The sequence below is a fragment of the Panthera onca genome, chromosome A2 (assembly GCF_046562875.1).
Source record: "Panthera onca isolate mPanOnc1 chromosome A2, mPanOnc1 haplotype 2, whole genome shotgun sequence".
NCBI classification, from domain to species: domain Eukaryota; kingdom Metazoa; phylum Chordata; class Mammalia; order Carnivora; family Felidae; genus Panthera; species Panthera onca.
The window spans coordinates 8390838-8459699 of NC_138340.1; the positions used below are offsets into that span (position 1 = coordinate 8390838).

Here is a 68862-nt window from a genome sequence, read left to right on the forward strand (position 1 = left end):
GGCCCTTCCCCGCACTGGGACCTGGGATGTTCGCTTCACTTTTGAGCCTCAGTTTCCACTTTCACAAAGCAGGGAGGTCAGGAGGATTACGTGGTGCTTGGCCCAGCGAAACCGCCTCAGGGCCCTTTTCATCGTTGCTATTTTTCTCATGCCATTTTCAAGGATAGCAGCAAAAACTGCTACCTCGGAGTAAATCTGACTGTAGACATACATGATGACCTTATGAGGAGGACATTAGTGGTGTCCTGAACGTGGAGGGCTGGCCTGTGTTTCTGGAGAAGAGGGTCTGGGCTGTGAAGCTCCCCATCTGCCCAGCCGGATCCAGCAAAGCGTTTTGTGGCCCTTGCCAAGCTGTTTAAACCGTTCACACAGAAGAGCAGACCTCTTACGTAACCAAGGTGGTTTTGATGCCACAGGTTAGGGGCACAGGGATAGGCACACGGTGGTGGGAGGAAGCAGAGAAGGCCCAGCGAGCCTCCCAGATCTCGAGGAAGAGTCGATGGAGGCGCGGGGGCCAGTCCTTGGGAGCAAATGACATTGAGATTTGGCCGTGGCAGTGGGGGTGAAGCCAAAGGCTGCCCCGCCTCTGGCCTCACACCCAGCCAAGGCTGTTCAGTTCCCGAACGTGCTTAGAGCCCAGGTAGGCCCCAGGGAGGGGACGGGTGCCCTCGGCTGCAGGGCTGACTTGTGCTCTCTCCTCCTGTCCCCCTCCAGGACCGCTCAGGAAGTGGCAGCGAGGAAGACTGAGTCCCAACATTCCAGAGTCTCGACCCCGGGCCCCTGGTTCCAGAGCCGAGGCGGCGTAGCCCTTAGCAGTAACGGGTAGCAGCAGATGTAGTTTCAGACTTGGGGGAAACTGTATAAACGAAAATCTTCCATATTTATACGGCAGAGAAGATGTAGGACTGTTTGTGTCTGGCCCCGTCCCGGCATCAGTAGCGTTTGTAACAGCATTAACTGTTTAAAACAAGAAAAAAAAAAAAAAGAATTATGAATTGGGGAACACGCGACACCTGGTTGTCTTTCCTTTCCCGGCAGTACTGTTGCGGCCGCAGTTTGGAATCACTGTAGTTTAAGCCGTGGATGCATGTTTTTGTAGCCGTCCACTCCTTGTACTGTATTTTATCGGACAGGTCAGACTCGCCGGGGCCGGGGTCCGCAGGCCCGGCGGGGGTATGTCAGTGTCACTGGATGTCAAACAGTAATAAATTAAACAGATGAGAAAACTCACAGCCGCCTTCCGGTGGACTCATTCCCTGCTCCCTGCATGGTGGCGAATGCCTTGGGGGCGTGGGGGGGGTGGGAGGGCGCCTCGCCTCGGCCAGGGCCCTGTCCTCCCATCACCAGATCCCACAGGACCCACTCCACAGGGAGGACACCGAGGCCCAAGCGGAGGAGAAGGACTTGCGCAGTCCTCATACCATCAGATCTGCAGCTCAGGCTCCCGGAGCAGACAGCTCAGGGCCTTCCCTCCCCGCCTGCAGCCAAGGTGGGGCCGGCAAGACAGCCATGTAAACGGGCAGGTGCCACACAGAGGCCCGGGCTGTTACCTGGGAAGTCCAGGGCATTGTGGGAGCCCAGATCATCAAAGGGAGCTCCCAAGTCCAGAACTTACGTTGTTCTTTTCTATGCTTTTTGTCTCTTGATTAAGATCCTCTCTTCATGAGTCATTGCCATCGCATTTGCCTCTCGTTCTTCAAACACTGTTCCCTTCAGTTCCTTGAACATGTTTATAATGGCCGCTTTGAAGCCCAACATCTGGACGCCCTCAGAGAAACGTTCTGTTGACCATTTTCCTCAGTGTAAGTCATGCAATTTTTTTTTTGTTGTTCAAAATGGACATTTTATTTGTACTTATTTTTTGTTTTTAAAATTTTTTTTAATGTTTGTTTTGAGAGACAGAGTGTGAGCGGGGGAAGGGCAGGGAGAGAGGGAGACACAGAATCTGAAGCAGGCTCCGGGCTCTGAGCTGTGGGCACAGAGCCCTATGCAGGGTTCAAACCTACCAACGGTGAGATCATGATCCGAGCGGAAGTCGGACACTTAACCGACTGAGCCACCCAGGTGCCCCCAAAATGGACGTTTTAAATAATATATTGTTAACAATTCGGAGTCATTCCCTCTTCCCCCATGAAGAATTTCGGTGGTGACGGCTCTACTTTCTTTGTTCAGTGATTAACTGATCTAACCCTGGAGAGTGTTTCCCCCACATCGTGTAGCTGCTGATGTATCTGCTCAGGTTTGGGTTTTGGTTTTGAAGCAGGTTTCCTCTAGGAGGCGCCCCTGGTTCGGCCTCGCTTCCAGATTAGCCAGAGACAGCCACCTGAGAGTCACTGAGGCTCCGTGCTGGTGGCCCTGTATATATTCGGCAGCTTGCAGGCTGGACCTGCTTCGGCTTCCTGCCGCGCTCTCTTAGGGTCTCTCAGCGCATGCGCGCCGCCTCCCCCTGAGCAGGTTGCACGGAACCGCGGGGCGCGCGCCACGTCTCTCAGCGCATGCGCGCAGCCTCGCACCTGCAGGCAGCTTTCTGGACCCTTGCAGTATGTGGAGCCGTCACTGGCTGCCTCATTCACCAGGCCGCTCAACCGCTGCCCAGTTTGCCAGTCTGTGGCAACCACGATCCCAACCTCAGGCTGGTTAGGAGAACTTGGCCTTTCCCATTCATCCCACAAGGAGAATCCTACCTATTTCCAATCTGCTGCTGTTCATTTCCAAGGCCGGGTGGTGACTTTCAGGTCCTGGCCTGGCTGGCAGGAAGCAGCCGCAGGCAAAAAGTATCCCAGCCTCCCACCGCTCTCACCTGCCATTCCGATTTTCCTGAATAAACACTTTTTTTTAAAGACAATTTTTTAAAGTTTATTTATTTTGAGAGAGAGCAAGCATGAATGGGGGAGGGGCAGCGAGAAAATCCGAAGCAGGCTCTTTGCACTGTCAGCACAGAGCCTGACACGGAGCTCAGTCCCGTGACTTGCAAGATCATGACCGAAGCCGAAATCAAGAAGAGTCTGACGCTTCACCGACTAAACTACTCAGGCACCCCAATAAACACTTTTTAATTTGTTGAATGCGTTTGATCAATCTCAAGGATCCTGAAATGGTTGTCTGTGCGAACCCTGTCTAGTTTCATTGTTGCTTTTAGGGCGTGCATTTGCCAGGATCTTCCCTCCCCATCGGTTTGGAAGTCCACATTTTTTTCGTTTGTTGTAATGACTTTGCCTTTATTTCAATAGATGTGAATTTATTTTAGTGCTTGCAGAAAGTCACCTCACCACACTCTCGATTTCAGGATATTCAGGATGAGGCCAGTTTAAAAATGAGTCCTCTGAGGAGAGCAAAAAGTACAAGTGGAACTTTGGTATGACAAAATGTCATATGATCCATGAATTGGTATAATATAACTTGTTGGTGAAAGACACCAAGATGCAAAATAATACTGAATTACTGGGCACAAGTGTATACATCTCGTGCAGAGTCTAGAGTTGGGGCCTCACAGTGTTGGAAAACCCATCCACCTGTGTTGTTCCTCTAGCAACAACCAGACATACGTCCAAGGTCACCTCGTGGCCCAAGATGGCTGCTGGTACTCCATCTATCCATTCCACCTTCCAGCCACCAGTAAGGAAGCAAGGGGAAAGAGAAGGCCCCACCCCGCCCCTTAGAGACCCAGTTTGGAAACTGACATATCACTCTCTTATGCCCTTTGGCCACAACATAGTCATGTGGCCACACAAAGCCACACAGTAAGCTGAGAAATGCAGCCTTGCTTCTGGTACCTACGTGCCCAGCTAAAGTTAAGGACACACAGTTTGCTCACTGCCTGCTGGATGGTGGTTATGCCCAGGTTTCAGATGAGAAAACAGGCACAGAGAAGGGAAGTACGTATTTGCCCCGAGGCTGCACTGCCAGCCCTGGAAGCAGTGTTGTCAGGCCATACCCCCCTGCCTCCCAGGTCTGATGGTTGTGGGTTTGAATCCTGGCCCTGCCACTCCCAGGCTGTGTGGCCTTGGGCAGCATTCAGCACTTTCTGAGCCCACTGGGAGATAAGAAACCAAAAGGTACTTGGGAGGGTTCTACTTCCTTCTTCAGGCATTCCTCCATTTTCTATGGTGACAACAAAAAGGAAGATAGTTTTTTAAGTGAAAAAAGTGGGGGCGCCTGGGTGGCTCAGTGGTTAAGCATCCGACTTCAGTTTAGGTCATGATCTCATAGTTCACGAGTTCGAGCCCCACGTTTGGCTCAGCACTGACCGCTCAGAGCCTGGAGCCTGCTTCGGATTCTGTGTCTCCCTCTCTCTCTGCCCCTCCCCGACTTGTGCTGTTACTCTCTGTCTCTCAAAAATAAACATTAAAAAAAAGTTTTTGTTTTCTTGTTTTTTTGTGTTGTTTTTTTTTTAATAGAGAAGAAGAGTATAGACCTGGAGCAGTGTGGCTCTTGATCTCAGGGTCATGAGTTCCAGCACCATATTGGGCATAGTGTTCACTTTTACAAATAATAAAATTTAAAAAAAAAAAAAAAAAAAAGGTGGGATGTAGACTCCCATAGGTGACAGAAGGCCACAAACATCTCCCACCCCACGTGCCCTTCTAGAACCTTGCAACTCCCCCATTCGATTTCATTGGATACGGAGTCTAATTCTCCTCCCCCGGAATTTGGCTTGGGACCTGCTGGTCACCCACAGAGTGCAACGCAAGTGACACAGGGCACCACAGCTCCGCCCTGTTTGCTGGAAGGCTCCCTCCAAGGTGCCAGCTGCCCGGAGGCTGAGGAAGCCAAAACAAGCTGATGCCGAGAGACCCCCCTAAGATCTGCACAATGAGGGGCGCCTGGGTGGCTCAATCGGTTGAGCATCCGACTTCGGCTCAGGTCGGGATCTCGCGGTTCGTGAGTTCAGATTCTGTGTCTTCCTCTCTCTGCCCCCTCTCTGCTCACGCTCTGTCTCTCAAAAAGGAATCAACGTTAAAATTTTTTTTTGTTTTAAATAAAAGATCTGCACAACGAGAAGGAAGAGGTGCCTGGCCAACCCCCGAGTTCTCAGGCTCCAGCCCCTAGCTCTGTACGCCTGCCCAGCTGAGCCCTTCCCCCACTCCTGGCACATGGAAACCCTGAGAGAGAATAAAAAGGATTGGGTTTTTTTAGGCACTGAGCTGTGGGGTGATTTCTTAGGCAGCAGCAATAACTGGAACATCCTGAAACAAGTTTTCAGAGGACACGGGTCTAATTAACCCGGACAGATCTTTAGAGCATTCCTCTGAACCGAGTTACTGCCATGTGAATGTTTAGAGAAAGTTCTCTCAGGATGCACCCCAAGCACACGATGTCCGGAACAGCTGTTAACTCCCGGGACCGGGGACAAGAGAATGGAGTTGGGAGCTTCTCCAAGCTGATGAGGTTCTGGACACCTGTCCATTATAAGAACCATTTCTTTCTTTTCTTTTTTTAATGTTTATTTTTGAGAGAGAGAGAGAGACAGAGCGCATGCAGGGGAGAGGCGGGGGGGGGGGGGGGGGCGGTTACACAGAATCCGAAGCAGGCCCTAGGCTCTGAGCTGTCAGCCCCGAGCCCGACACGGGGTTCGAACCCACGGGTCAAGATCATGACCTGAGCCGAAGTCGGATGCTTAACCGACCGAGCCACCCCAGCGCCCCAAGAACCATGTCTTAATTCCTCACCAATGTTTAACTCAACAGAAGATTTCTAGGTTATGTCATGGTCTCGAAGATTTCTACTGCAACCAGGCCATTCATTTTTGGGGGGAACGTTAATATTTATGAAGTGGCCAAGGCCCACATGATCATGTTCCTCCCACACCTGACTGCCCCCCTTCTCAAGTGGCCCCAGTGGCCCCCATTAGACCATCTCAGCTGTCATCCCTTTCCCTGAGGCTCCACCACCCGGTCAGTGTCCCAGCTCGGGCCATTCTCCTAAGTAACTTCAATCTACTCACCTTGCCCTATGTCCACCCCCGGCCCCCACCTCGAGCTGCAGCCACCATCACGGGTGTGATCAGCTCCTCCCTGATTCCCTGGCTTCCACTCTCTCCCTGCCAGGCTGTCCTTCCCACATGGCCAGAGGCATCTAAACTCTCAACTCCTAGGTGCATGTGAGCCCCAGATCCTCTGAGCTGGCAACTCTCCAGCCATAAGCACTTTAAACCTCAGCCACCCTGAAATTTTACACCACACGCTCACTGGTGTTTGCCCAAGCGCTTTCTTCCCATAATGGCCCACCTGGCAAATCTCCTTCCTCTGAGCCTCATCTCAAATGTTGCTTTCCTGCCCCTTCTTGCCTTCCTTGATATCCTGGGAGAGGAAGCAAATAGACCCTCCTGAAGAGAATCCTAAAAATCGTTTCTTTCCCAGAGGGCCCGGGTAGCTCAGTCAGTTAAGCATGACTCTTGGTTTCGGCTCAGGTCATGATCCCACGGTTCGTGGGTTTGACTGTTTGTGGGTTCGAGCCCCATGTCTGGCTCTGCACTGGCAGTGCAGCCTCTGTGCTTGAGATTCTCTCTCTCTCCCCCTCGCTGTCTCTGCCCCTTCCCGGCTTATGCGCACGCACTCTCCCTCTCTCTCTCAGAATAAATTTGAAAAACGTTGGTAAAAAATAAAGATAAAAAACAGTGATGAAATACTTTATTTATTTATTTATTTTCATTATTTGGCCTAGCCAATTGGCAACGGTTTGTTAAATGCTAACACACAGCGTTGGCAAGGCGGTGGGCAGGCAGGCTGACATCAGTGCGGCGATACCTGGATACGGCTTTCCGAAAAGCAAGTAGACAAGATGACTCAAAATATTTATACTCCGTTCTCAGGAATTTCCCTTAAGGAAATCATTAGGGATACAGTCCGTAGAGAACAGGTATCCTTTCCATGGGTTTGGTGGGAATAAAAGTGCTCAACAAGGCAACATCAACACCCATTAGGGTTTATCCAGAAGATACTGAATAGCCATTAAACATTATGGGCAGGAGAAAGGGCTTATATATGATACAAGGAGGGGGAAATGGGCTATAAATGGTATTGTCCAATAAAATTTGAGTTAGGGGCGCCCGGGTGGCTCGGTCAGTTAAGCGTCCGACCCTTGATTTCAGCTCAGGTCACGATCTCCGGGTCCATGAGATGGAGCCCCGCATCGGGCTCTGTGCTGACAGTGCAGAGCCTGCTTGGAATTCTGTCTCTCCCTCTTTTTCTGCCCCTCCCTCACTCTGTCTCTCAAAATAAATGAATTTGAGGGATAGAGAGAGACAGAGTGTGAGTGGGGGAGGGGCAGGGAGCGAGGGAGACACAGAACCCAAAGCAGGCTCCAGGCTCTGAGCTGTCAGCACAGAGCCTGATGTGAGGCTTGAACTCCCTGACTGTGAGATCATGACCTGAGCTGAAGTCAGATGCTTAATCGACTAAGCCACCCAGGTGCCCCTAAGCATTTTTTTTTAAAAAGAATTTGAGTTAAGTCTATCGTCTTATTAATTGTATTGTACTAATGTTAATGTCCATAGTCAATAAAGTACTATGGTTATGTAAGAATATGTAAGATTATCTACCATTGGGAAAGGCTGGGGGAAAGGTCCATGGGACCTCTCTGTACCGTTTTGCAACTTCTGTGAATCTATCATTATTTGAGAATAAGAGTCTAAAAAATTGTCTCATGATGAAACCTGGTTATATGTTGCTGTAACAAACATTCTCATCGTCTAATTGGGATCTATCAACAAAGGGTGACTTCTTTTCTTTACATACTACAGGGTCGTATAATGGTAGTTACCCAGGGACCCAGAAACCTGGAGGCTCTGACTTGACAGTTGCCTCCATAGTCACCAAGGCAGGAAAATGAAACTTAGAGCATCTCCCTGAAGGTGACACTTCTGCCTAATGTCTTTGGCTGAATCAAGTCATATGGCCACCTATAGCTTCACTCAGGGACAAAAGGAGCAATCGTTTTGGGTCCTAGAAGAACAAGTTTAGTGAGTACCACAATGTACATAGGAAACCATCTCGGGGCGCCTGGGTGGCTTAGTCGGTTAAGCGTCCGACTTCAGCTCAGGTCATGATCTCACAGTCCCTGAGGTCGAGCCCCACGTTGGGCTCTGTGCTGACAGCTCGGCCCCTGGAGCCTGTTTCAGATTCTGTGTCTCCCTCTCTCTCTGCTCCTTCCCCATTCATGCTATATATCTGTCTCTCAAAAATAAATAAATGTTAAAAAATTTTTTTTAGAAAAACAAAAGAATCTCGGGGGCCTGGGTGGCTCATTTGATTGAGTGTCCAACTCTTGGTTTTGGCTCAAGTCATAATCTCACAGTTCTGAGTTTGAGTCCTGCATCGGGCTCTACTCTGATAAGGCAGAGCCTGCTTGGGATTCTCTCTCCCTCTTTTGCTCTGCCCCTCCCCCACTTGTGCTATCTCTCTCAGGATAAACTTTACAAAAATAAGTAAATACAAAATAAAAAATAATCCCATTTCATAAAGACATACATTACACATATATAAAATAGATTACAGGAATAAATAATACACACGGTGATGATCTTGAGTTGTTTGCGGACGTCTCTTCTTGGTAATTTCTATGTTTTTCTGTTTTCTACTTTCTAAAGTTTTTACATTTAAGCATGTGCTGTAATCCAAGATCATAATGGAAATAAATAAAATTTAGATCAACCTCAGAGAAATAGTCTAAGTAGGAGACAATGAGGATGAGAATTTGAGGAAGTAACTCGGTGGTGGTTTTTCTAGCCCCAGGCATTTGTTATTCAGTCTGAGTCTCATTGACATTTTATCCAGTGGGATTCTTGTTTACAAATGACATAAACCAGCCTGGGTGGTTTTTTTTTTTTTTTTTTTTTTTTTTTTTAACAGCTATGGACATTGGTGAACAGGTTTTTATTTTATTTTATTTTTTTTTTTTAACATTTATTTATTTTTGAGACAGAGAGAGAGCATGAACAGGGGAGGGTCAGAGAAAGAGGGAGACACAGAATCTGAAACAGGCTCCAGGCTCTGAGCTGTCAGCACAGATCCCGACGTGGGGCTCGAACCCATGGACCACGAGATCATGACCTGAGCCGAAGTCGGACGCCCAACCGACTGAGCCACCCAGGCGCCCCCAGCCTGGGTGGTTTTTGAATCAAAAGGACCATGGGGGCTGGATTCCTAGCCTGGCTCTGGAGTCAAAGTCTTGGGTGTGAGAATAGGATTGGCCGATTCCAGGTCACATGCTCGTGTTCCTGTGCAAGCGATGCTGGGAAAGCTCATAGCTATCCTTTAGAATTTCTTTCTTTTTTTAATTAAATTTTTTTTAATGTTTATTTATTTTTGAGACAGAGAGAGACAGAACATGAACGGGGGAGGGTCAGAGAGAGGGGGAGACACAGAATCTGAAGCAGGCTCCAGGCTCCGAGCTGTCAGCACAGAACCCGACGCGGGGCTCGAACTCACAAACCACGAGATCATGACCTGAGCCGAAGTCAGTTGCTTAACCGACTGAGCCACCCAGGTGCCCCAGAGCATGCGACTCTTGATCTCAGGCTCGTGAGGTTGAGCCCCACATTGGGTGTAAATAAACTTTAAAAATAAAAATAAAAAGGTGATCCTGAAGCTGACCTCTGTTGGCTTTCTTCTCAACCGTTCTCAGTATGTGGCTTTCACCTTCATGCAGGTGAGACAGCGGCTAACACCTCCAGGCACTGCCGTAACATCCAGACAGGAGGAGAAGAAGGCGGAAAAGTCAACAGCCAAAGAAAGCATTTCTCCTTTCAAGGATTGTGTTTTTACAGGAGCAGGCATTTCCACCTGCTTCACTGATTACAACTGGGGCTCAGGGCTACCAGCAACAGCAAGGGAGTCTGGATCAGTATAGCCTGGGTACATCACAGCCTGAAATGGGATCGGGATTTTATAGAAATAAACAAAGGAAAGGGATGTAAAATGGTGCAGCTGCTGCAGAAAACCATATGGAGTTTCTTCAAACAATTAAAAATAGAATAACCGGGTGCCTGGCTGGCTCAGTCAGAAGAGCGTGTGACTCTTGATCTTGGGGTTGTGAGTTCGAGCCCCGCATTGGATGTAGAGATTACTTAAATAAATAGAAGTTTAAAAAAAAATGAGGGGCGCCTGGCTGGCTCAGTCGGTTAAGCCTCCGACTTCGGCTCCGGTCATGATCTCACCATTTGTGGGTTCGAGCCCCCGCAACGGGCTCTCTGCTGTCAGGGCCTGCTTGGAGTCCTCTGTCTCCCGCTCTCTCTGCCCCTCCCCCCTCTCAAAAATAAACATTAACAAAAAAGAAGAAGGGAAAGAAAAGGCACTGTAGTTGCAGGCAGCTAGAAGTATCCATTTTCCCTGCAAACAGGTGTGATGTACCCCCTCACCTCTCCCCCACCTCTGTGACGCAAGACCATGAGTTGCAGTCAGTTCAGCCAAGGAGCACAGAGCTCCGATTCCAGGCCGTCAGGCCCCTGACTGTTGTAACATGCAGAATGGGAAGGGCAGGCACAGGTCTGCGGGGCCCCTGGAGGGCTTCTCCCGGGGGCTTTTTCTCCCTGGATTCCCATGGGTTCCTGGCAGCCAGGGTAGGGGCGGCCTGAAAGACAGGGCTGGGAGGCCGAGTTGCCCTTGACTTAGACCCCGAGGCCAAGGCTCACCCTGGCTGACGCAAGAAGCTGTAGGAGCCAAGGTCTCATCCGTGGCTTAGAGGAGATTTTCATAATGTGGGTGGTTGTTTTTTTCTCATTTATTTATTTTCCTCCCTCCTTTCCTTTCCTCTTTCCTTTCTATTTTTATTTTAATTTTTCTTCTCCTTTCTAATTTTTCATCACGGCAAAATACACATAACATAAAATTCCCCACCTGAACCATTTTTTTAAAGGTTATTTATTTATTTTGAGAGAGAGAGAGAGAGAGAGAGAGAGAGACCGTGAGCAGGGGAGAGGCAGAGAAAGAGGGAGAATCTGAAGCAGGCTCTGTGATGCCAGCGCAGAGCCTACGCGGGGCTCGAACTCACGAAACCGTGCCGTCATGATCTGAAATCAAGAGTCGCACACTGACTGAGCCACCCAGCGCCCTCTCCCCCCCCATCTTAACCATCTTAAGTGCACGGTTTGGTGGCCGGTGTTATATAATCATGACCGTATCCACCTTCAAAACATTCCCAAACTGAAATGCTGTCCTCATTAAACACTGCCTCCTGGTAACCACCATTTTCTTTCTATCTCTATAAATCTGGCCCCTCCAGGGACCTCCTCTAGATGGAACTGTACAGTATTTGTCTTTCCGTGACTGCTCTGTTTCACCTTTTCCTGAATCGCCTAAGTGGTGCTACATCGATATGACGCATCCTGGTAAGACGTCGAGCATCACAGGACACGGTGAAAGACACTTTCCCACCTGCCTCCTCAGATCGGGACCTAGGGGTATGTGCCTCCCAAGGACGTTGGGACCCCGGTGGCGTCTCAGACTAAATGTAAACAGAATCTGACTGTCATCCCCTCGGTGGCCGGACCGTGGTCCAGCCTGATCTGATCATTGCTCATCGCTGCGCTTGAGTCTCCTAGTTCCCGCTCTGTCCCCCCCACAGCAGCCAACAGGCGCCTGGGAGCACCCAAGTCCTGCCCCTCCTCTGCTCAGAACCCTCCGTGGCTCCGACTTTTGGGGTAAATGCCAGCGTCCTCCCCACTGCCCACAAGGCCTTGCACAACCTGTCCCCATCACCTCTTCTCACTCACTCTAACCCAGCCACACTGGCCTCCCTTCTGGAATGTTCTAACCTCGGTCCTACCTCAAGTACCTTCTACCTGCTAATCCCTCTGCCCACATCGCCCTTCCTTTGGCCAGGTCCTTTTTGTTATTCAGGCCTTCGCTTAAAAGCCCCCATCCTCAGAGAAGCCTCTTTCCTTTTCCCATCTAAGCTCAGCCCATTGGTGTGAGGGACACTGCTAATATTATCTATCTTGCTCTAGGTGGTGGTTACACAGATGAGTACCTATGAAATAAGTCTCTGAAGGGGTGGGGGAAGGCACCTGGGTGACTCAGTCAGTTGAGGGCTCGACTCCCGGTTCGGCTCAGGCCATGATCTCACAGTTTGTGAGTTCGAGTCCCGCATCAGGCTCCGCTCCAACAGCAAGGATTCTCTCTCTAGCCCCCCTCGGTGTTCTCTCTCTCTAAAAAATAAAATGAGGGGCTCCTGGGTGACTCAGTCGGTCAAGCGTCCGACTTCGGCTCAGGTCATGATCGCACGGTTTGTGGGTTCAAGCCCCGCATTGGGCTCCGTGCCGACAGTTCGGAGCCTGGAGCCTGCTTTGGATTCTGTGTCTCCCCCTCTCTCTGCCCATCCCCTGCTCATACTCTGCCTCTCTCTGTCTCTCAAAAATAAATAAATGTTAAAAATTTTTTTTTTTTTTTTATTTTATTTATTTATTTATTTATTTTTTAACGTTTATTTATTTTTGAGACAGAGAGAGACAGAGCATGAACAGGGGAGGGGCAGAGAGAGAGGGAGACAGAATCCGAAACAGGCTCCAGGCTCTGAGCTGTCAGCACAGAGCCCAATGCGGGGCTCGAACTCACAGACTGTGAGATCATGACCTGAGCTGAAGTCGGACGCTTAACCGACCGAGCCACCCAGGTGCCCCCCCAAAAAAAAATTTTTTTAAATAAATGAACTTAAAAAAAAAAAAACTAAAGCCATGTACAACTCTAAAAAAAAAAAATCTATGGAGCTGTACACATAAGGTTTGTGGACCACATTGCATGTATATTTTATCTCCATGCAAAAAAGTCATAGGGGTGCCTGGGTGGCTCAGTTGGTTAGGCAGCTGACTTCAGCTCAGGTCATGATCTCACGGTCTGCGGGTTCGAGTCCCGCAATGGGCTCTGCGCTGGCAGCTCAGAGCCTGGAGCCTGCTTCGGATTCTGTCTCCCTCTCTCTCTGCCCCTCCCCTGCTTGCTCTCTGTCTCTTTCTCAAATTAAAAAAAAAATAATAATTAATTTAAAAAAAAGAGTCATAAAAATAGACACTTCCCACACTAGCCACTCTTGTTTCATATTATCCTCTCGTGTTTTGAATCTGGTTATCCCAAACCATCTCACTGATTTGTTTCATGCTATCTCCTGCCCTGGAACTTCAGCTCCAGGAGGGGTGAAGTCTTGTCTCCCTGGGGTCCTCAGCACCATAGAACGTTCCTGGGACACAGTAGACACTCAGGAAATTTTTGTTGAATGAGGAATAAAGACAAGGAAACAGAGACCCAGAAAGTGATTTGTCCAAGGTCCTAGAATTTGGCCCGGCCAGATTTCCCATACCTCTGAAGCTTTTCCAGCGTCTTCCAGATATTTCAAATTTCAGAAAACTCCCCATGTGCAGGCAGGCTGTAAGCAATGCATTTCACATGGGTGTATTTCATGAAACGTGACAAGGTGCAGACTCTGAATGACCAAACCTTGCATTTCAGGATTCGTGTGGATGACGAACTGGTGTGAGTTAAATATAAAATATAACCTAAGAGGCATAATCCCCACTCATTCCCGCTCTCCCTGCCCCCACCTCACCTCTTGCCCAGGCCTCTCTCCCACCCTGTCCCATGACCAAATTAATGAATCATCTGCCCAAATTACCACGTTAAGCATGCATCTCTCAGCTCCGTGGCCTCAAATGCTTGTCACTGCCCTGGAAATAGTTTCCTTCATTTGAAGGGCATGCCAAGGCCTCTCGGGTGTCCATCCTCATCTTCTTTCAGCCTTCCAGGGTTCCACACGTGTGCCCCGCCCTTCAGCCCACCTCTCCCTGTCCCCACCTCAGTGCCTCTCCTGCCATGCACAGTTGGGCAGTTTGAGGTTCAAAGAACAATTGAGCGGAACGTACAGAGATTTCCCACATACCTCTGCCCCCCTACAGTCACGGCCTCCCCACCATCAACATCCCCACCAGAGTGGTGCATTCGTTACAATGGAGGAACCCGCGCTGACACGTCATTGTCACCCAGCGTCCATAGTTGACATTACGGTTCACTTTCCATGTTGTACGATCTCCGAATCTGGACAAAGGTATGACATGTAGCCACCGTTACGGTAGAACATGGAATCATTCCACGGCCCTAAAAAAACCTCTGGCCTCCGCCCATTCACCTTGCACCCCCCAACCCCCCCACCCCCAGATCCCTGGCAACCACTCATCGCTTTACATGCCCATAGATCTGCCCTTTCCAGAATGTGACACACACAGTTGCAAGTGTGGAATAGCTTGTTAATACGCATTTATGGTTCCTGCAGGTCTTTTCATGGCTTGAAAGCTCATTTCTTCTTAGTATGGATATTCCATTGGCTGGATGTGTCATGGTTTATTTATTCATTTACCTGCTGAAGGATATCTTGGTTGCTCCCAGGTTTGGGCTGTTATGAATAAAGCTGCTATAAACATCCGCATGCAGGGTTTTTAAAAAAAAATTTTTAACGTTTATTTATTATTGAGACAGAGAGAGAGCTTGAGCGGGGAAGAGCAGAGAGAGAGAGAGAGAGAGAGAGAGAGAGAGAGACAGAATCCAAAGCAGGCCCCGGGCTCCGAGCTGTCAGCACAGAGCCCAACACGGGGCTCGAACTCGTGAACCCCGAGATCATAACCTGAGCTGAAGTTGGCCCCTCAACCGACTGAGCCACCCAGACGCCCCACCGACTGAAGTTCTCATGTCATTTGGGTACATAGCAAAGAGTGATTTCTGGATCATAGTAAGAGTGTGTTTACTTTCGTAAGGAATTGCCAAACTCTCTTCCGTGCCTCACCACCAGTGACACACCACGGTTCCAATTTCTCCACATCCTCACCAATGCTTGTGCTTTTCTGGTTTTGGATTTTGACATTTTTTTAAAAAGGTTTATTCATTTTTGAGAAGGAGAGGGCAAGCAGGGGAGGGGTGGTGGGGCGAGGGGGGGACACAGGATCTGAAGCAGGCTCTGCGCTGATAGCAGAGAGCCTGACACAGGGCTCGAACTCATGAACCGTGACATCAGGACCTGAGCCAAAGTGGGATGCCTCACTGACTGAGCCACCCAGGTGCTCCCTTTTGTTCGATTGTTAATCGGGTCGTTTCATTGTTGAGTTGTAGGGGGTCTTTGCGTATTTTGGATGCTAAACCCTTATCAGATGCAGGATGTGCAAAATATTTGCTCCCCTTCCATAGGTTGTCTTTTCATTCTCTTGTGCGTGTCCTCCGATGCGCGGTAGTTTTTGATTTTTCTGAGATCTTTTCTAAAGATTTTTCTTTTACTGCCCGTGCTTTTGGTGTCGCGTGCAAGAGATCATTGCCAAGTCTACTGGCATGAAAGTTTACTTCTATTTTTTCTTCTAAGAGTTTCATAGCTTTAGCTCTTCCTTTTACACCTTTGCTCCAGTCTGAGTTCATTTTTGTATGTGGTGAAAGTAAGAAGTGTCCAACTTTATCACTGTGCACATGGCTATCCAGTTTTCCCAACACCATTTGTTCAAAACACTGCCCTTACCTTATTGAATGGTCTTGGCACCCTTACGAAAAATCATTTGACCGGACCTGCGTGGTTTATTTTGGGCTCTGTATCCTAGTCCATTGGTCTATGTCCGTCTTTATGCCAACACCACACCGGTTTTGTTGTTGTTTTTTGTCTTAAGTTTCTTTCTTTATTTTGAGATAGTACGAGCAGGGGAGGGGCAAAGACAAAGGGAGAGAGAATCCCAAACAGGCTCCGCACTGTCAGCTCGGAGCCTGATGCGGGGCTCAAACTCATGAACCGTGAGATCGTGACCTGAGCCGGGATCAGGAGTCAGACTTTTAACCAGCTTGAGCCACCCAGGCGCCCCAATACCACACTATTTTGATTACCGTGGCCTGAAGGGAAAGGAAGGGAACAAGAGAAGAAGGAAAAATGATGTAGTTGTAACAGAAAAAAAAGCAAATCCATATATGGTGCTTATTTTGTGCCAAGCGTGGTTCTAATCAATCACTTTATACATCTATGTATTACTAATTTACTTAATTGTCAAAACAACCCTATGAGCTAGTCCTGAATGGAGGCTCCTGTAAGTGGAAGCAGAGAAATTAAACAGCATGACTCCATTCTTAAGGCAATATATGACCATGGCCATGTGTGTGGCAGGGACAGAGTGGCCTTGTGATTTCCACGGGGAAGGTCAAAGAGAGACCTTGTCCAGGCCTAGGCACCCCCGAAATGTTCTTTACAGAGCTTTTATGGCCCTTTTCCACGCCTGCCCTTACATCTATGTAGAATTAGCTTTGAAGACATTAAGCCAAGTCCCTTCCCAGGAGAGAGCTCCTTCCTGGTAAATTTTTTCAGCCCTGATGGGGAGAAAGGGCCTCCAACCACCAGGTGAATAAGAGAAAGCTGGGCTCAAAACCAGAAACTGGGCTTGTTAGGTGTTGTAACTGTTTTGAAGGGAAAGAAAACTTAGTTTTATTTATTTGACAAAAAAAAAAAAGTAGCATGTGGTCTTAGGAACGGAATTTGATGATGACATTCATAAATGTGCCAAAAACTCCCAGAACCTGCCCATCCTTACAAATTTTCCCAGGTGATTGTTAATTATCTCAATTGACACTCCCCCCCCGCCCCCGCCCCCCCATGGAACCTGCCATGTAAGGGAAGCAAGCATGATTTCCTCTCCTTTCCTCGTTGGAAAAGCTAATTTATTCACCCAGGGTCTGATTCCCAAGCTGGAGCTCCAGACTGCTCTTTCTTACTCTGGATTAATCGCGCGTTTCCTTCTGAGGTTTCAATCGTTCCCTTTCTGCCTCCTCTCTTGGGTTTCCCCATAAGCCTGCTGAGAGGTTAGTTCACCCTCCCAGGATCAATGTGTAAAACCCCAGAGAATTCTGCTCATTCCTGGAGGACCCTTCCAAGACTGCCAGACCCTTAATGGGGTTCAGGCAAGATTCTCACATGTGCCTTTTTGGCAAGGGGCTGCTGGCATCTCACCCAAAAGAGACTCGATTCTTAAAAGCAGCTCTCCATCAGCCCTCTGTGATTAAGGCAATCAGGTTCAACTCTGCAAGCTGTTTTGTTTTGATTTTGCTTCGGGGAGAGGAAGCAGCCTGGTTGTTCGAGTCCTTCTCCTAAAAGAATAAATCAATATTTATGTCCAGACCCCGACTGGATCAATGATTTTAGAGATGTTTTTGCTCATATTGATCCAAACGCTGGATTCACTGGATCAGTTGGGGGCTGTACTTTTGTGAAGATTTTATTTAAATTCCTCACTGATGAGTATTTTGAAGAAAACTCCGTTAACATCTCTATACGATTCCTAGAAAGGCAAAGGCAAGTAGGGAAAGGCGACGGTAAAGTTTCCGATACGTCCCGTTTTCCCTTTGGAGGCACAGGGGGCGATGGTCATTAGCCTATTAGACGATTCGGGAGCGCGGTTTGGAAAAGACTGGAATCCGACTCAGGGCTTCACGGGTTAACAGCCCTTGTAACATCGGCCGTTCGAAACTCCTCCTCTCGAAACTCCTCCTCCCGCAGTGAGGTGAAGATATTCGAAAATCACCCCACTGCAAACTCCTCCCCCTGCGAGGAAACTCACATTGAAATGCTGCAAATGACTGGGGCCCCGCAGGCAGTCGCCGCCGGGCCGCGCCAAACCCGGGTTTCCTGTGCGGACTTTGCGGACCCAGACTCGGGCCGGTGTTTTACGGGCGGAGGCTTGGGAGCATGAGGGCCGCGGGCTGGGGGCTGAACTGGGCCGCCGCCCTGTTCCTCGCAGCGGTGGGGACGGCAGGTAAGGCTGGCTCCAGGCGCCCGCGTGCGGTGCGATGACCCCCCAGAACTTGGGGAGCCCCTTGGTAATTTGCGGGAAGGATGCGAAAAATGCCCCCATCCTTTACGACTTGTGGGAAAATGGCACGAAGTCCTTCCCAAACGGCTGGAGGGAGCGCTGAGGGTTGCGAGGGTTTGGGGATGTGGGGGAGTCAGGAGAAGCGGGGTGAGGTTTTCCCCACAAGTCTCCGCCAGAAGGGGGGACCCCCCTTATCTTCCCTCAGACCGGGACACGGGGCTCTCCAGCCCTAGGGAGGCAGGGACCCCCCGCTCCCCCCGAGCTGTTGTAGGGAGAGGACTAGCAGAAGCCCTGGGGTCCCTGCGGGCGCCCCTTTGCGCCCGCCCGCGGACAAGTACCCAGGCGCCCCAGGCAGCTTCCTATTGCGCTAGGGAGGCTCCGGACCGCGGAGCCGGACGCTGCGATGCCTCGCGGGCGCTACACGCGCGCTTCTGCCGGTGGCCACCGCCTCCAGCCCCGCCTCCGGCTTCGAGGGCCAGTCCCCAAGCTCCCATTGGGCGCGATTGGAACAGGCGAGCCTCGAGCCACTCCCCTCGGCCAATGGGAGTCGGCGGATGCGGCGGGGCGGGGCGGGGCTGGGACGAGGGCTGGGCGGGGCTCGAGGTGCGGCTTGGGACGCGCGAAGCACCTGGTTCCGTGAGGCAGCCGAAGGAGTTCCCTCGCGTCCGTCCAGCGCTCCTGTCACAAAGGCGACGCGTCCCGGGCCCCCGGAGTCGCCTCCGTGAGCATGGGCAAGGCGCCTACCGCGCTCCTGGGCCGCCTTCGCGCAGCCCAAGGTTTCCTTCGAGATCTGCCCCGAGCCTATTTCGTCCCCGTGGCCGCCGTCGCTGCCCCTGCCCGAGTTCACATCCGTGTCCCCAGGCCACCCCTCAGGGCCTACCTCCTTCCCTGGTTGAACCGTTGCCTCAGAAATGCCCGCCCCTCTTCGGTCGGAAGCGGAGACCTTCTACCCGGGCGGGGATCGGGAGGCGCCGACATCGGATGGATCCCTCAGGGTGGCCCTGTTTGTTTCGAAGCTCTGAAGGGGGGGTTCGACGACTTTTTTCCTCTTCGGGGGTTTCAGGGGCGTTGAGATTTAGTGAAGAGACTGGTTGGTGCCTGCTCCTGAGTTACCCGGTGGCTTTAAATGAACTGCCGGAGGCATCTGACCTCGCCCTGGATATTAGATAAGTGATCTTTTTCCTACTTAGAACCGGAGCAGCCCCTAAAAGAATCGGGGCTGCCTAGTAACGGGATTGCCGGAAACTTTTCCACGGATGGGGCGGTGGCTTTGCGTGGGGCGCTTTGAACTCTTGGAATTCCTGCCCGTGACGCATCAGTTTTGGCTGAGAGGCGAGGAAGGGAGTTGATGCCATACAGCTGAGGATTATTGAGATAATTCTGCCACCCAGTTGTGTGAAGAGGAGGGAGTGTGGCTTGTCAAGAGGCACTTGGTTTGGCCTGTGTTTCAAACGCTGATGGGCTTCATCCCTAGGAGGAAATGATGGCAGTGATGTCTTGAGCAAGATGGGTTGCTGACTTTAGTTTTCTCTCTCACCGAGTGGCTGAGGATCTGATGTAATCTGTGTTCGCCAGGAGGCTCTGAGACCCGAGGGGTTCCCCAGACTCCTGGGAGCCAGCAGCTCCTCTGCTCTGGTGTTAACCTGATGATGTATATTTGTGGCAGCCCTGTTTTGCGCCAGCTCGCTCCTTAGCGGTCTTTAAAGCATTTTGGGGAGGTGGCAGGGGATGGAATTTCTTGTCCCGTTTCCTTGGAAATGGAAGTCCTTGGAATCCAAGCTGCATGCGTTCACTTAGCCGGGTCAAAATCCGTTATCTGCGGAGTATCAAGTATGCCCAGGGCACACCCCAATTCAGAAAAAATAGAGCATCCTGCGAAGAGTTGTCTCTGCCTTGGCAACATGCCCCCCGGGGGGATTCAGTGGTCATTGCTGGTCATACTTTTCTTCTTGGACAACACCGGCAAAAAGGGAGATTTTTTTGAGACTGCAAAGCTTCAAGGGGAACTACCTGGCTCATTGTGTCTTTCCAGGATATTTCTGCTCTTATCTGTAGGGTTCCTTCCCCGGTAAGATCCAATTCTAGATAGCTTTGTTGCTCAGTGCTTTGATGGCCCTCACATCCCGTGTTAAGTACATTAATAGAGTCCACACTTTACCCGGCTGTCAAGCAAGTGACATTTGTTGCTAAGACACTGTGGAACTTAGCAGCAGTGAACAACCACAGAAACAGGCTACCCCACCCTGAAGGAGCTGACTGCAAAATCTTCCATCGAGATCACCCCTGAGGAAAATGCCTTGAGATCACCTAGTTTGGAAAAGAGCCCTTGGTAAATTGATTTCTTGTTCATTTTCAGCTGAGTCCGTTAGCTCTGGCCATTTTTTTTTCCACGGAAATGGTTCTGTCTGTAGTTTTGATGGCCCTCAACAACAGCTATCTTCAGTAGCATGGGAAAGAAAACATCGAAAGCATTTTACCACCTCATTTGTGTGCTGGTGAAAAAGCAGAAATGTGTATTCTCCTTTTCTGTTTCGATAACCTTGTTCCTGGCTTGTCACTCGTGACAGGAGAGATTTAAAGGCTATTTAGAGATTTGAGCGTGGGGGCCGGGGGCCGGCAGGGGTACGGGTGGGTGTGCTTCTTGTGCAACCCTAGCAGAGAGCAGTTCAGGGGTGGGGTGCTCCAGGTTGCTTTTACTGAAATTAGATGAAACTGACCAGGAAAACCAAGCCTTGATTGGGCAACAGGGAGGAAGCAAGAAAACCCTGTGGTTTCTTTGGGTGATGGTGCTTTAAATTGGACTGGCTCTGGAGCGCCTGTGTGGCTCAGTCGGTTAAGCGGCTGACTTCGGCTCGGGTCAAGAGCTCGCGGTCCGTGGGTTTGAGCCCCGTGTCGGGCTCTTGTGCTGGCAGCTCGGGACCTGGAGCCTGCTTTGGATTCTGGGTCTCCCTGTCTCTCTGCCCCTCCTCTCTTGCTCTCTCTCTCTCTCTCTCAAAAAAAAAAAAAAAAAATCAACATTTAAATTGGACTGGTTCTGACCCTTTGCCAGGATGGTGTTTTCTGCTGTGGGGACACCCATCTGATGGGGTGTCCCTCGGTGCTCCCTGTTACTGATCCCCGTCCCCACCAGCAATGCTATTACTACTATTTCCAGTCTTTCCTGTAGCACGTTCTGGTGGTAAAATAGAGCTTTGTGCAAAGGTTGGCAGGCCAGAGCCGTGGATTAGTGGTAATGGAAGTTGTGAGCCCCTAGGGGAGGAGGGGATGACAGAAGCTTCTCCTCCACCATCCTCACTGCGAGTGCCCCTGGCCTGAACTTCCTTTTTAATTTTTTCTGAGTCCTGGAATTCCAATCACTCTTTTACCCACCCTGTGTGCCAGCAGCGAGCAGTGAGTCATATCCCTTTGTGGGTACAACTACGATTCAGCTATGAGTCAGTGCAGTGTGGGGCGTACTGTAGAGGCAGGTCTGAGAGACTCCTCCTGTTCAGGTCACTCTTTGGACAATTCGATTCTCAGGATGTGTAACCACAGCAGATCCCAAAGCTCAAGGCATTCTCTTCTCTCTTACTTTCTGTCTTCTACTCGTTCTCCATGACACCTGGGGGCTCTGCAGCATGGCCACCTCAAGCGTGGCCTTCTTGTAATTCAGTTACCAGGTTCTTTGATTTTTTTTTTTTTTTTTTCTAAGAGCTTCTTAGATTTCTCTATTGGTATCCCCTCTATTCTCCTTTCAACCCCGCCCTCAATTTTCTCCTAGTGTCATCTGACTGGTTTCCTAACCTCTGGCAGAAGCACTGGACTTGAACTTTGAAGACCCAGAGTTTGTTGGCTTTTTTACTTATTTATTTATTATTAAAAAATTTGTTTCTAAATTTTTGAGAGAGAGTGGGAACAGGGAAGGGGCAGAGAGAGAGGGAGACACAGAATACAAAGCAGGCTCCAGGCTCTGAGCTGTCAGCACAGAATCTGACGTGGGGCTCGAACCCATGAACCGTGAGATCATATTCTGAGCCAAAGTCAGACTCTTAACTGACTGAGCCTCCCAGGTGCCCCCCAAATTTTATTTATTTATTTGTTTTTAAATTTATTTATTTTGAGGGGGCAGGGAGAGAAAGAGAGAGTGAGTGAGTATGAGTGGGGGAGAGGGAGAGAAAGAATCCCAAGCAGGCTCCACACTGTCAGCACGGAGCCCGACGCAGGGCTCGAACCCACGAGCCGTGAGATCATGACCTGAGCCAAAATCAAGAGCTGGATGCTTAACTGACTGAGCCAGCCAGGTGCCCCGGAAGGTGGTTTTTTAAAACTGGGTCCCAAAGTCCCTAGCCCCCAGAGCCCTCAGGCCAGGTTCAAGATTGGGTTCAAACCTAGCTGAAATATTCGAGGGGGCCTGGAGGTCTCTGGGCTTATCTACTCCCATTGGAATGACCAAAGATAACAAAAGGCACTTGGGAAGGTTAGAGAATTAGCGTAACTAGCATGAAAGTCAGGCGTGTGCAGCGACTGGCATTGCAATTATTTCACTTAATTATTTTTTCTTACCTCTTAAAAAATCTCAAAAATAAAGCATTCCTTGAAGAAAAATGACGCTGAAGTGAATTGGCCACTATTCCCTATGCAGAAGCACAGATAAGATTCTGTTTCTCAAAAAAAAAAAAAAAAAGGACCATACTGAACTATTACAAACTATTCTGAACCTTGTTTTTCTCCCCCCCAGTTAACAAAATACGGGCACCTGGTGGCTCAGTATGTTAAGTGTCCAACTTCAGCTCGGTTCATGATATCGCAGTTCATGAGATCGATCCCTTCGTCACACTCTCTGCTGTCAGCATACAGCCTGCTTCAGATCCTCTGTTTCCCTCTCTCTCTGTCCCTCCCCCACTTGCACATGTTCTCTCTCTTTTTTTCTCTTCTAGGGGCACCGGGCTGGTTCAGTCGATGGAGCCTGTGCGGTCTTGGGATTGTGGGTTCCAGCCCCACCATGTTGGGTGTAGAAATGGCTTAAAAATGAAATCTTACAGGGGTACCTGGGTTGTTCAGTCAGTTGAGTGTCTGACTCTTCCATCTCAGCTCAGGTCTTGATCTCAGGGTTATGAGTTCAAGCCCCACATTGGGCTCTGTGCTGACAGCTCAGAGCCTGGATCCTGCCTTGGATTCTGTGTCTCCCTCTTTCTCTGCACCCTCCCCCCCTTACACTCTCTTCTCTCTTCTCTCTCTCTCTCTCTCTCTCTCAAAAGTAAATAAGCACTAAAAAAAAAAAAAAAGATAAAACAGATGTTCCAATCAGATATGATGGAAAGTCAGGCAAAATAAATACAAATAAGTTATCAAGAACACTATTTGAATTGTGGTTTCATGTGCCCAACTGTTAATGATTAACCCAGCCTTGGGGTGCCTGGCTGGCTCAGTCCGTGGAGCACGCAACTCTTCATCTCGGGGTTGTGGGTTCAAGCCCCATGTTGGGTGTAGAGATTAGTTAAAAATCTTTAAACAACCAAAAAACTGTACAACATGACTTGAGATTTTAAATCTAAGTAGGAAACCATCATGAATAAGATTTATTTATTTAAAACATTTTTAAATGTTTATTTAAAGAGACAAAGTGTGAGTTGGGGAGGGGCAGAAAGAGAGGGAAGCACAGAATCCAGAGCAGGCTCCAGGCTCTGAGCCGTCAGTAGGGGCTCAAAGCTATAAACTGCGAGATCATGACCTGAGCTGAAGTTGGACGCTTAACTGACTGAGCCTCCCAGGTGCCCCTATGTATGTATGTATGTATGTATGTATGTAGCTAGCTAGCTAACTAGCTGGCTAGCTAGCTTGAGAGGGGGATTGAGGGGCAATGGGAGAGAGAGAAAAAAATCCCAAGCAGGCTCCACACTCACTGTGTAGCCCTGTCCCACAAACCTGGGATCATAACCCGAGCTGAAATCAGGAGTCAGATGCTCAGCCGACTAAGCCAGCCAGGCACCCCAATTATTATTATTTTTTAAGTAGGCTTCACCCCTAGCATGGGAGCCTGACTCAGGGCTTCAAACTCACAACCCTGAGAGCAAGACCTGAGCTGAGGGACCCTTGGGTGGCTCCACTGGTTAAGCATCTGACTCTTGGTTTTGGCCCAAGTCATGATCTCACAGTTTGTGTTTGAGTCCCACTGTGGGCTCTGAGCTAACAGCTCGGAGCCTGCTTGAGATTCTTTCTCTCTCTCCCTCCCTCTCTCTCTCTCTCTCTCTCTCTCTCTCTCTCTCTCTCTGTCCCTCCCCTGCTTGTGTGTGGGCGCACAAGTGCTCTCTCTCTCTCAAAATAGAGACAGAGAAAGAAAGAAAAAGAAAGAAAAGAAAAAAGACAAAGACCTGAGCTGAGATTGAGTCTTGATAGTTTGAAAACCTCTTAGTGACATCAATTTGGATCCTTACTCTCAAAGGAATGTGAAGATTTAAAGTTACAAATAGACCAAGGAAACTGGTAGTTATCACACCTCTATCTATATTGAAGTAGATTAAAAGACATTCTAGGGGCACCTGGGTGGCTCAGCTGGTTGGCTCAGGTCATGATCTCCTGGTTCATGAATCAAGCCTGGCATCGGGTTCTGTGCTGACAGTGCGGAGCCTGCTTGGGATTCTCTGTCTGCTCCCCCCACCCCAAAAAATAAATAAACTTTAATGATTTCTCAGAATTTTGTCTCTTTTTATTTCCTCCCTACCTACTAGAGAAGGCCCCTCATTTTTCCTTCAGCTTGATGATTTAATAGTGTCAATTTTCTTCATTACTGTTTCCAGCACAGGTTTGTAATATGCTTTATTCGTGTGCAGGGAAGGATTTTTTCCCCTACCTTAATGGACCCATACCATTATGTCAAGTTTTACACATTGTTGGCAGGCCGCTCTTCTAGATCTATTCTTTGCAGCTTCCACTATACTTTTGGTTTATGAAATTTGTTGTGTGTGTTCTGTTTCCTGGGAAGGATCGGATTCATTCCTCAGCTGGCAGGAAATAGACACGCACAGGTGACGTCGTCAGTTTCTGGTTCTGGCACTGAATGGTGTTTTCTCTTCCCTTCTCTCTCAGTGGGGGACAAATGTGGGAGAAACGAGTTCCAGTGCCAAGATGGAAAGTGCATCTCCTACAAGTGGGTTTGTGACGGGAGCGCCGAGTGCCTGGATGCCTCAGATGAGTCCCAGGAGACCTGCAGTGAGTCCCCTTTGCGAGTAACACGCTTCCTGCCCTTTTTGATGACAGTGGGTGACAGATGAGGTGGAAATCAGTCCGCAGATTGATGTGTTCAACCATGAATTGGGACTTGGGAGAAGAGTTATTTGTGGAACTTAACTTTAACAACTTAAAAAAAAAAAAAAAAAAAAGTGAAATTTACATAAGATAAAATTAACCATTTTAAAGTGACTAGTTCAGTTGTATTGATACAGTCACAATGCTGTACAGCCACCACCTCTGTCTCCTTCCAAACCTTTCCATCACTTCACGTCTGATTTTTTTAACAAGCTCCGTCAGATACCCTTCATTTTGACCCAGAAAGGTGGGCGTGGCACCCTCCTTTTGAAAACTGTTTTTCCTCTGCAAAGCGGGGGCTGGTGAGGCAGACCGGGCTTCCCTTAGAGTGAAGTCTCGATCCCGTTTCTCCCACAGTGTCTGTCACCTGCAAGCCGGGGGACTTCAGCTGTGGGGGCCGTGTCAACCGCTGCATCCCTGAGTCCTGGAGGTGTGACGGCCAGGTGGACTGCGAGAATGGCTCGGACGAGCAAGGCTGTCGTAAGTGTGTTCCCTCCCCTGCCCGCCCCTACCCCTCTGACCTAACCGGAGCCGCGGATAGGCTGCTCTTCACCTGGCTCTGTCTCTTGGGGTCTCATGCCAACCCCCCTCACACGGTACGAACCCCACCTTGCCCAAGGGGCATTGCAGCGGATAGTGATGGCATCACGTCTACGGTCATCCGCACACACAGCGAGGCTGTCTTGCCCGGTGTCTCCCCCAACCACATGGCACACGCTCTGGTGAGTCGCCGTGACCACCACCAGCCATGCTGGGAGGCTGAGTGCACAGTAGGTCCCGCCTGGCCGAGACCTGATCACCCAGCTAACCATTGACGAGAAGAAAAAAAGCTTCACCAAGTTGAGGGTTCTGCCAAGAAACAAGGGGGGAGCGCACTCTGGAGAGCTGGGTGCCTGTCCTGACTCTTTCATGTTAGTTGGTTAGTTTTTATTTTTTTATTTTTATTTTTATTTTTTTTTTAATTTTTTTTTTAACGTTTATTTATTTTTGAGACAGAGAGAGACAGAGCATGAACAGGGGAGGGGCAGAGAGAGAGGGAGACACAGAATCTGAAACAGGCTCCAGGCTCCGAGCTGTCAGCACAGAGCCCGATGCGGGGCTAGAACTCACAGACCACGAGATCATGACCTGAGCCGAAGTTGGGCGCTTAACCGACCGAGCCACCCAGGCGCCCCAGTTGGTTAGTTTTTAAACTATCATTTTGGGGCGCCTGGGGGGCTCAGTCGGTCAAGTGTCCAACTTCAGCTCAAGTCATGATCTAACAGTCCGTGAGTTCGGGTCCCGAGTCAAGCTCTGAGCTGACAGCTCAGAACCTGGAGCCTGCTTCACATTCTGTGTCTCCCTCTCTCTCTGCCCTTCCCGTTTGCCCTCTGTCTCTCTCTCAAAAGTAAAAACATAAAAAAAATTAAAAAAAAAAACTGTATTGTTTCTTGTTTTAGATGTATTTGTTTATTTTGAGAGAGAGAGAGAACAGGCAGGGGGGGAGCAGAGAGAGAGGAAGAGAGACAGAATCCCAAGCAGGCTCCACACTATTAAGCATGGAACCGGATGCGGGGCTCATACTCTTGATCCCCTGAGATCATGACCTGAGCCGAAATCAAGAGTCAGATGCCTAACTGACTGAGCCACCCAGGCACCCCTTTGTTTTTATTTTTTTTTAATGGAGCAAGGTTCCATTAAATAACAAAGATAATGTCAGATCTTCAAGTTCAGAAAATGTAAAAATCCAGGATATTAAAAAAAAACAAAAAACAGCACATGAGTGTTCACATACATTTACTTTTTTTAAAAGATTTTATTTTTAGGGTGCCTGGATGGCTCAGTAAGTCAAGTGTCCGACTTGGACTCAGGTCATGATCTCACCGTTGGGTTCCTGAGTTTCAGGCCCCCCCACCCCCCACCCCGGCCTGGGGCTCTGTGCTGACAGCTCAGAGCCTGGAGCCTGCTCTGTGTCTCCCAGTCTCTCTGCCCCTTCCCCACTCGTGCTCTGTCTCTCTCAAACATTTAAAAAAAAAAATTTTTTTTTAATAATCTCTACACCTAGGGTGGGGCTCGAACTTACAGCCCTGAGATCCAGAGTCACAGGCTCCACCTACTGAGCCAGCCAAGCGTCCCCACATACATTTACTTTAGAAATGCATGTCTAACCCTAGTCAGTGGCCACCCTGATGGGACTGGGGTCCGGCCCCTCCCGGGGTTCGGTGTCCTCATCTGTGGAATGGGCTGCTACTGAGGAGGAGAGGCTCTCTGGTGACCCCGTTGTCTTTTCCCATCCCCCTCCTTCCCCTGCAGTGCCCAAGACGTGTGCCCAGGATGAGTTCCGCTGCCAGGACGGGAAGTGCATCTCCCTGGAGTTCGTCTGTGATTCGGACCGCGACTGCTTAGACGGGTCTGATGAGGCGTCCTGCCCCGTGCCCACCTGCAGCCCCGCCCACTTCCAGTGCAACAACTCCGCCTGCATCCCCGAGCTGTGGGCGTGCGACGGCGACCCGGACTGCAAGGACGGCTCAGATGAGTGGCCGCAGCGATGCGGGGGCCGCAACACGTCAGCCCCACAAGGGGACGACAACCCCTGCTCGGCGCTGGAGTTTCACTGCCACAGTGGCGAGTGCATCCACTCGAGCTGGTGGTGTGACGGCGGCCCTGACTGCAAGGACAAGTCTGACGAGGAGAACTGCGGTAGGGGTGCCATCGGGGGTGGGTCCTCTGACCTGTCCCTGTGCTCCCCCCTGGTGTGGGACGGGTGGGCCTTTCGGTGGTTAAACAGTTTCAGATCACACAGCAAGAAAGTCCGTCTCGTTTTGTGTTTCTTCCAGTGTTACTGATCACCTGGAGAAGAGAGCATCCCTAAAAGGAGGCTTTTTTTTTTTTTTTTTTTTTTTAAGTTTATTTATTCATTTTGCAAGGGGTGGGGGAGGGGCAGAGAGAAAGCAGGTGAGAGAGAATCCCGAGCAGGCAACACATGGCTTGAACTCACAAACCGCGAGGTTGTGACCTAAGCAGAGATCAAGGGTCAGACGCTTAACCCAACTGAGTGAGCCCCCCAGGACCCCCAGGAGACTCTGTCTTTAACACTTACACAATAAGCTCTTTTTCCTACAAGGGAGCAAGCTGCATGTTGCAGTATTATTTTGGTCCAGAAAGGATTCTGGGCTCCAGGCCTGGCTGGTGACCCCCAAGCTTTGTGACCCTTGGCCAGGGACCTAACCTCACTGCATTGTGTTCTCCTCCCCAGTAGAATGGGGCAAAGGCCTTGGACTTTGCAGGTTTCGGTTGGAGTCCAGTGCGTCCCAATAGAACTCTCTGTGGTGGTGGAGACGTCCCACGTCTGTGCTGACCAGAGCAGTCCTTGCCTCCCAGTGGAGCTTGTGTGACCAGAGAGTGGAGTTTTTTGTTTTATTTCACTTTAATGAATTGAAAGTTAAGTTGCCACACGTGGTGAGCGGCTCCCGTGTCGGAGACCGTGCAGATGAAAGGTGTGTGGCCCAGGCCCTGTGTCCGTGCTTCCTTGTCGTAAAACTAGCGACGTAGAGCTCCTGTGAATCTAGACCAGGGTTTCATGTTCCTCTTTCTTTGGTATCTTTGCCCAGGTGCGCTCTCCCTAGTGGTAATCTCTGGGGAGATGTAATTAGACTTTTAAAAAGTTGCTTGAAAAAAATCTTAAATTATTTTAAAGTTTATTGATTTATTTTGAGAGAGAGAGAGTGGGAGGGGGGCAGAATGAGAGGGAAAGAGAGAATCCCAAGCAGGTTCCTCACTGTCAGCATAGAGTTCGACACAGGGCTCGATCTCACGACCTGTGAAATCATGACCTGAGCAGAAACCGAGAGTAGGATGCTTAACCGACTGAGCCGCCCAGGTCCCCGTATTTATTTATTTATTAATTTGTTTACTTACTTAATTTTTTTAATTTACATCCAAATTAGTTAGCATATAGTGCAATAATGATTTCAGGAGTAGATTCTGGTGATTGATCCCCTAAGTACAGCACCCAGCGCTCATCCCAACAAGTGTCCTCCTTAATGCCCCTTACCCGTTTAGCCCATCCCCCCACGCAAACCCCTCCAGCATCCCTCAGTTTTTTCTCTGTATTTAAGAGTCTCCTATTTATTTTTTTAAAGTAACCTCTGCACCCAACGTAGGTCCCAAATTCATGACCCCAAGATCAAGAGTCACATGCTGGTCTGACTGAGCCCTCCAGGCACCGCTAAATGGCATGTTCTTATTTATTTTTTATTTACTTATTTTTTGAATGTTTATATTTGAGAGAGAGCTGGAGCACGAGTGGGGGAAGGGCAGAGAGAGCGAGCGAGAGAGAGACAGAGAATGAATCCCAGGCAGGCTCCATGCTGACAGCGCAGAGCCCAACACAGGACTTGATCTCATGAACTGTGAAATCATGATCTGAGCTGAATGAAATCAGGAGTTGGACGCTTAACGGACTGAACCACCCAGGCTACCCTAAAAGTCACATTTTAAAATAATGGATGACTTTGTACATGATCTGTACTAAATTTTTTTTTTTTTTAATGTTTGTTTATTTGTGAGAGAGACGGCATGTGAGCAGAGAGGGGGCATGAGATGGAGACAGAGAATCCAAAGCAGGCTCAGTGCTGTCGGCACAGAGCCCATTTTAGGCCTCGAACCGTGGACCTTTGAGATCATGACCTGAGCTGAAGTTGGATGGTTAACTGACTGAGCCACCCAGGCGCCCCCATACTAAAACTTAACACAAACTAACTTAATTCTCATAACTTGTGAGCAGGCTTCCCCCACTCTTTTTTTTTTTTTTTTTTTTTCCCCACTCTTTACAGATGGGGAAACTGAGGCCCAGAAAGGCTGAGTAACCAGTGCCTTGGTCCCTTGCAGAAACAAAAAATTTGTCTTTTTCCCCACATGTCTTGTAAACTCTGGAGCTGTTTCGCAGTGATGGGCTGTGTTGTACTTGGTGATGCTGATAGCATCGGTCATAATTTGTCCTGCCTCTGTCTAGATTGGGAACATGCCATTGCTTTTCTGCTGAGAGTGGCCTGTTGGCTCTTCCAGCATTGTAATAAATTACGTGTCCTTGGGGCGCCTGGCTGGCTCAGTTGGTGGTAGAGTGTGGGACTCTTGATCTCAGGTTGTGAGTTCGAGCCCCACTTTGGGTGTAGAGATTACTTAAAAATAGAATTGGAAAAAAACAATTATGTGTTCTGAAAAAACGAGTATGTGGAAAGAGTGGAGAGGACTCCCAGAAAACTCACTGGTTGCGTTAGGGTGCTCCCCACCCCACTTTCCTATTTTCCAAACGTTGCTCTGTGACTTCGGTAATAATTTTCCGGGATTCTTCTTCATTGAGGAAAACAGTACTTGCTGCCATGAAAGAAGCTTTAAAACTACATTGGCGGGGCGCCTGGGTGGCTCAGTCGGTTAAGCGTCCGACTTCAGCTCAGGTCATGATCTCGCAGTCCGTGAGTTCGAGCCCCGCGTCGGGCTCTGGGCTGATGGCTCAGAGCCTGGAGCCTGCTTCCGATTCTGTGTCTCCCTCTCTCTCTGCCCCTCCCCCGTTCATGCTCTGTCTCTCTCTGTCTCAAAAATAAATAAAACGTTAAAAAAAAAAAATTAAAAAAAAAATAAATAAAACTACATTGGCAGGGGCACCTGGGGGGCTCAGTTGGTTAAGCGTCCAACTCTTGATCTTGGCTCAGGTCATGATCTTACAGGTTTGTGCGTTCGAGCCTCGCATCGGGCTCCATGCTGACAGCATGGAACCTGCTAGGGATTCTCTCTCTTTTCTCTCTGGCCCTCCCCTGCTTGCTCGTGCTCTCTTTCTCAAAATAAATAAATGAACTTTAAAAAAAATTAAATAGGGGCGCCTGGGTGGCGCAGTCGGTTAAGCGTCCGACTTCAGCCAGGTCACGATCTCACGGTCCGTGAGTTCGAGCCCCGCGTCAGGCTCTGGGCTGATGGCTCGGAGCCTGGAGCCTGTTTCCGATTCTGTGTCTCCCTCTCTCTCTGTCCCTCCCCCGTTCATGCTCTGTCTCTCTCTGTCCCAAAAATAAATAAACGTTGAAAAAAAAAAAAAAATTAAATAAACATTTATAAATAAATAAATCTACATTGCCTAAAATTTTGAATATGAAGACCGGTGTTCCTGGGGTGAGAAGCAGGTAAAATGACGAGGCACTGTCTCCTGCTCATGGAGGTCGTAGAGTGTGTTTTTTCACCGCTAATATCTTTCCTGTTACAGGCTGTCTCTGATGCCCAAGGCAGCCAGGAAATTGCTGTTTTAAAGGTGGTAGTTGAGGGGCGCCCGGGGGGGCTCAGTCAGTTAAGCGACCGACTTCGGCTCAGGTCATGACCTCGCAGTTTGTGAGTTCGAGCCCCGCATCAGGCTCTGTCCTGACCACTCAGAGCCTGGAGCCTGCTTTGGATTCTGTGTCTCCCTCTCTCTCTGACCCTCCCCCACTCACACTCTGTCTCTGTCTGTCTCTCTCTCTCGAGAATAAACATTAAAAAAAAAATTAAGACAAAACAATAAAGGTGGTAGTTTATTTTGTCTTCGCGGTTCCCTTGAGAAAAACCAACATGTGCCCTGTCTTTCCCAGCTGTCGCCACGTGCCGGCCTGATGAGTTCCAGTGCTCGGATGGGACCTGTATCCATGGCAGCCGGCAGTGCGACCGGGAGTATGACTGTAAGGACATGAGCGACGAGCTTGGCTGCGTCAATGGTGAGCTCCTCTCGGGTCAGCCCTGCGTGCGCTGTGCGTCCTCGGGCAACTTACTGAACCCCCCTGAACTTCACTTCCATTTACCTGAAAACATGTATGTTATGAAATCACCTGCTTCAGGACTGTGAGATTTAACGAGGTCAAAGTGTGCAGAGCTCCTGTCTTTGAGCTCAGGGGTAACACGGTACAGGTCGATGTTAAGCACTTTCCTGAGCTTGCGGTGGAGGGATTCCCCTCCTGGGAATGACCCCCGAGAAACTCGCACCTGTAATCAGAGATGGGCTCACGATCACGCAGAGCAGCACTGGCCTAACAGCAAAATACTAGAAGCAACCCAGGTGTTCATCAGCAGAGTTAATTTAAAAAATTGTTTTAAACTGGTGAGACACGTGTAACACAAGGATACTAGTGGGCTTATTTTGTTGTTGTTGTTCTTAACTTTTTTTTAATGTTTATTTATTTATTTTTGAGAGAGAGACAGAGCATGAGCAGGGGAGGAACAGAGAGAGAGGGAGACACAGAATTGGAAGCAGGCTTCAGGCTCCGAGCTGTCAGCACAGAGCCCGACGCGGGGCTCGAGCTCACGGACCGCGAGATCATGACCTGAGCCGAAGTCGGACGCTCAACCGACTGAGCCACCCAGGCGCCCCAATGTCCAACTCTTGATCTTAAGTCTTGATGGAGAAAAAAATATTTTTAATTATAGTACTTAGAGACTGAAACAAACTTTTGTGAACAAGAAGTTAAATTCTGATAATGGACTTTTTAAAAATTGTGTTAGGGGTGCTTGGGTGGCTCACGTGGGTGCCTGGGTGGCTCACGTGTACGACTTCAGCTCAGGTCATGAGCTCATGGTTCGTGAGTTCGAGCCCCACATTGAGTTCCCTACTGTCAGTGTGGAGTCCGCTTTGGAGTTTTGGATCCTCTGTCACCCTCTCCCTTTGTCCCTCCCCCAATTGCATGCACACGTGTGCGCGCTCCCTCTCTCTGTCTCTCTCTCTCAAACTAGCTAACTGAATAAAAATTGTAGTCACCTGCGTATAACAAATTTTGCCTTCGTCACCATTTTTAATGGTTTATTTCTGTGACACTGATTACATCATGTTTTATTTATGAATACATTTACATATAATCTCGTATAAATGAACTATCATGTTAATAAAGAGTAGTAAGCGGCTCTTGCAGCTCAGAAGCACCTGACTCCCTTCTCTGGCTCTTAGTGACGCTGTGCGAGGGGCCCAACAAGTTCAAGTGCCACAGCGGCGAATGCATCACCCTGGACAAAGTGTGCAACTCGGTCCGGGACTGTCGGGACTGGTCGGACGAGCCTCTGAAGGAGTGCGGTGAGCCGCGGGATGCAGGTGGCTCTTGCACTTGTGGGGAGCTGGAGTGGGACTCAGACATGGATACTTTGGGGGCTGCAAGGCTCCTGCCCAGCCGTGCCCGTGAGTGCTTTAGCTCCGGGGCAACACGGACATGGGGGTCCTTGGGGATAAGTGGCTTTGTTTCCAAGCCTGTGCTCACATCTGTAGGATGGGACAGTGATGGTTCACATACCCTGCTGGGGGGTGGCTGATGGGATGCTTGTAAAGTTTCAGCAGCGCTCCATGAACCATAACTATGTAAATATTTTGGACTTTACCAGCTGTAAGGTCTGTCACAGCTATTCAACGGGGTGTTACAGCAGGAAAACGGCATACGGATGTACACGCACGCGCACTTGAATGCGTGTGGCCGTGCTCCAAGGAAACCTTATTATGGACACTGATGTTTTTATTTCACAGACCTTTTATGTGCCACAAAATGCTGGTTATCTTCGGATTCTTATTTTTCTTTTCAACCATTTAAAAACCGTAAAAACTGTCCTTAGCTTTCGGGCAAGAACAGATGGTGGGTTGGCTTTGGCCGAAGCCCTGTGAAAAGCACCAGGTCGTGGATGCTGGACCTTAAGCGCCCTGAGTCCGGTCCAGCACTGTTGGGCAAGTGATTTAGCCTCGCCTGGGCCTCAGTTTCCACAACTGTAGTTGAGCTATCTATAGGGCTGTTGGGAGTTCGTATATGCAACCGTGGAACACGGTTTTTATTTTTTTATAATCAAGAACGTTTTGAAATGTGGTTGACAAAAAAATAACGTTTAGATTTACCTTCTTAACCAGTTTTAGGGGTAAAATTCAGCAGTGTTAGTACATTCGCGTGGTCCTACAGCCCTCACCGCCATCCATCTTGAGAACTTCCTCATCTTCCCAAACTGGGCCTCTGTGCCGGTGAAACACTGACTCCCCGCCCCCTCCCCCAGCCCCTACCCCCCCCCCCCCCCCAATCTACCTCCTGTCTCTGACTTTGACTCCACTAAGGACCTCCTAGGAGTGAATCCTCCAGTGTTTGTCCATCTGTGCCTGGCGTATTTCACTCAGCGGAATGTCCTCCAGGTTCATCCGTGGCATTGCACGTGACAGTGGTTATTTTAAGACCTTTTAGGGGACTTGGTAGTTCACTGGCCTCCACGTCATTGTGGTGATTACGATAAGGCTGATGAGATAGCGCAGGGAGGCTGATGACCTGAGCGTGACCGGTCTGTGTCCCTCCTGTCCCAGAGACCGACGAGTGTCTGGACAACAGGGGCGGCTGCTCCCACATCTGCAACGACCTCAAGATCGGCTATGAGTGCTCGTGCCCCGAGGGCTTCCAGCTGGTGGACCAGCGAAGATGTGAAGGTGATTCCCGAGCCGCCTCGGCCCTTTCCCCTCGTGTGGTGGCCCAACCCTCTGTGCCTCAGTTTCTGTTAAGTGGGCACGAAAGCGGTCCTGACCTCACAGGCCTGTTGGGAGGATTTGATGAGGTGCCAAATGCAGGGGCCATTCTAGCACAGGCTTGGCCCCTGAGGAGCACCCTGGCCTTGCCTTTGGGGATTAATAATTAAGAAAAATCTCGGCTGACGCAGCCTTTGCTCTGCTTGGCTGCACCCCTGAGGTGAACGGGGAGGTCAGGGTCACTGCTGGAGATGACACTTGGCTATTTCAGTGTGTTCGTTTCTGAACCTGATGGTCACCAAGACCCTGCCACTGGGAGGGATGGCTTTCGGTGGGAGCCCTCACTCCCGTCAGCACCCCATGAGGAAGACGCCCCAAACCCCTTTCTGTGTCCCGGCTTGCAGATATCGATGAGTGTCGGGATCCCGACGTGTGCAGCCAGCTCTGCGTGAACCTCGAGGGCAGCTACAAGTGCGAGTGCGAGGCGGGTTTCCAGCTGGACCCCCTCACCAAGGCCTGCAAGGCTGTGGGTGAGCCGGGGGCGGGGGCGGGGACGGCGCCGGGAGCAGATGTGGTGGCGGGTTTCATCATGTGAACTTTGCATACACTCCAAAGACCCGGGCAGACCGTGTGCCCTCTGGCAGAGGGATGAGCGGCCCAGTTAGGAACTCGCTGGGAGGCTGCCCGCACATGTCCAGCTTCTCTGGGGACACAGGTCAATTGCACAGGGAATGGTTTGCGGCCCCCAGCCTGGCCAATGGCTTTAGGGGACAAGAGGTGAAAAGCAATGGCCCTATGAAGGGCCCGCTCCCCCTCCAGCTGTTTTGGGAGGTCTTTTTGTTTTTTGTTTTTCTTAGAGCTAGAGCATGAGTGGTAGGAGGGGGAGAGGGAGAGGGAGAGGGAGAGAGAGAGAGAGAGAGAGAGAAAAGGAATTTTAAGCAGGCTCCACGCTCCGTGCAGAGCCAGACATGGGGCTCAATCCCACAACCCTGGGATCATGACCTGAGCCCAAACCAAGAGTTGGACGCTCAACCGACTGAGCCACCCACGCACCCCTTGCTGAAATATTTTAGATTGCCTTCCGTTTCCTCAAGGATCTGTTTTAACCTTGAAGTTTTTCTCCCCTGTTGTCATCCCTTTGTGACCGTTCCTTGGGCTCCCTCTGTCACACCCCTGTGTGTTTCCTGTTTCTGGGGAAAACTGGGGACAGAGATCATAAAACCCTCTAGGATTTGAGATATTACTTTCGTTCCAACCTGTAGGGCCAGTGTCTATCCAGATCCTTCCCAGGGGTAGGCGTGGTGTTGTGGGGAGGGGTCCTGAGTGAGGTCCGTTGTTCCCGTGGTCAGCTCATTGGTGAATGTCAGTGTCATGGTTACAGCACAGCCGCCAGAGTCGGGACAACGTGGGTTTGAGTCCCAGCTCTGCCGTTTACTAGTTGGTGTGACCTTGGGCTAGTCCCCTCCCCTCTGAGCTCTGATCCCCTTCTGTATAAAGGGACTTTGACAACACCCCTGGCCTCCTAGGAGCGTGAGGATCAGTGAGGGAAAACGTGATATGAACAGCACTGAGCAGAATTTCCTGCCCTAAGGAATCCCTGTGGACACATTAACTTATCATTTCTTCATATTTATGTTCCAAAATGTAAAATGCTGGGGACCCAGTGTTTTATTTATTTTTTAAAGTTTATTTATTTTGAGAGAAAGAGAGAGAGTGCATGAGCAGGGGAGGGGCAGAGAGAGAGAGAGAGAGAGAGAGAAAATCCCAAGCAGGCTCCAGGCCCTGCACTGTCAGCACAGAGCCAGATGCGGGTCTCGAACCCACACACTTTGAGATCGTGACCTGAGCCAAAGTCAGACGCTTAACTGACTGAGTCACCCAGATGTGGGACCCAGTGTTTTAAAATGTAGGTTTTGTTATCATTCGAGCATGGTGAGGCCAGCAGATCAGGAGACGACCCCACTGGAAAGATTGGTTGTTACAGTTCCCAAGAGGAGGGGGCGTGGCAGCCCCAGGGGCCATACGGGGAAGCGCCAGGTTGCTCCGAGGGAGAGTGAGAGGGGGCACACGTGGGCTGGAGCCTCTTGTGGTTTCCTCGGGCATGAGGTGAGGCAGGGTGAGCAGGCTCACGACTGGCTGGACGGGAGAATCCCAGCAGGCTCTGGGGCCGGGGCGCTGCTCGTGCTGTCTGGTGTCTGTCCGAGGGTGACCCGGGCAGGCGGGTGGATAGTGGCCCAGAGTGCGAGAGCCCAGTAGAGGGGGTGGCAGGTATGGGCTGGCTCGTTTGCACTTGAGGCGGATTGTGAACAGTCCCTAGGAGCTGGCTGGCCCTGGGAGGGGCTGTCCCTTCTGCTCTGCAAGGCCCAGGATGTCAGGGCCTCAGAACCACATGGTTAATACACTAGGGGGGCCTTTTCCGCCCCATCCTGGGTGTCTTCTCTGGTTCAGTCAGACCCCAAAGGGTGACAAGCGGGAATCGGGGGGTCCTTCTGCTCCCCTGAGCGTCCTTCCTGTGTTCCCAGGCACTATCGCCTACCTGTTTTTCACCAACCGCCACGAGGTGAGGAAGATGACCCTGGACCGCAGCGAATACACCAGCCTCATCCCAAACTTGAAGAACGTGGTCGCCCTGGACACCGAGGTGGCCAGCAATAGAATATACTGGTCCGACCTGTCCCAAAGGAAGATCTACAGGTGAGCCTTGGAGCCACACCCAGCGCTCAACCCCGGTGGCGCGGGGGCCCCTCTCACTGACGCTCTCCTTCCCCTGCTCCTCCCCCTCAGTACCCAAATCGACAGAGCCCCCGGCTTCTCCTCCTATGACACCGTCGTCAGCGAGGACCTCCAGGCCCCCGATGGGCTGGCGGTGGACTGGATCCACAGCAACATATACTGGACAGACTCCATCCTGGGCACCGTCTCCGTGGCCGACACCAAGGGTGTGAAGAGAAAGACGCTCTTCAAGGAGAAAGGCTCTAAGCCACGTGCCATCGTGGTGGATCCCGTTCACGGGTGGGTGCTGCTAAAGCCGAGGGCCACGGAAGGAACGGAGAACACGGGCGGGGTTCAAGAACTGGTTAGGGCTCCAACCGGGGGAAGGCGTGTGCCCGAGCTGGATTGTCCCCAGCCACAGCGGCTCCTGCTCTCAGGAAAAAGCAGGACCTGAACAGTCGCCCTTCCCCCACCCACGCTTTGGGAGCCAGGGGCCGATCCCTCTTGAGGTTCGCTGTGGTCCCCGAGATGGGAGCGGGCCCTGGAAAGCTGTGCCCTCAGGACGAGAGCCCCAAAACCAGAAGTTAGAATATGGATTTTTTTTAAGTTTATTTATTTACTTTGAGAGAGATGGTGTGAGCAGGAGAGGGGTGGAGAGAGAGGGAGAGAGAGAGAATCCCAAGCAGGCTCCATGCTGTCAGCACAGAGCCCGATGCGGGGGCTCAAACTCACAAGATCATGAGATCAAGACCTGAGCCGAAACCAAGAGTCAGACGCTTAACCGACTGAGCCACCCGGGTGCCCCAAAGTAGGGATGTTTAAAATGGTATTCAAAATTAGTACTTATTTAAATCCCGATTTGGGATTTTATGGCCGAGTATCCTGTGCCTGGGTAGGAAAGGTCAGAACAGTCAGCTCTGATGGTAGTTTTGGGGAGGACGTCACGTGGAGTGAAGGTCGCCACGCCTCGGAGCCCCCGGGAGGGTGTTTGCAGGGCCCGCGGCTGACTCAGCAGCTCGGGGCCCACTCGGGGGGTACCTGTGTCCCCGCCCCGTGTACTGCGCCTGTTACACCACACCTGCTGGGCGTGGAATTGCACAATTCTGGAAGGGCAGCCTGGCGGCAACAGAGAAAAGGGGAACTCGGGAGAGAAGCACGAATCAGGTGGGCTAGAGCTGGGGTGCAGGTGGGCCTGGGTCCCCACTGAACAAAACATTTGTTCTCGTTTGGCGGAGGGCCACTCGGTTGAGTGACTTTATTCCCGCGGCTTTCAGAAAGAGAGAGACTCCCGGAGAAAACCCCTTAGATACAAGTCGTGGTGCGTGCGTGCGTGTGTGTGCGTGTGCCGTCTGCTCTTGTGTTTCTTTCCCCCCGCAAATAGCCACACGTGATCACACAGTGTTCATCTGGCTTTTTCGTTTGGCGTATGGGGTTCATTCCCTGTTGGCTTGTTGAGCCACGGTTTCCTGGTACCCAGTGTGTGGAAATTTAGTTATTTTTCCCCCTTACCTCACACAAAGGCTGCAGATACCTTTGAATACCTTTGAATGTGAGTCACTGCAGTTTACCTGCAGGACTTGTAGATTCTAGATTCTTCATTCCGGAAGTTGGATTACCAGCTCCGGGGGGTACGGGCGTGGATAGAGCAGCAAATTGTCGTTCAGCACCTGGATCGTGAAACCGACCCTCCGTCCTGAAGGGCACCCGAAGACTCCTTTCCCTCACTGTCGGCAGTAGGTTTTCACTCTTGCCAGTCATTGTGGGGAGACTGCCGGTCGTTTGTCTGCTTGTGAGTTCGAGCATCTCTTCAGATGCTCAAAAGCCATCGGAGATCCGCTTCTAAGTGTAGATGGGAAAGCAGCGAACGCAGGCACGTGCGCAGGGATTTGTAGCCCCACGTTCGCAGCTGCCAGGGTATGGGCCCCCCCGGCGGACGAAGGAGAAACTAAATGTGGCCCGTCCACCCAATGGCATTTTACTCAGTCTCAAAAAGGAAGTAAATTCTGGCACCAGGGACGAACCTTGGGGACATTATGCTAAGTGCGAGAAGCCAGACACAAAAGGACACATAGTATAGGATTCTACTTCCAGGGGGTCCCTAGAGGAGTCCCATTCATAGAGTCAGAAAGCCGAGTGGTGGGTGCGGGGGGCTGGGGGAGGTGGAGGCGGCATTTAATGGGGTCAGAGTTTCAGTTTGGGAAAGTGGGAAAGTTCCGGGGATGGCTGGCGGGGATGGCTGCATGGCGGTCTATGTGTACTTAATGCCACTGGCTGGATACTTAAAAACGATCAAGATGGTTTGGGGCGCCTGGGTGGCTCAGTCGGTTGAGTGTCCGACTTCAGCTCAGGTCATGATCTCACGGTTCACGGGTTCGAGCCCCGCGTCGGGCTCTGGGCTGATGGCTCGGAGCCTGGAGCCGGTTTCGGATTCTGTGTCTCCCTCTCTCTCTGCCCCTCCCCCACTCATGCTCTGTCTCTCTCTGCCTCTCAAAAACAAACATAATAAATAAATAACAAGATGGTTTATGTGGCGTATATTTTGCCACAATTAAAAAAATCGTTTTAAAGCAAAAAACAAATTATAAAATTAAAAATGTATAAAAGCCTTCAGAAAGGCTGAAGGGTATACATTACGGGTCCCGGTCCTGACGTTGGAATCAGAGTCTCCCTTTGTTCTTGAAGGTTCTAAATCCTGCCAGGTCTCCCCATGTTGCAGGCACTAGGGTAGCAGAAGAACCAGTCCAAGGTCTCCTTGGGGGGCCTCTTACAATTCCTGGCCTGCTGCTCCAGATGGAGGCCGCTCTTCGGGGCACGCTGGGCGCCTCCCCCACTGACCTTCTCCTGTTCATGCTACTCTCCCACCAGCTTCATGTACTGGACGGATTGGGGAACCCCCGCCGAGATCAAGAAGGGGGGTCTGAACGGCGTCGATGTTTACTCGCTAGTGACGGAGGACATCCAGTGGCCCAATGGCATCACCCTGGGTATGTCCTTGGGACCGTGGTCCCTGGGGTCCACACGGCCCCCCAATGGGGTTGTCACTCATACATGGTGGTGGGTTGTTGGGGCTACTTTTCTGGGCACATCTCCGCCGGGTCCTTGGGGGTGCTTCTTCCTGCGGGGAGTGGAGTGGCCAGGCCCGGGCCCCTTGGGCGTCGACGTGTGACCTCTCCTTGTCCACTGTGGGTTCTAGATCTTTCTGGTGGCCGCCTCTACTGGGTTGACTCCAAGCTCCACTCCATCTCGAGCATCGATGTCAACGGCGGGAACCGGAAGACCGTTTTGGAGGATGAGAAAAAGCTGGCACACCCCTTCTCCTTGGCCATCTTTGAGGTGGGGGCTGGAAGCAAGTGGTTGCTCCTTGGGCGCCTGAGGGGATTCACATCCAAGTCCCGGTACGACTGACATAGGAGGCATAAGCGCTCGGGCTAATGGGTCAGCCCACATTGGCTAGTTCATCCAAGCCAGGACTAACTTAGAAGACTGTCTGTGGCTGTGAAAAGGTCTTAGATCTGGAGTTATTTCTATTTTCTTCTCATCAAAAGAGTCAAAGATTTGTTGCTTGGTTTTTTGGGTTTTTTTTTTTTATGTTCATTTTTCCTTTGAGACAGAGATCACAAATGGCGGAGGGACAGAAAGAGAGGTTGAGAGAGAGAATCTCGAGCAAGCTCCATGCTGTCAGCACAGAGCCTGACGCAGGGCTAGATCCCACAAACCATGAGACCGTGACCCGAGCCGAAATCAACAGTCAGACGCTTAACTGAGTCACCCAGGGGCCCCCACGTTGCTTTTTTTTCTTTTCTTTTTTTTTTCTTAAGTAAACTCTACCCCCAGTGCGGGGCTCGAACTCACGACTCTGAGATCAAGAGTCACACACTCTCCCAACAGCCCTCCGAGCACGCCCTCTCCAAAAGAGTCTTAGAGTAGGAATTCTCACTTGGAGGCCATCTTGCCGCCCAGGGGACATTTGGCACTTTCTGAAGACTTTGCTTGTTGCACTTGAGGGGGGGTTACTAGTTCCTAGTGGATAGAGGCTGGTGACCACCCTTCAAAGAGAAGAGGGGACCAGCCAAAGTGGGTTGTCTGGCCCGAGTAGCGCCACAGCGGAGAACGGCTCTGAGGCAATGTTGCTATATTCGTACACCCGTGTTCAAGCAGCAGGATCCACAACAGCCCAGAGGTGGAAGCGACCTGGGTCCCATCAGAGCTGATCTGCTAAACAAGATGTATATCTATACACTAGAATGTGGTTCAGCCTGAAAAAGGAAGGAAATTCTAACACATGCTCCAACACGGACGAGCCTTGAGGGAACTAAGCCAGACACAAAAGGACAGATGCTGTAGAATTCCATTTTTTTTTTTTTTTTAAACTTTTTAAAGTGCGCATGCGGGCGAGCAAAGGAGGGGCAGAGAGAGAGGGAGACCGAATCCCAAGGCGGCTCGAACCTCAGATGTGGGGCTGGAACTCATGAACCGTGAGATCATGACCTGAACTGAAATCCAGAGTCAGAGGCTTAACCAGCTGAGCCACCCACGTGCCCCTGTAGAATTCCACTTACATGAGGTCCCTAGAGGAGTCCCATCTATAGAGACGGGAAGTAGATGGGGGGGGGGGGGAGGGGGGGGAGTCAGTATTTCATGGGGACAGAGTCTCAGTTTGGGAAGATGAGAAAGTTTGGGGCATGGGTGGTGGGGAGGGCTGCACAACCATGTGAATGTATTTCATGCTACTGAACACACTGAAAAAGGGTTAAGATGGTCAGTTTTGTGTGTATTTTATACATTTGAACTTTTTGGGTTTTTAAAAATGTTTTTATTTATTTTTGAGAGAGAGTGTGAGCAGGGGAGGGTCAGAGCGAGAGGGAGACACAGAATCTGAAACAGGCTCCAGGCTCTGAGCTGTCAGCAGACAAACTGTGAGACCGTGACCTGGGCCGAAGTCGTCGGACCCCCAAGCCGACTGAGCCACCCAGGCGCCCCACAATTAGAACTTTTTTATTTTGTAAAAAAATTTTTAATGTTTATTTTTGAAAGAGAGAGAGAGAGAGGGGCAGACAAAGCATGAGCAGGGGAGGGGAGAGAGAGAGGGAGACCCAGAATCCGAAGCAGGCTCCAGGCTCCGGTCAGCACAGAGCCCGACGTGGGGCTCAAACTCACGAACCGTGAGATCATGACCTGAGCCGAAGTCAGACGCTCAACTGACTGAGCCACGCAGGTGCCCCAAAACTTTTTTTGAAGAAAAAATAAACGAGGCTAGTACCACCTAGTGCTGCTTCTTCCCGGAGACTCGTGTGCCCTCTGCCCATGGTTAATGGGATCTGCCATCTCTTTTCATGCCCACGTAGGATAAAGTATTTTGGACGGACATCATCAATGAAGCCATTTTCAGTGCCAACCGCCTCACAGGCTCAGACATTAGTCTGCTAGCAGAAAACCTGTTGTCCCCGGAGGACATTGTCCTTTTCCACAACCTCACACAGCCAAGAGGTAAACACGGGGTGACTGCCTCCCCCCTCCGCTTCCCTGCTGTTATTTCTGGAACTTTCCAGAATTTTCTAATCTTGTTCTCACCCTGACTCCCTGCCTCTTCCGCCTCAGGGGTGAACTGGTGTGAGAGGACGGCCCTCCGCAACGGTGGCTGCCAGTACCTGTGTCTCCCGGCCCCACAGATCAACCCCCACTCACCCAAGTTCACCTGTGCCTGCCCGGATGGCATGCTGCTGGCCAAGGACATGAGGAGCTGTCTCATAGGTAGGGGCACCAGCCTGGGCACGAGTCCTGCTTCCGCCACCCTCGTGTCTGTAACACTCGTGAATCTCCCGTTTGGAGTACAACCAATGATGGAGTGACAACACCGTTATTAGCGGGTTTCAATTTTCACTACGTTGTTTTTCTTTGTGGCCAACGGCACGCACTTCCTCTCCGTTGTCACGAGCAGCACAGTTATCAGAGGGGCACTTGGGCCGCGGGGCACTCAGGAAATGTTTCTTCTTTCAGAGCCCGAACCTGTCGTGACCCCCCGGGCGACCTCCACGGTCACGGTCAGGCCAACGGTGCGCTCCACAGCCGTGAGGACGACAGTGCGCCCCCCAACCGCGGAGCCAAAGCACACAGCCGGCCCGTGGTCCGCGGCCAGCCCTGAGTTCACCACGCCTGAGACGGTGACAGTGTCCCACCAAGGTAGACGTCGGGACTACCCTGGGCCCTGGTTTAACAGCTCGGGCATCTCGATGGGCCAAGGGAATCTTGGTGAAGGGATGGAGTGGGCTTAGCTTTCGCCCCTGCACTTTCTGACCTGGCCTGTGCCTCGCGGAAGCCTCCGTTCCCCTCTCTGTTAAATGGGGCTGATAACAGTGCCCGCCAACCCCCCCTAAGGCGTGTGAAGGCTTTGGGTGCGTGGTGGCGGCTTATCCCAGAGGCCTCCAGGCACAGGGACCTGAAACATTATCGAGGCCCCTTTGATGACCTGTTTTCAGGCACTTGCCCAACAGGGCCAGGGTGAGGCGGTGAGGCACTCCCTTGGGCACCATCTGAGGGCGTACCAAAAGCCCAGCACTTAATATTTTACTACATTATTTTTTTTTAGTATTTTTTTACTGCTTATTTTCGAGAGAGCGAGCGAGCGCACTCGTGACAGAGCATGAGCAGGGGAGTGGCAGAGAGAGAGGGAGACACAAAATTGGAAGCAGGCCCAGGCTCTGAGCTGTCAGCACAGAACCTGAATGCAGGGCTTGAACCTGTGAACTGTGAGATCATGACCTGAGCCAAAATCCGATGCTTAACCTACTGGGCCACCCAGGTGCCTCTTTAATGTTTATTTTTGGGAGAGAGAGAGAGAATGAGCAGGGGAGGGGCAGAGAGAGGGACAGACAGAGGATCCAAAGCAGGCTCTGAGCTGACAACAGAGGGCCCAATGGGGGGCTTGAACCCACAAACCGTGAGATCCTGACCTGAGCCAAAATCAGATGCTTAACCGACTGAGCCACCCAGGTGCCCAACTACATTAAAAAAAAAAAAAAAAAAAAAAATCACCAAACTATGGGCCATGGGCCAAACACTTGGTTTTGTAAATATAGTTTGATCAGAGCCAGGGTCTCAAAGAGGCAAGTGTAGAGTCAGATCCTGTCTTCCTAAAAATGTGATCCTTTGTCATGGGATCTCGGCCTTAATTTTTATTAAACAAAAACCAAAAAACACCACACACATTAGGATGTTACTTGATTACTAAAGTCTTTTTGGTGAGAGGCAGGGGGGAGGCTCTAAGTTTTTGCTTGTGGGTAGTGCCTCGTTGTCCTCACCCTACCAGTCTCAAGGTCAGAGCTGGGCTCTCAGTGAAATCAGTGGAAGACTTGCCATTCATCTCTTTGGCCACCAGAGGGCCCCTGTCCCGGAGTTCGATCAGCTAGAAAATGGAGCCCCTAGACTTTTTTTTGGTCAGAAAAAAAAGGGGGGCATCAGCAAGTTTCAGACGTTTTCCCCCACTCAGAGTAGCTAAAGCCCCTGTGCAACCATAAACAAGGTAAAGCGGGGACTGCTGTGGTCAAGGGAGGCCGGGAAACCTTTTTGCTTGGGGGTGCCCCTGCTTGAAAACCCATTTCAGGGGCGCCTGGGTGGCGCAGTCGGTTAAGCGTCCGACTTCAGCCAGGTCACGATCTCGCGGTCCGTGAGTTCGAGCCCCGCGTCAGGCTCTGGGCTGATGGCTCGGAGCCTGGAGCCTGTTTCCGATTCTGTGTCTCCCTCTCTCTCTGCCCCTCCCCCATTCATGCTCTGTCTCTCTCTGTCCCAAAAATAAATTAAAAACGTTGAAAAAAAAAAAATTAAAAAAAAAAAAAAAAAAAAGAAAACCCATTTCACAGACAGGCCCGTCTAGGGCGTCTCGATTTTGGTGAATGAGTCCTTTTAAGGGAAAAACTTCTCAAAGATCTTGCTGCTGCCTTATTTATTTATTTTAATGTTTATTTATTTATTTACTTTGAGGGAGGGGGAGGTGCAAAGAGAGAAGGAGAGAGAATCCCAGGCAGGCTCTGTGCTCAGTCTCATGAACCATGAGGCCATGACCTGAGCCGAGATCAAGAGTCAGATGCTTAACCGACTGAGCCACCCGGGCACCCCACCTTAAGTTATTTTTGTTAAAAGTTTTCTTAAATCTGAGCCGATGTCAAAGTAGAAAGTCCATGCACCCAGGTGGGGTTGACTTTAACTGGTGACCTACGTACATGTGGCCCAGGTGTGGTCTTTCAGTCTTCCCAGCCTGTTTGCCTGCTTGAAGGACTTTAAACTTTGATTTGCACGGGGCCCTTACAGGGCTCAGGTGCACATTCGTGGTTGCGTAACGAGGTCTCCCCCAATATTTATTAACTGGGGACAGTTGAGACAGGACTAGGGCGCTTCGGCGCGATCCAAGCCAGGCACTGGGGTTGCTGCACGGTATGGAGTCACGTGGTGGCCGCTGCCCCACCCAGAACGGTCTCATTTCCATCAAATGCAGACCCAGGGTGAAAAATTCCACCAGCGGCCTCACCAACTGTTGAGAACGTACCTGCAGGCTTTTGCCTCCCAGACCGTTGGCCCCTTTCCCAGAGCCTCGTAACACCTGGCTGAAGGGCCCTCTTAAATCCGCTCCATAACCGTGTCTGCTAATGAATAAGGCCCCAGCGTGGTGCCTCCCAAACCCGGGAGTCCCTCCGAGTCGCTTTGAGCTTTTAAGGACGCCGAGCAGCACCAGGCGTTTTTCTCGCGCGTGTCGGCGGCCGCACACCTGCCGCGTTTTCCGTGGCCCTCGCTGTGGATCCGAACCTCACTTTCTCCCCTCTCCCGAGCAGCCCTGGGCGACGCTGCCAGCAGAGGAGACGAGGAGAGACCGAGGAGCGTGGGGGCCCTGTACGTCATCCTCCCCATCGGTAAGCCCATCGGGCCCGCCCCACTTCCCGGCTCCCCGCCGGAGGACCGCCCTGCCCAGCCAGCCGGTCCGGTCCACCCGTACGCCCAGGATGGGGGCGCCCCCCCCCCCCCCCCGCCCACGTGCCCTGTTCATCACTGCGGCCCCCTTTGTAGCTCCATTCACTCAACAAATCCGGTCGAGCGCCTGCTGTAAGGCCGCTTCTGGGCCGTGGGGCCGCAGCTGTCCCCGCTGCGGGGTCGCAGGGAAGGCCTCCCGCCACCAGAGGGGCGCCTCCTGGCAAACGGTGCTCTTGTAGGGGGAGTTTGAGGGGTTCTACACCCCCCCATCCCTGTCCATCGTAACTCCGTTAGCATCACACCTGATTTTCCTTTTCTAAGGAAATCCTTCTGAGGTGTCCCTTCCCCACCCCCAGCCCACTCACAGGACCTGCACTTTAGTGCCCAGTGGCCGTCTGGCTGAGTTGACAGGTGGCAGTGGGACCCTTGCCTCCCGAACAAGGCCCCCACCCTGTGTCCTCCCAGCAGAGCCTGAGGCTGTCCCACGCCCTGGGCAGTGGCCAGGGTTTTTGTTTGGTTTTTGTTTGTTTGTTTGTTTGTTTTACAAACCTGGGCTGGGTGAGCCCTTGGCTGTCCCCTGGATCTGGGAGGGGCAGGGCGCACCACCCGGGGGTCCCCTCGTAAATGAGGCAGAGAGCACCCAGATGGGAGAAGAGAATGAGTTTGGCCGTGTCCATAGAGAACAGTCCCATTTCTGAAAGAGCCCTGTGCGTGGTGACTCAGAAGCACCTGGAAGAATCGACTGCGGTCGGGTATTTCCGGGGCGAGCCAGTCACAGCGGGCTTCGAGTTGGAGATTGGTCACGTGTGTGGATAGGTTCCCCACCCCCACCCCACCCCCCCGACCCCGCAGTGGACAAGTGTGGCTTGAAATTGGAACAAAAAAACCCTATAGAAGTCCGAAGCCGGGAGTTTGCAGGCGGCATCACTTGGGGACGTAGGGCTCTGGGGCCACCTGCTGACCGGGCTGGCCACCTCGCCCTGCAGTGCTGCTCATCCTCCTGGGCTTCGGGACCTTCCTTCTCTGGAAGAACTGGCGGCTGAAAAGCATCAACAGCATCAACTTTGACAACCCCGTGTACCAGAAGACCACGGAGGACGAGGTCCACATCTGCTGCAGCCAGGACGGCTACACCTACCCTTCGGTGGGTGCCCTGCGCCGCCCCGGAGGCCCCCTTCCTCCCTGCCAGGCTGTGAGGTCCTCCGGGATGCTCCCGTGGTGGGGGACCGGCAGGGGGACAGGGGATCGGGAGAGGAAAGAAAACAAGAAAGCCAGTGGGGGCTGGGAGGGAGGGAGGGAGTGCGATTTTAGATCAGGAGGCTGGGGCAGGTCTCCCTGTGCAGGGACAGCCCTCGAGCAGGCTGGTGTGCTTGAGGAACGCAGAGGTGGCCGGAGCGGGGGCTTGGGGGCTGTCGAGGGAGGAGCCGAGTGACAGGGACCATGGCAGACGGAGCAGGGCCTTGTGGGCCATGGGGAGGATTCTGGCTTTGCTCTTAGAAGGTAGGAGCCACGAAGGGTTCGGAGCAGAGGAGGGACTTGACCCGGCTCAGGGCTCACAGGCGCCCTCCCCTGGCTGTGGGAGGAAAGACCGAGCCCCAGGTCGGGAGCCCAGAGCCCAGGGTGGAACCCGGTGTGCTGGTTCAGGCCCGCGATGGGCCGGGCTGGCCGCGGGGTGGGGCCGGGAGGGAGCGAGGCGTAGGTGGCCTCTTGCCATGTTTACCGAGTGTTGGACTGATCGCTTCCGGCGTTTATCTTTCTGTTGACAGAGACAGATGGTCAGCCTGGAGGACGATGTGGCCTGAGCCGCCGCCTCGAGTCCCGTGCTTCCCCGGAACCTGCTGCCCGACGCGGGCAGGAAGAACACTTTCTCCCAGGACCCTTGACCCGCGCCACACCCTTCCTCCTGGTCCCTGCAAAGAAAGAAGTGACCGAAAGCACTGTTGGTGGCCACAGCCTCAGCGCCGGCAGCCGCTTGGCCTGCCTGCCAGAGCTTTGTTTTATATATTTATTCTTCTGGGAGGCAGAACGGGCTTCCGACGCCGCACACGCAACGGGTTGGGGTTGGGTTTTTTTTCTTTCTTTCTTTCTTTCTTTCTTTCTTTCTTTCTTTCTTTCTTTCTTTCTCTAGGAATAGCGGAGAAGAGCAGGCCAAAGGAGCTGGGAGGACATCTCTGTCCCCTCCAGGGACTGCTCACTTCTCCCCCCGCCTCCCGACGCACTGACGGAGGAGCACGGGGAGAGGCGGTACATGGCTTTGAACCGCGAGAGCAGGCACTACCCCCGAGGTCCTGGGTAGCTGCCGGACCCCCGCCTCTCTAGCCCGAGCCCCCAAACTCAGGAGTAAGTGCGTTCACCCCTGCCTTGCTGGACGGCCAGAGTTAGCTTTTGCTCTGCTCCCCCCAGATCTGGATCAAACTAGGGTTTCCCCAGCGAGGTTCGTGCCCTCCCTTGACGCCAGGACTCTGGCGTCGCCGTGGCTCTGGCCAAGTGCAGCATCCCGGGGGGGGCGGGGTGGGCACTGAGTCCCCCCCCCCCTCCATTCCCCGAAACCGTGACAGCTCCCAGAGAGAGCCCGAGCCACCGATCGTCCTTAATATTTATTAAGTGCCTGAGCTACCCGTTACCCGAGGCGCGAAGGCAGCGGCCGCCAACCTCTAAGAGCACCCGTCGCTCTGGGTGTGGCTGTCTGGACCCCAGCTCCTTCCAGGTCCCCTTGCACTTTTTTCGTTCGGGGCCGTATCCTGCGTCAAGTCGACGTTCTTCCTATTTTGCACTGGTTTCTGTTCCGGGTGGGAGGGGTCCGTGCGGATGAGCCTGCTGTCCGGGGCCTCACTCCCCCGCCCCCCCAGCACGTCAAAGTCACAATCACGACTCTCCGGCTCGTGTGGCCGCTTCCGTGCAGATGCCCCTGGGCCGGTAATTTCCCCCCCAGAAGATGGTTCGCTTTGGCCCTGCAAGGCATCCCCTGGATGCCCCTTGGCCGTTTTTATGGGACTTCGGAAACCAAACTTTCTGATCCTATCACACGTGTCACACTCACGACCAAAGAAAGAAGTGCGAGCCTCTTGTGGATTCCTGCCTAAAGTCGTCCAGGGAGTGTCGGCGTTCACTGCATGACCACTGAGCACTGCGTCCTACTCTGCAGGAAACTGTGAAAGCCTTTTCTCCTTCGGAAGCATGTAAATAAACTGCGGTACAGATGCGGGGGCGGGGGGGGCGCTTTTTGTTACGTTTGCACTTTGTATATTCGTTAGACATTTATCACTTATATATATGAAACAGAGATCTATTTATTTTTGCAAACCCTGGTTGCTGCATCTGTGACCCCTCTGGCGGCTCTGCATTGGGGGGAAGTTGTCTCTGAGACGCCTCTTAACTTTTGTACAAAGATGATTCGTGCGGGCTTCGCGCGAAGCCCTTCAGGAGAAATGGGTCTGTGTCGGGTTGTTTTGGGGGATGGGTACCGCTTTTTACAACCACCGTATAGAACGTTTTTATAGCCTGAATGTCTTACTGTGATCGATTAAATTTCTTAAATGAACCGCTTGGCTCCTCCTAGAATGCTCTTTTTCCCCTCCTTGTCTGGGCTCCTCCATCTGGACATGGGCCGGACTTTCCCAGGAGGCGGTTCTGGAAAGGGAACATTCCCGAGAGCTCGGGACAGGCTGCGGGCTCCGGGGCGCTTCCCCGAGTTGGGATTTTTTGCTAAGTCTGCACGCTCGTCCCACTGAACTACATCTACTGGGCGGCTGTGATACAGGCGAGGGCCTTTTTATTTTATCCACTGCAGTGGCAAAGAAGAGTCTGCCCTCAAGGAGCTGACAGCTTAGAAGGGGAAATGGAGGCTGACGACGACATTAGTTTGGAAGGATGTTAAACAGGGCAACAGGGAGAGAGAAGTGACTGGCAGGGAGAAGATTCCTTTAGGGGGGAGTCCGGGGAAGGATTCTCTCAGGAGGTGACATTTGAGCTGAATCCAGAAGCACAAACGAGGGGAAGAGTGTCCGGGGCCGAGACCTTCGCACTTCGCTCAATCAACACGAGTGATTTGGAAGGAAGCTTCCCTTCACACCCGTGGGCTCCGGGGGTGGTTTGGTGTAAGTTTTCTTACAGGAGGAGACAAAGGCTAAACACCACCTAATTAGTTGCTAAGATACAAACCAAGAGGGGGCGGGCGGCTCAATCCCTTAAGCCTCTGACTTCAGCTCAGGTCATGATCTCACGGTCTGTGAGTTCAAGCCCCGCGTCAGGCCCCGTGCTGACAGCTCAGAGCCTGGAGCCTGTTTCGGATTCTGTGTCTCCTTCTCTCTCTGTTCTAACCCCCACTCATGCTCTCTCTCAGAAATATTTTTAAAAATTTAAAAAGATGTAAAGCAAGAGATTTCCTAACACAAATCCAAATAATCGTGAGTTCCGGCGAATCTGCCCTCAAATTCCACTGTGGCGACATCTGGCTAGAGCTGTGGGCGTCCAGGTACACGCACCCCCATTCTCTCGTGCACCCAGGCTTTCCCGGCGTCTGGACCCGGAGGCAGGTAGGGCCCCTGTCCCTGAACATCGCAAGTCAAACCACAGTCTAGACGTAGCAGCTGGGGTACAGTCAGGAGCACAGCAGGTCAATGGATGGAACTTAATCCCGGGAACCAAGTATAACAGATCAAATGGGGCAAACCGTAATGACAGGCCACCTCGCGCGATCAGGGTTCCGGTCCAGGTCCCTAGAGGAGTCCCATCCGTAGAGACAGGAAGTAGATGGTGGGAGCCAGGGGCTGGGGAGTTAGTGTCTCATGGGGACAGAGCTTGAGAAGAGCTGAAAGTTCTGGAGACCAGCCATGGTAACATACTTGATGCCCCTGAATTGGACACTTAAACAGGGGTAAGATGGCAAATTTGATGTTTATATGTATTGGGACGCCATTTAAAATAATACTAAACGATCATTGTTTTTTTGAAGATGGAATTGGGAGGGCGCCTGGGCGGCTCAGTCAGTTGAGCCTCTGACTCTTGATTTCAGCTCAGGTCACGATCCCAGGGTGGTGGGATCGAGCCCCATGTCAGGCTCCATGCTGAGCACGGAGCCTGCTTAAGATTCTTTCTCTCTCTCTCTCTCTCTCTCTCTCCCTCTGCCCCTCTACCCCACTAGCGCTCTTGAGCTCTCTCTAAAATTTAAAAATAAAGACCAAACAGGAGAACAATGAGATAGCCAGAAATGAGCAAGTGTAAGGTGGGGCTGGTGTTACTGGAACCCAGCAGGGAAGCTGGTGGCAGCGTCCCAGGAGACACTGTCTACGGCAGAAAAAGGGAGTCGGCGTCTCCCTTCCTCCCGGCGCCCTCTCCCACCAGCGCCCCCCACTGGCTGAACTCAGCAGGGCCTCGGGATCGGGGTTCCCTGTCTCACAGGGCAAAGGGAAGGCAGGCAGGAACGGGCTGGGAGCAGGCGACCCAGTTGAGCCGGGAAGGAGAACACCCTGGGTCGGGCCACCTAGGTGGAGACGGGTGACCTTGGGCCCATTAGAGCCTCAGTTTCCCCAGTTGAAACTGGGGTCAATGCTAACCCTCCACCTCCCAGGCTGGGGCCGTGTAGGGGGCTCTGCGCATGCCTGCAGGACACCGGGAGCGGCAGGGACTGTTATCTTTTCTGTGTCCACAGGGTGGCACTTCCTTCCTTCCTTCCGCCTTTTGTCTTGGGAAGGTTCCAAAATGCCTCTGGGGGTGAAAACTGAACAGACCGCACAGGAAGCGTCGGGGCCGCACACGGACGGTCGATAATTGGTTGATTGACTGAGTTCATGCTCAGCCGCGTGGCAAACGGGACAAATGAACATAAATGGCTTGGCGAACGGAAGGGGCGTGGAGGTGGCCCGAGGATGCAGCGGGGGGTGGGGGGTGGGGGTCCCCGGCCAAGGGCACACGGGGGGTGGGGGGTGGGGGTCCCTGGCCAAGGGCACACGTGAGAGTGGCCAGAGGTGATGGCAGTTTCTGGTGTCTGGCTCAGGCCAGCCGTTTTCTGTTGAAACGGGACCAGTGACTAAAATCCTTCCCGGGGGCTCCCACCGCATCGCCGAATGTGGCACAGGCACGTGGGACTCGGAGCTTCACGACAAGAGCATACCCTTCTTGTGGGGACATGCTCCTTGGTGTGGGCCTCTGAGGAGAGGACAGTATCAAGCGCCCATTTTACAGATGGGAAAGGGGAGGTTCGGGTCACCGAGCTCGGGGGTCGGGGAGGGGGGACCCAGAGCCACGCTCGCCTCTCCCTACTGGCTGCGAGGAGCGGAGGGGGGGGCGGATTTCCTGGGCTCAGAACGGGGTCCCCCGTTGGAAGGCCCCAAGTAAGACTGCCCTGGTGCCAGCTCCCTGGTCTGCGGGCTCAGTGCCACCAGGGTGCGGGGTCTGCAGGGGCGAGACGCCTTCTGCAGCTGGGGGTGGTCAACCCCAGCACAGGGTAGAGGGGGCTGGCCGTCCTGTCCTCCCGGCTCTGGGGGCTCAGTAGCTCTGACCAGGACAGGGTCGGGGTGGGAGGAAGCTGCTCAGCTAAGCTTATACCCCAACCCGTGTCCTCTGCTGCCCCCCCCCCCCCCAGCCCAAACCACAGCTGCCTGTGGTGAGTCAGGCTGGAGCCTGCGGGGCTGAGCCCAGGTCCATGGGGGAGAGGGGAGAGGGGAGAGGGGAGGGCTGCCCTCCCCCTGCAGCCTCCCCCGCCGTGGGAGTCAGTGCCCCGTTCCCTGCCCCAGGAAGTGAATTCCCGGATGTAGGGATGAAGGAGAGGCCGAGGGCTCCGACTGTGGCGAGCCCCGGTCACATCATCCACCCTGCCCAGCAGGGCAGCCGAGTGGGGTGGAGGGGTTGGAGGCGGGGCCGCCCCTGGGACTCCTGGCTCCTACCCAGCCTCCCCTCCAGGCAGTTCAGGTTTCAGCTCTGCTTCCTGCCCTGGGTGGAGGGGCTCCCTCCCACCCGAGCCCCGCCCTCCCAAGGCCCAGCTGCTCTGCTTCCCCCAGCCTCTGCTCCCACGCCGCGCCGGATGGAGATGGAGCGGGGAGCTTGGGGCCGACAGCAAGACCAGCCCCCTAGAGACGCTGGGCTACTGCAAGGTGGCCTGTGTTAAGAGGCTGTCGTCAGGCTCCCTTTTCCTGAGCCCCGACTCTGGGGTCCTGCCTGGAACCTGAAGAGTCTCTCCAGCTCTTACTGTGGACTGCAGGCCCTGCATGATCAAGCAACCGCTTCCTTCTCCCAACCCTATGCGATCGACCGAGCCCCTGCCTCAACGTTCAGGCCTCCCAGTTCTCCCAGTTCTTTTTGCACTTGTTCCCTCTGCCCGGATCACTGTCTCCACACTTTTGTCCCCCAGGGGGGCTCGGGTCTGGGCTCCAATGACACCACCTCACCAGGGCCTCCTACAGAGCCTCCCCAGAGCAACAGTATCGCGAACTGAAAGTTGAAGTACACAAACTCTGGATCCAGTTCAAACCCTGGCTCTACCATTCATTGGCTGTGAAAACATATACAAATAACTTGACCTCTCTGTGCCTCGGTTTTCTCCTCCGTGACACAGTAAGTCTTGGCCTCCACTGGAGTGTGGCTCCCTGATGGGGGGCCCGGCAGGTCACAGACGCCCAGTCCACATTTCTGAGTCAATTGGACAGGCTGCCGGGAGCTTGGGACCACCCAGGCCCAATGAGGGCCACACACAGTGTCCCCAAGACCCCAAGGATTGCCATGACGACGCCCTGCAGCCAGTCTTCCCAGATGGTCCCCAGCCAGTCCAGAAAGATCAGATCACGGCTTCACATCCAACAACCGAGGTTCAAATACAGCCTTGGACACCTGTTCCCTGGGCACACGCACTCGCCCACCCCGTTGATCTATAAACTAGGAACAGGTCTGACCATAGCTCACACCAGGATGGGGCATGGGGGACCCTGGGTGGGCCGACCTGCCCATGGCGACCAAGGCCTGCCGATGCCGGGTGGGGACCCTCGAGGGCAGCCAGCCTTAGGGCTTTACCGCCTTAGCTCGCACTCAGCGAGCTGGCTGTTCTCCCCTGAAACCAATTACAAGCCAGGTCAGCTGGGCATTCCGGTATGTGACACACCGCCACCTATCACTAGTGACTTAGAACTCTGGCCTCCCGGCTCCACCAACACAGACATGAGTCCCAGTCCTTGCTTGGCCTCTTTCAACCTTGAATGAGGGGCAACCACCCCAGAGGCTGTTTCTCATCTGAAAAGCCAAGATGCTCTCCCATGGACCCGACAGCCCCACTGTGGGGGGTTCAGGTTCCATGGGTGACTTTGGGCAAGTGACTGGACCATGCCATGCCTGTTTCGCCACCTGTAAGATAAATATTCCTTACTGGTTTGTGCTGGTGCGGGGCCCGTGCTGGCCCTGGGGGGTTGGGTGCAGGAGGGGGAAGGGGGTCAAGCCTCAGCAGTATTTTTTTTTTTTTTTTAAGGTTTATTCATTTTTGAAAGACAGCAAGAGACAGAGTGCAAACAGGGGAGGGGCAGAGAGAGAGGGAGATACAGAACCGGAGGCAGGCTCCGGGCTGTCAGCACAGAGCTCGATGCGGGGCTCGAACCCACAAACCGTGAGATCATGACCCGAGCCAAAGTCAGACGCCCAACCAACCGAGCCACCCAGGCGCCCCAAGCCTCAGCTCTAAAGGCGCAAGACCAGTGACCTGGCTCCCCACTCCCTGGTCCTGGGGACCCGAATCTCGCTTCCAACTCAACTGGGTTGGGCCCAGCACCCGACATGCCTGCCACCGGCCTCCAGGACTCAAGAGTTGGTGACCACCGCTGCCTGGGCAGCTCTAGGAGGGAGAACAGGCAGAGACGGGGGTAGGGGTGCAGACCGGAGGCTGTGGGCCTGAGGCTGTCCTGCTGGCTGTCCCAGGCCTCCTGCCAGCGCTGGGCAGTGAGTCAGAGCCCAGGCATGCGGAGGGCCCGGGCCTCTCCAGGCCCCTGTGAGCTCAGGCACTTCCCTGAACCCGCCCGCCAGGCCACGTTCCTTACCCACTTGCTCACTCCTTCGGCCAGTCCCTGGGGCTGCCTGGGGAGACAGACGTACACAGCCGCTCCGAGCCTGGGTTCGTGCGGCCTCCCTGAAGGGACCTTCTTCCTCTTGGAGAAACTGAGCTCCAGGCAGGCCAACACCTCCTTGGCCCCCTCCCAGAACGAAGAGCAATTGCTTAGAGAGGGAGAGGAGGCCCACGGAGGGCTTTAGGGCCTGGGCCAGGGGCGCCGATAGGCCTGGTCGGTAACAACATCCCGCCCTGCTGCACCTGCTTTCTCTCCCAGGCAGGCCAAGGTTTGATGGGCTGCAGGTTTGTTTGACTAACCGCGAGGCTGCAAGCCTCATTGCCTGCCCCCCGGCTCTCGGCTGGGCTGGGTCTATTCTAGCATGCTCTCGGGGGCCCACCCGGGCAGACAGTGCTCCTGGCAACACCTCCACCCCACCCCCACCCCCCCCCCCCGCCCCGCCCGGGCGCAGGTGAGCAGGCCGAGGCCAGCTGCGTCAGGAAAGGCCACCAAGGTGACAACAGCTACTCGGCCGACCAAGTGTGGACGCCTGGCCGGTTCTTGGCTGAAGCCGCAGGGCTGGGGGGCTGCCTGGTGCGTGCTCCACGTTTGTTGTGATGGAGGGGGCGGGGGGAGGAGGGGGGAGTCCTCCTGGCAATCAGGGGGTGGGGACCGGGAAGCTGCTGGATGTCCCGGAATGTCCAGGGCAGCCGGCACCACACAGAATGACTAGCCCTGAGGTCACTAGGGCCGAGGTGGGAAAACCCCGGTTGAGTTCAAGTCTTCTGCCCTTTGGGGGCCGATGGTACAAACAGGAGGCTCTGTGCCCATTTCATACCATAAAAGACCCTACCGATCTTGCAAACGAAGACCGCTCAGGAAGACTTATAGGAACGTTTACTTGAACATGTAAAGCCGAGCCCTTGGCAGGAAAGCAGGGCCTCTGAGGTTCTGGGAATCTTTGTGAACCGAATGAACTGGTCCCTCTCCCTACAGCCCAATAGGCAGGCATCCTTGCCCGAGAACCTCCAAGGGTGACCTGAATGGACTCTTTCTAGTGCCCATGATGGGCTCAGATGCTGCTAGAACTTACTGCTTACTGTTCCCTCTGCCTAGAACGCATCCTCCCTGATGAAAACAACACTTACTGTACCATTGCACTTCCTAGAAACAATTCAGTGATACGGAGGTGCAGGAAAACCTACTGACAAGGCTGTACCCAGAAGGCAGCCTGCGAGGTTCAAGGAAAACCTACTTCCCCTTGTCTACCAGGCAGCCAGGCTGGCCCTCAGCTTCCCACTCTTCCTTTATATATATTATATAATAAATTATATATATATATAAATTTTGGTAAATGCTTATGCTTTTTTTTAACGTTTATTTTTGAGAGAGAGAGAGAGTGCATGCACATGTGAGCAGAGGAGGGGCAGAGAGAGAGGGAGATGCAGAATCCCAAGCAGGGTCCAGGTTCTGAGCTGTCAGCACAGAGCCCGACATGGGGCTCGAACTCATGAACTTGGAGATCGTGACCCAAGCAGAAGTTGGATGCTCAACTGACTGAGCCACCCAGGGGCCTCACATTTTGTTTGTTTTGAGAGAGAGAGAGAGAGAGAGAGAGAGAGAGAGAGAACACAGGGGAGAGGGGCAGAGGGAGAGAATCAAGTAGGCTCCATGCTCAGTGCAGAATCCGACGCAGGGCTCGATCCTGCGACCCTGGGAGCACGACTTGAGCCGAAACGAAGAGTTGGATGCTCAACCGACTGAGCCACCCAGGAGCCCCCATGAGCTTCCCATTCTTAGTGGTACCCCAAATCAGAGGATCGGGGCTAGGTGAACGCAGACTGGCCTGGGCCGTGCGCTGCATCAGTTAGGATTTCCTTTAGCTGTCCGTGATAAAAAAAGTAACAATGGCACACACGAGGTAATTTAGTCCCCCCCCACCCCCACGTAGAGTCCGGTGCTGATACCCAGTTCCACCGTCGTCAGGGGACCAGGCTCCCATCACCCCTAGAGGACTATATCCCTCCTCACATGTGTCAACGGGACTGCCAGGGCTCCAGTCAGCACTTCCAATTCCAGAAAAGAGAGGGGAGGGGAAAGAAAGGGTATATTCCCTTGCCTTTTAGGGATCCTTCTAGAAGTCTCACACATTTCCACTTATATTTCATTGGCCGGCACTTAGCTGCAAGGGAGGCTGAGAAATGCTTTGCTCGGGAAGCTACAAGGGCTCCCTTACTTAGGGGGGAGGGGGGCCAAGGATCAGGGAGGCGGCCCGCGGGCTCCGATACACAACCCACCCCCCTCCCCGAATCTCTTCCTCATCGACTCCTTGTCCTTTCTGGTCCTGGCACAAAAGTCGCCCGTCTCTGTCCCCTCCCCGGCCAGGGTCCCGTAGCAGTCCTGACCCTCTCTAGCTCAAGGGTGGCGTCCGCCCCGACTTGACTCCTTCCTCGGCCGAAGGGATCCTCGTCCCCTCCGTCTGTGTCTTGGGCACCCGGCACGGTTCCGGGCGCACGGTGGCACTCGAGGATGGGCCCTGAGCGAATCCCAGGCGACAGAGCCCTGGGACCTGTCCTCGTATGCCGCGGCGCCATTCGCACAGTGTCGTCACAGATGTGAAGCAGCAGCCTGAAGTCCAGTTAGTTCTCTAGGGTTACCTGGCCAGGGCCAGTCCAGCCACTGAGGCCGCGGTCAGGGGCCAAAAGAAATCTGGTCAAAAACACGTCTCTGGAGAAACATTTAATTTTCAGCTCCTCTCCCCGCTGAGGCATCGACCACCCACCACACTGACTCGTGCCGTGTGCGGACGCGTCCTTGAGGCTCCGGGCTACCAGTCCGTGTCTACCAAGTTCCAGAGATAGTCGCTGATGAACTTCTTGGAGAGCTGGGTGCTGTCCAGCTGGACAGGCTGGGCGACGCTGGGGCCGTGATGAACTGGGGGAGATGTAAGGAAACCTGACGTACGCAGCCCTCCCCGGGACCCCGTGAAGAAGTTGGAAGGTATTTAGAGACCGAGGGGCGCCTGCGTCTCAGTCGGTTCAGTGCCCAGCTTCGGCTCAGGTCATGATCTCATGGCTCATGAGTTCGAGCCCCGCGTCGGACTCTGTGCTGACAGCTCAGGGCCTGGAGCCTGATTCCGATTCTGTGTCTCTCTCTCTCTCCCTCCCTGCCCCTCCCCTGCTCACGCTCTTTCTCTCTCAAGAATAAACATTAAAAAAAAAAAAATTAAAAAGAAAAAAGATATTTAGAGACTGAGGGGCGCCTGTGGCTCAGTGGGTTTTAAGCATCCCACTCTTGGTTTCGGCTCAGGTCATGACCTTGTGGTTTGTGGGTTCGAGCCCCACGTCAGGCTCTGAAAGTGCAGAGCCTGCTTGGGATTTTCTCTCTCACCGCCCCTCCCCGACTCGCTCTCATGCTCGCTCTCTCTCAAAAATAAACTTAAATTGAGAGACAGAGCATGAACAGGGGAGGGGAAGAGAGAGAGGGAGACACAGAATCCGAGGCAAGCTCCAGGCTCTGAGCCGTCAGCACAGAGCCCGACGCGGGGCTCGAACTCACAAACCGTGAGATCATGACCTGAGCCGAAGTCGGCCGCTCAACCGACTGAGCCACCCAGGCGCCCCTTTTTATTTTCTTTAATGTTTATTTTTGAGCCGGAGAGAGACGGAGCACGGGCGGGGGAGGGGCAGAGAGCGAGGTGGACACAGAATCCGAAGCACCTCATTGGCCAGTTGTGAAGCGTGCAGCTCAGTGGCATTCGGTGCACACACGTTGTTGTGCAGCCCTCCCCACCGTCCGTCTCCAGAACATTCCCAGAGCCCGAAACTGTGTCCTCGTTAAACACTGACTCTCCTCCCCTCCCCTCCCCCAGCCCCTGGCACCTGCCATCTACTTCCCGTCTCTACGGATTTGACTCCTCTAGAGACCTCTTGTAAGTGGGATCAGACAGTAGTTCGCTCTTTGTGTCTGGCTTATTTCACTTAACATCATGTCTTCTAGATACATGCATGTTAGAGCATGGGCCAGAATTTCCTTCCTTTTTTAAAAAAAGGAAGGAAATGTAAATGTAACTAATTTATTAATATTACTTATTATTAATTGTTTACTTTATTATTGAATCTATTCATTTCAATTTAACTAATTCATTTCAATTTAGCTAATTTATTTAAATTTATTTTATTGAAAAATTCTAATATTTATTTATTTTTGAGAGAGACAGAGACAGAGCATAAGCAGGGGAGGGGCAGAGAAAGAAGGAGACAGGATCCGAAGCAGGGGCCAGGCTCTGAGCTGTCAGCACAGAACCTGATGTGGGGCTCGAGCCCACGAACCTGAGATCGTGACCTGAGCTGAAGTTGACACTTAACTGACTGAGCCGCCCGGGCGCCCCCATTTTTTTTTAATTTTAGAGACAGCGATAGAGAGCGAGCACAAGCAGGGAGAGGGGCAGAGGGAGAGAGAATCCTAAGCAGGCTCCAGGCTCAGCACAGAGTCCAACACGGGGCTCGATCCCACGACCCTGGGATCGTGACCTGGGTTGAAATCAAGAGTCGGTTGCTCGACAGACTGAGCCACCCAGGCGCCCCTCCTTCCGTCTTAAGGCCGAATACTATTTTCTTGCACGGATATACCACATTTTGCTTATCTGGCGCTTTGCTGATAATTGGCGTGCTTCCACCTTTCGGCCACTGTGACCACCGCAGTCACGAACACAAGGGTGCAACCCAGAAGGGGGACTGCCGGGTCATATGGTGATCCTACGCTTCATTTCTGAGGACCTGCCAGACTTTTCCACGGCGGCCCAGCCCTTCACAAGGCCGCCGGCAGCACACCGGGCTCCGCGTTCTCTGCAAAAGGATACTGCCTTTGAGCATCCCTGGCTCACACTCATAGTCCCACTCAATTTTACTAATCTGGCGATAAAGCTGAGCCACGTACCTGTATGAGAACATGAGAGAGAGAGAGAGAGAGATTAAGTTACCCCAGCGTAGACTCCAACTCAGGGCCGTGGGACGACCCACGTGCACGCAGGGCAGGCACCACCGCACGCACTGGCGGGACCTACACGGCCGAAGGGATGGTGACAGTCGTGTCTTCGTCAACTTCTCTCTCCTGCCTCTCGAGACTGGCCTCGGTCTCCTTGAGCTCCTCCAGCTCTCTGGTGAGCTGAGTAAAGCAGGCAGTTAAGGTCACCTCGCTCTGGAAGGGGGGCCGCCGTGGGCCCAGGGCTCCGAGCTGGGTTCCCAGCACGACCCAACGGGCACCCCGGCGGTGAGCCCGAGGCCCGGCCGTCCGCGCACGCAAGCAAGGATATAGGAGGCTGGCCTTCAGACGGGTGTCCTCCTCGCCGGCCTTCCGGAGCTCAGCTTCGAGCTGCTGCAACTCGACGCCCCCCCGGTGCGCCCGCTCCTTCGCATCCAGAAGGCTCTGGGCCACTTCTTCTTCTGCGGCCAGGATCTCTACGGGGCGGGGCGGGAGAGAGAAGGCTGAGACCCTTCGAGGAGGTCTCTCCAGGGTCTGGCCTTGCCCCAGAAGAGCCCGAGGCCTCCACCGCGATCGTCCTCACTTCCCCGTCTACAGCTCCCCAACCCATCGGTCCTATTTCCAAAAGCCCACGTTCTGGTGGTCCACCGAGACCTTGCAAAAGTGCTTCCATTTCACCAAAACACATGTGGAGCCTCCACAAAACCCCACAAAGGAACGAATGAGTGAAAGCATCTTCTTCTTCCTTGACAGCCTCCTTTCTTCCTGCTCTTCAACCCACCTTGTACTTTTCTCTCCGCTCTGGCCACAAAGACACCTCACCATTCTGCAAACACGCCCATTTTTCACAGGCCCGGCCTCCACCGGCCCGTCCTCTCTGAGATGCCCTTATGCTCCCACCCTTCGGGCGCTCGGAGACCCAGCCTTCGAGACCTGCTGGGTAATACACAACCGGGGCAGCTGGACACTCTGCTCTCCCTCCCAGGGCGCGGCCACGCCTCCACCACGGCCCGGCGGCACTGAATTGTTCATTCCTCCTCCTCCTCCTCCTCCTCCTCGCTCGAACCGGGGACTGCGTCTTACACTCCCCGTATATCGCCAGCGCCTAATCAGAATAAACATGCTTTGACCAAAACATCCAGAAAGATCAAAAACACCCTAGCAAGGTTACCGTGTTCCTTCCCATAGAGCTGGAGGAACCTGCCGAATCAGGGAAGGCACAGATGGAAACACTTCCCAAAGGGCAGGCGTTTAAGTGTTTACAAACTTACATTGAGTTAATTTTTAATCAAGGTATTACACGTATATGGCTGTGAAAATTTAAACACACACAGGGCCCCCCCCCCCCCCCAGCCTCCCCACGCCTCTGAAGCAGCCACTTCCAAATCATCACTGTTTTCTCTGGCATTGACGTTCGTGTTTCTAAATAATTTGCTTATGCTGCTATTTCTTGATTTGTCTGTTTTAAACAGTGCCTGCTGATTTCCTGTTAGGATAGCCGAGGGTCTGGCTTTCTTCTGCAGCCTTCCTGCCCCTTCTCCCCGCACCCTCCCCACAGACAACCTTGTTTCCTTGGATTCTTCCCTGGGAGTGCCCTCTTCCCCGGGGGCACTGTCACAAAGTACCATTACCTGAGCGTGTGCTGAGTGCTGCAGGATAGCCCTGGAGCCCCTGTTCAGTATGTTCTCAAAACCCTCTGAGGGAGGTGGCTTAACCCCTGCCCCCATGGAGAGATGAAGGACAGAAGCCTGAAGATATTAAAGTGACTTGTCCACAGGCACATAGCTCTGAAGCCTGGATCTGAACTGGAGCCCTTTAACTCAAAGTCCCGGCTCCCTGGAACACGGACTCTTGTCTCCCTGGCCCCAAATCCATTCATTCTGCTGAAGTCCACGCAGGCAGGGTAATAATGATCTTCTCCCCAAACCAATCAATGGAGGGGGAGTGAATGGAGTGGGGAGGAGAGAGAGGAGGAGGAGAGAAGGAGAAGACTCTGGCTGGGGCATCCATCACACTTAGAACAACCTCCAAACTCCCGGGGTTGGGGGGCGTTCACTGCCTATAGGGTCTGGCCACAGCTCATCTTCCACTTTCTCCTGGGTGTCCAAGTTCACTCCTACCTGGCGACCTTTGCCTTTGCAGTTACCTCTGCCAGGAACACTCTCCCCCCCACCCCCAAGCCATCCCCTGCCTAGCTCCTAGATCATTTCAGTCCCAAGCCAGACAGCACGGCCACATAAAACATAACTGTAGAAAGACTTAAAAAAAAAAAAAAAAAAAAAAAAAGAAAGAAAAACAAAAACCTGGCACCGAAACCACTATGGAAAACTGGATGAGTCTCTCAAAAAACGAAATATCAAACTGCCATGTGATCTAGCATGGGAAATACAAAATAGAAAAATACACAAAGAAAATACAAATTTTCTGGGAAAATACAAAAACTGGAAGCAGGGACCCAAAGAGGTATTTGTACACCCATGTTCATGTGTTCATGGTGGCATTAGTTACAACAGCCAGACCCTGTTCATGGTGGCATTAGTTACAACAGCCAGGGTCTGGAAGCAACCCAAGTGTCCATCAGTGGAGGAATGGACAAAAAAATGAGGTATGTCCGGACTATGGAATTATTCATCCCTAAAAAGGAAGGAAATTCGGGGCACCTGGGTGGCTCAATTGGTTGAGCGTCCGACTTTGGCTCAGGTCACGATCTCAATGTCCGTGAGTTTGAGCCCTGCATCGTTTGAGCCCTGCATCGGGCTGGCTGCTGTCCGTGCGGAGCAGAGCGAGCTTTGGATCCTCTGTCGCCCCCTCTCTGCCCCTCCCCAACTTGCACTCCCTCCAATTTATTTAATCCTCACCATAGCCCTGGATCCCTCCCAAACCTCCTTGGATTTCCGCTAAAATATCATCTTTTCAGAAAGTTTTCGCTGACTCATCCCAAAGCATCACCCCTCCCTCCTATACAACCTAGTTTCCTAGCCCACCATCTCCTGACATATCTATTTTTCTTTCTTTCTTTTTAAAAAATGTTTATTTATTTTTGAGTGGGAGAGGTGGGGCGGGGACAGGGGGCCAGAGGATCCAAAGGGGTTCTGCACTGACAGCGGAGAGCCCGATGGGGGGCTCGAACTCACGACCAGGGCCAACTGAGCCGAAGTCAGATGCCAAACCAAATGAGCCACCCAGGTGCCCCTCCATTTTTCTTGTTCATCGCCTGACCACCCCACCACTAGCATACCAACCCTTTAAGGGATTGTCTGTTCTGTTCTCTGCTTCCAACCCGGGGCTGGCACTATGCCTGGCACACAGCAGGTGCTCAGTAAAACAGCTGAACCTCAGTAAGTGGGGATGCTGGGATTAAAGCCCAGCGCTTTGACTCCGGAGCCCCAGTTCGAACCTTGAGTCCCCCAGCTCCTGCTCGTGGACCGCTCGGAATTTGCCAGTTCCTGCCAGCTCCTATATTCACCACTAACTCTCTGGGAGGTGGCTGCCATCCTGAAGTCCATTTCACGGGTGGGGAAACTGAGGCCCAGAGCGGGCAGCGCCCAAGGGAGAACAGGGGAGGGATGGGGGCGCCCAGGAGGGAGGGTTTCGTCAAGGCGGACCTCCCGCCCCCTCCCATCACACGAGCCCGGGTCCCGGCCGCCCCCGGCCCCAGCCCTGACCTCGCAGCCGTTGTTCGGCGCTGTCTTGCGTCTCCAGCAGCCGTTCCACCACCTGCTCGTGGCGCCCCAGCAGCCGCCGTTGCTGCGCCTCCGCGCGGTTGGCGCCCAACAGGCTCAGCAGCCCCTGGCTCACCTCCTCCATGTCGCGGAAGGCCGCCATGACTACGCCAGGACCAATCCCGCGCAAATTTAACTGCCCTCATTGCCCGCCCCTTCCCCGGAGAGCCCTGTTCCCATTAGCTTGATCTTACGTCAGTCATCAGAGAATGGGTGGGACTTAGCTTCAGGTCTGGCCCAGTGCGCCTGCGCCAGCTCCTCCGTCCGTCTCAGACAATGGCCAATGGGCCGCAGGGAGCGGGGGTGTGTGCCTGCGGGAGTTCTGCGTGTTGCGCCTGCGCAGGTCGGAAAGCGCCTGGCTGATAATGAAGCTGTTTATGAGTCCTTAGCTGCAGAGACCGTACTGCAGCCAGGGCGGGGTTCTAGGGGCGAAGCGGTGGACTGCGTTTCGTTCTATAGTGCGTGCGTGGGATACTCACAATAAACATAATAAATAAGTAAATTTCCTGAGAGGCTACATAGCAAAATGGAGCCTGCAACTAGATTTATCGGATTCGAATCCCACTTACTAGCTTTGTTACCTTGGGCAAATGACTTCATCTCTTTGTGCCTCAGTTTCCTTCTCAGGAAGATGAGGGTCACGATAGTGCCCACTTAAGAGTTGGCGCGAGGAATAAGTGAGGACGGTGCCTGGTATTCAGTAAGCAGTATATTAAGGCGTTAAATAAAACATACGTAGAACACTAGCAGGTAAGGCACTTAGCCTAACTGGGACCAAACACAGCCTAACTGGGACCAACACCATACTGTGTGAAGGGTTAGGGTAGAGAAAAGACAAGCTGCACATTTATGTGGCAAGTTCCTCAAACTGAGGTAAAGAAATCAATTCAACAGGTCATGACCAGCATTTTCTACAAAATACAATGGGGGAAAAAATCTGTGCACTGTGTACTGAAAGTTAACTATTGTTTTGGGAAACTCCAAAATTCGCATTTGTGCACTGGGCGTGGCAGATTATATTTGCAAAAAATGGCTACAGAAATAGTTCCAACCTTGCCACTCCCCGTCAAGAGGCAGACTCCCATCCTCCTCCTTTTGAACCTCAGCAGGACTTTGTGCAACAAATAAAATGTGGCAGAAAGGACACTGTGTGAATTACTACAAGCCTTGATCAGAAACTAGGATACGGTCTCTGCCTGGGGCTAGCTTGTACTCTCTTTTGCTCTCTCTTAATTTTGGGATACTTTCTCAGAGCCCAGCTGCTGTGATGTGAGGAAGCCGAGGTGAGTCTCACAGATAAGGTCACAGCAGAAGACAGAATCCAACCATCAGACAGATGAGTGAGGGAATATTGAAATCATTCCAGTCCGCAGCCTCCCAGCCATCCCAGCTGACACCGAGAGGGGCAGGGTCCTGCTGAAACCAAAGATCTGTGAGCAAGATCAACGCCATTGTTGGGGCACCTGGGTGGCTTTGTCTGTAAAGCGTCCCACTTTGCCCCAGGTCATGATCTCAAGGTTCGTGAGTTCAAACCCCATGTCAGGCTTTGCGCTGACAGTGCAGAGCCTGCTTAGGATTCTCTCTCCCTCTCCCTCTCTCTCTCCCTGCCTCTCCCCCACTTGTGTGCTCTCTCTCAGAGTGAATAAACTTGAAAAAAAAAAAAAAGATCAATGCCATTGTTTAAAGGCAGTAAATTTGAGAATTATATGTTACGCAGCCATAACACCTGGATCACTGGGTCACATGTGAAATTTCTGTCTTTATGGAGGTCACACAAAAGACGTCAGAGGCCACTGATCTAATAGCAAGACCACACCGTAAGCAAGGAAATGAATGAACAGGGTCCCTTTAGATACGAACAGGTGCTTTGAAGGCACTCGAACAGGGTCCAGGATGGCGTCACTAGGGTTTGAGGCGGGGAAGGAAGTGACTTCAGGTCAGGTGGTCAGGGACGGACTCCCTGGGCAGGGGCCATATGAACCATGAACCAGGATCCGAGTGATGAAAAGCTGTTGGGAAACCAGCGTCAGGCAGAAGAAAGAATATGCAAAGGGCAGGGTAGTGGGGAAATTTTTAATTTGTTTAAAGAATAGTGAGGAGGTCTAAGTGGCTGGAGAAGAGTAGGAAGAGGGTTTCGGGGGGCCCTGAAACTCTATTCAGCTGTAACAGGAAGCATTAAGTAGGATTTGCCAACGGGCTGCAGGTTATAAGGAAATTTATTTCTATCTGCCATTTCCTTCTGCCTTTGTTTCCCACATCAGTGCTCGTGGCCAAGAGGGGAAGGGACAGGCACGGAAGTGAGGGGCTCCATGAAGCGAAAGGTTTAGGGGAGTTCTCAGCAGCTGGGGAAAGGGCCCGTGGAACTATCGAAAAGATGGGCGCTTGGCTGTGAGTCTGTAGAGATGTTTAGGCTGGGAATAAAAGCCAGTTGCCGGGATGCAGCCGAGAGTAGATGATACCACCCTGGAACAGAATAATGAGGAGGAGGGTCCAAGGACCAAGCTCGGAGACCCTCCAACTGTAGAAATTACAGAAAAGAGGGGGAAGCCAGGAAAACAGAGAAGGCACAGCCAGGGAGTTAGGAGAGAAGCTACCACAGAGCAGTCAGGTCCCCAACCACAGGCCTGGGGCCACCTTCCTCCTCAGAGCTTACTTTCATGAAATGGTTTTTGCAAAGCAACCCCCCCTCCCCCTCAAGGGCTGTTTTTATATTTTTACAGTGGTCCGGCTGGGGACACCCTTCGGACGAATATATTTATGTAGTCTCGCCCAGGTCACAGATCCCTTTGAAATCAGACAAAAGCAAGGAGACAGGCTCTTCCTCGAGAAACACACCCAACATCCATGCGCTTTTTGGATTTTGTGCATATTTTGGGTTTGGGACCCCAGAAGGCCAGCCCCAGGTTTTTAGGTGAGGAATCTAACTGCCCAGCCTGTCTCGTGGAGTCGCTAACAGATGTAGAAATGAGGACACTCTTGCAGAACTATCAGTGCGTGTGGGCATGAAGCTGGGTCCCCTGGGTCCCCAGAGACAGCAATGGTGGCCAGCGATGCTCACTCTTCCCTTGGCTGAGCATTCGTGCTAAGATTGGGGACAGGGGCTCGGGTGCTCTGAGCCTACAGGTGGTGAATTACTTAACAACGCAGAGTGAAATAAAGAGAAGACGTCAGGGCTTCCGTAGATTACCCGTGACCTTGGCAAGCTCTTACCCTTTTCTAAACCCCGGGCTAAGGATAGCTCTCTCTTATCAGCTGGGGTGGGATGTTCACGAGGTGAGCCATTCACGGGATTGCACAACCAAAGCCTGACAGATATAAGTGCTGCTGTCAAAAAAAAAAAAAAGGTGAGTCATCTCCTTTCCAAAAAGCAAAGCCCTTCCGAAGCAAGAACCACACCTCCCAGACACGAGGATGGGCACTATTAAAAAAGAAAAAAAGTATTGGCCAGGATGCGGAGAAGTTGGAACTCTGGTGCACCGTGGGTAGGAATGTAAAATGGTGTAGCCGCTATGGAAAACGTTGGCAGTTTCCTCACAAAATTAAAAATAGAATACCCCAGCCATTTCACTTCTGGGTAAATGCCCCCCCACCAAATTGAAAGCAAGGCCTTGGAGGTATTTCTATACCACATCTTGTTTACAATAGCCGAAAAGGTGGAAGCAAGTGTCCACCGATGGGAGATTATTCAGTCTTAAAAAGGAAATTCTGCCACCTGGTACCGGGATGAACCTTGAGGACGTTATGCTAAGCGACCTAAGCCAGTCACAAAGACATCCGCTGCACGGTTCCACTTATTTGCCTCTTGGCTCACAGACCCCTCTGGAGAACTGAGGAGTAAGAGACCTTTAGCTCAGAAACATACAACGTCGTGTAAATTTCTGGGACTTGCAAAACCTTCTGAAAACCACCCATGATCTCCTGGTGGAACAGTCTAGAGGAAAAACAGAGGAAGACGTGTAAGGAGAGCACTTGGGAGGAGTGAGGGGAGGGACCCAGGGATGGGCAGGGAGGGTGCCCCACCTCGTTTTGTTGCTGGTGACACAGGGATATTGTTTGCCAAAAGCCATAAAGCCGTACGCTTTTTTTTTTTTTTAATTTATTTATTTGTTTTGAGAGAGACAGAGACAGTGCCAGCAGGGGAGGGGCAGAGAGAGAGGGAGAGAGTGGGAGAATCCCAAGCAGACGCGGGGCTCGAACTCACGAAACTGAGATCATGACGTGAGCTGAAACCAAGAGTCAGACGCTCAACAGACCGAGCCACTCGGGTGCCCCAATTTTTTTTCAAGGGGGATTTTGTTGATCTTAAATTTGTTCATTTATTTTGAGAGAACACGAGCAGGGGAGGGGCAGAGAGAGAGGGAGCAAGAATCCAAACTAGGCTCCACACTGCCAACACCTAGCCTGATGTGGGGCTCAAACTCTCAAACCCCAGAGATCCTGACCTGAGCCAAAGTCAGACGCTTAACCGACAGAGCCTCCCAGGCGCCCCAAGCTATACATTTTTGTACCCGATTTGGTCACGAAATGTATGTATATGATACCTCGATAAAAAATCAAACGGCAAAACAAAAACTTAAAGATCCAACCTATTAGAAAAAGGTTTGGCAGGAGATAACCCCAAAGTGTTGACGGCAACAGGTATTTCAGCCGAGGGGGAGCGTGGCACCTTCCACCGTGCGAAACATTTCTGTAGTTTTAGAATTTTGCCTTTTACAATTACTATGGATTGTTTTGCCACAAGGAAAACAATGAGTAAAGATTTTTTCTGAAGTCTTCACGGTGGGTGTCCATTAAAACTTCTTGTAACAGTGGCAATGCATTGGATTTCTGCAGCTCAATACAATGGCCGCCAGACGCTTGTGGCTATTGGGCACAGATTTACTATAACTCATTTATATTTCAATGGAAATAGACACA

General features: G+C 52.2%; 3 protein-coding genes and 1 long non-coding RNA gene across 12 annotated transcripts in view; 2 read left to right on the forward strand and 2 right to left on the reverse strand.

The window, feature by feature from the left end:
* SMARCA4 (SWI/SNF related BAF chromatin remodeling complex subunit ATPase 4) overlaps window positions 1–1230 on the forward strand; it is an 89895-nt gene extending 88665 nt beyond the window's left edge. For all 5 annotated transcript variants that reach the window (XM_078443389.2, XM_078443388.2, XM_078443387.2 and 2 more), the window contains one exon: window positions 715–1230. In XM_078443389.2, coding sequence (XP_078299515.1) covers window positions 715–747 — 33 coding nt within the window. In that variant the 3' untranslated portion in view covers window positions 748–1230. The remainder of the gene's footprint in view (window positions 1–714) is intronic.
* A 9237-nt stretch (window positions 1231–10467) lies between these two features.
* On the forward strand, window positions 10468–48157 carry LDLR (low density lipoprotein receptor). 5 transcript variants are annotated; one of them, XM_078443383.2, is made up of 19 exons: window positions 10468–10484; window positions 11221–11398; window positions 24869–24991; window positions 25445–25567; window positions 27380–27766; window positions 31678–31800; window positions 33021–33143; window positions 34395–34514; window positions 34955–35080; window positions 37073–37244; window positions 37335–37562; window positions 40128–40246; window positions 40456–40595; window positions 42608–42749; window positions 42861–43013; window positions 43260–43442; window positions 46085–46162; window positions 47207–47364; window positions 47987–48157. In XM_078443383.2, exons 2-19 carry the CDS (start codon window positions 11314–11316, stop codon window positions 48020–48022), a joined length of 2619 nt encoding a protein of 872 aa, XP_078299509.2. In that variant the 5' UTR covers window positions 10468–10484; window positions 11221–11313; the 3' UTR covers window positions 48023–48157. The 5 variants fall into 5 exon arrangements, with proteins under 5 accessions (XP_078299509.2, XP_081647814.1, XP_078299510.2 ...); XM_081791688.1 differs by lacking the exon at window positions 10468–10484 and having other exon boundaries at window positions 11258–11398; XM_078443384.2 differs by lacking the exons at window positions 10468–10484; window positions 11221–11398 and adding an exon at window positions 17538–17746.
* On the reverse strand, window positions 17117–18328 carry LOC132678213 (uncharacterized). The gene is made up of 2 exons (XR_009609522.3): window positions 18142–18328; window positions 17117–17535 (listed from the first exon to the last, which is right to left on the reverse strand). It is a non-coding gene; the product is annotated as an uncharacterized LOC132678213 (long non-coding RNA).
* A 9809-nt stretch (window positions 48158–57966) lies between the features above and the next one.
* Window positions 57967–64090, reverse strand: SPC24 (SPC24 component of NDC80 kinetochore complex). The gene is made up of 5 exons (XM_081791689.1): window positions 63889–64090; window positions 60555–60699; window positions 60306–60410; window positions 60102–60178; window positions 57967–58174 (listed from the first exon to the last, which is right to left on the reverse strand). Exons 1-5 carry the CDS (start codon window positions 64046–64048, stop codon window positions 58068–58070), a joined length of 594 nt encoding a protein of 197 aa, XP_081647815.1. The 5' UTR covers window positions 64049–64090; the 3' UTR covers window positions 57967–58067.
* Window positions 64091–68862: the final 4772 nt, after the last annotated feature.

Bases quoted from the DNA above. Each gene is read 5' to 3' on its own strand.
- LDLR (XM_078443386.2), top strand. From the start codon at position 18,344: ATGGGAGTCGGCGGATGCGGCGGGGCGGGGCGGGGCTGGGACGAGGGC. The intron at 25,568-27,379 runs GTAAGTGTGTTC...CTTCCCCTGCAG, and splicing joins CTCGGACGAGCAAGGCTGTC to TGCCCAAGACGTGTGCCCAG. The intron at 40,596-42,607 runs GTGGGGGCTGGA...ATGCCCACGTAG, and splicing joins TCTCCTTGGCCATCTTTGAG to GATAAAGTATTTTGGACGGA.
- SPC24 (XM_081791689.1), bottom strand. From the start codon at position 64,048: ATGGCGGCCTTCCGCGACATGGAGGAGGTGAGCCAGGGGCTGCTGAGC. The intron at 60,411-60,554 runs ATATCCTTGCTT...TGCCTGCTTTAC, and splicing joins CGTCTGAAGGCCAGCCTCCT to TCAGCTCACCAGAGAGCTGG. The intron at 58,175-60,101 runs GTATCCTTTTGC...CATCTCCCCCAG, and splicing joins GCCAGGGATGCTCAAAGGCA to TTCATCACGGCCCCAGCGTC.